This window comes from Pristiophorus japonicus, chromosome 7 (genome assembly GCF_044704955.1).
Source record: "Pristiophorus japonicus isolate sPriJap1 chromosome 7, sPriJap1.hap1, whole genome shotgun sequence".
Classification (NCBI taxonomy): domain Eukaryota; kingdom Metazoa; phylum Chordata; class Chondrichthyes; family Pristiophoridae; genus Pristiophorus; species Pristiophorus japonicus.
In genome coordinates, this window is record NC_091983.1 from 42,129,550 (window position 1) to 42,201,638 (window position 72,089).

A 72,089-nucleotide genomic window follows, 5' to 3' on the forward strand; every position below is an offset into this window, starting at 1 on the left:
TTTCCTGACAGCTTAAGCAGTTTCCGTGAGGTAAATGCAACTGGAGTTCAGAAGAATGAGAGGAGATCTCATAGAAATGTTTAAAATTCTGATGGGTTAGACAGGTTAGATCCAGGAAGAATGTTCCCAATGTTGGGGAAGTCCAGAATCAGGGGTCACAGTCTAAGGATAAGGGGTAAGCCATTTGGGATCGAGATGAGGAGAAACTGCTTCACCCAGAGAGTGGTGAACCTGTGGAATACTCTAGCACAGAAAGTTGTTGAGGCCAATTCACTAAATATATTCAAGAAGGAGTTAGATGTAGTCCTTACTACTAGGGGGATCAAGGGGTATGGCGAGAAAGCAGGAATGGGGTACTGAAGTTGCATGTTCAGCCATGAACTCATTGAATGGCGGTGCAGGCTAGAAGGGCCGAATGGCCTACTCCTGCACCTATTTACTATGTTTCTATGTTTCTATGTCTATGTTTCGAACATAGTGCCCGATTAAAAGAAGTAAAGTGCTTGTAGAATGAAAAGGCCTGGAAATAATTGAATTGCAGAAAATTACTTGCATCATTTAGATAAGGCCTGGGATCTCCACCCTCTGCAACTTGGGATTCTCTCTCACACAAGATAGTGGACAAATAACAATGATGAAATATGTCAGCCAGTCTGCAGTGTGTAACGTCTGCTTGAAATAGGCAGTGTTAAAAGTGGCGTGTAAGGTACATTTCTTGCACACTTTGATGCCAGCCAAGTGCAGAAAGGTGAGTCATACATGAGTTGTGCTGTTATCTGCCTGCTAAAACAAAGTTATTGGTCTCACAGGATAATCAGGAGAGATGCAGAGTGGAAAGCAAGTACTTCCCCATGGGGAGGAAAGCAAAAGTCACCTCAAGCAACTGTGCAATCAACTGTAAAAATAAAGGTCAGGGAACGGGTAGCTTGCCCACCTTTTCACCCAAAGAATGGCATTCAAAAGAGAGTCAAGAATGGAGAGAAAATAATGTGTTCTCTGTACAACTGAAATTTGAAAAATCAATTCACTTTTAAGAGAGAAGATGTAAGGGACTATACTTAAATGCCGAGCTTGTGAGCTTGTGCACACATTATTGAACTGTAGTGTCAGGAGCAGAATGTAGCTTTGTGACTGATTCTTAGAAGTGAATTACTGACCAGTTGAGCTGTCAGATAAAACTGGAAAGCAAAGGCCAGGAGAGGCAAAACCAGGCAGTAAAGCACGAGAAGCTATTCCTGTAAATCTTACAGCAGCACATTCAGCAGCTTCATTGGAGGCAACCCCTTCGGTTAAATATAAAGAATCAAAACAGTTATCTTTAATAGTAAGGTGACTAGATTCTTCTGCTCTTCTCAATTTTCCTGTCACACATCTGTCTGAAAGGCTATATAGGGTTAGAATTTCCACACCATTTCCGCTGGGTTTCTCGGCGGTATTGCTCGTTTTCGGCAGAAAACCACCTGGCGAGAATTTCCACAAAGAGTTCCGCCGGCGGTTTCGAAATACCGTCGGGTCGTGGACCACCGAAGAAAACGCTACCGCCCAAGTTTGGTCTCAGCGGCGATTCGTAGATGAGTAGAAAAAGAACGCCCACGAGAAAGCAGCCAGGTGGTAGGTATGTAGCCCTGCAAAAAACAGGCAAGTTCAAGGGTTTTTTTATAATTCTTTTAAAATTCTTTTACAGCGATTAAGTGGAAAAAGGTGCTGAGAATGTTTACTGATTTTTTATTTTTTAGAAAAAAATATTGTTTGTATTTTCCCCCCTCCCTAGGTCCAACCCGCAACCTCGGACTAAATTTGAGTAAGTAATGCCCAATTTGATTAAGAACTGCCCAGTTTGCCTCGGATCGCGTTTTCTGCCGAGAATCTGTGTGTAAGACCCATTTGTCCCGCCAGGCGGAAGCTTTTCCCTTTTTTGAGCAATTTTTCACCGGCGTAAATTTAATAATCTTAGCGTTTTTTGGGCGGGAATCCGGCGGTGGCGGATTTTATGAAAATTCAAGCCCTATGGAACTACTTTTTTCCTATGTAAGGAACTATGCACTGATAAGTAGAGTAATAAAGATCAAAACGTTAGAACATTCAAAATCCAGTTGGATGCTGGGCTGAAAGAGTACTGGGAGAAATGAGGTGATGGGCCAAATGGCCTTTCACATCCTAAGCATTTCTTATATTCATATGCAGTTGTGTTACATTTCCAAAATAAGTCAATAATGATAATCAATACAAGTAATATGTGTACCTTGCTTCTATATCGGTTTTTCTTAATTAACTCTGAAATGCAATGAATAATCTGGATATTCAATAATATTCAAAAAGAGAAACATTTGTTATCGGCCTTTCCCTGGAAAACAATTTTAATTTAAGGGATTATTTACAGTTCTTATTTTAATAAGAAAAATAATTTAAAAATTGATACAAAATTCACGCCATGCATATTCAACAATCTGCATCTTTTGCATTTAGAAATCATTTACCCTGAAATCATTGAATGGCATATTTGTTCCCAATAAATAGTTCCCAATTCAGGTAGAATTATATCGCAAATTGATTTTTTGTCAAAAGTTATAAAAAATGACAGCAGCCAGAACACCATTTGTTCTGTTACAAATAATGTTGATCCTCAATAAAGGAGGAAGGACTGAACTGCAGAGAATACAGACTCTGTGGCAACAGAGCTCACCTATTTGCAATGGACGATTTAACCTCGAGAACTATTACCTTATTGCAGGATTGTGTTGAGAAGCTGCCATCGGCTTGCACAGGTGCCAACCACAGGACAGGAGAGACACACTCTTTCTGGAAATCATATTTCTACCATTAAGTTTCCATTATGTCCTGATGGATGCTGACCACACTGTGAACTCGAACATCACCCTATTGAAACCAGCTATGTGTTAGAAGGTAGTCACACTGTTCAATACAGTGAATTTCCCATTAAGTCTTATTGATCATCTGTCTGTCATTGTTGGTTACAAATCCTCATCATTAATTTTTAATTAAAACATTTAATTTAAATTGAATCTGCACAGTTATTAAATATACTTCACACAACTGACAAATGTTATTACAAAGCTTCTTAAATTGTCCTTTGGGAAAACAAAAATACTCCTTTCATAATATTAACCCTTGTTCTGAATTTGAATAAGGATTAATTTTTCATTTACTGTCAAAACCCCATCACAACAATTTTGCTCAATTTTCTCCAGGTAGAGCCTTAAGATAATATTGACAGTTCTTTACTAGCAGAATTCCACCCCCCCCCCCCCCCAATAATTTGCTTGCACTCAGTTTACGATGGATGCAAGACTCAGCATTTTGGCAATGGGGAGAAATTGAGGTAGATTGCACCTCCGATGGGTGCAAACTACTTTTGGTCTGGGCGCCGCACCGCTAACGACTGCCGCTAAATTTGGTGGGAGTTTAGCGGCGGCAGTAACCGGCAGCGTAACGCTCCACTGCGCCGGATGTCATCACCGTGCACAGCAACCCGTTTTCGCCGTGGAGCAAAAATTTGAGAGCGTCCCCTGAAGCTGTGCTGAGCGATGCCAGCGACAGCTTCAGGGGGCGGCTACAAGGTGGGCGGGCGGCCACTCACGGGGCGCTAGTTAAGGGGGAAGTGGCATGCGCGTAAATAAAACATTGACCGACTTACCTGCCGCGGCCTCTTGCATCCTTGATCACGTGGTCCGTGCCGTGATCTGGCAGCCCCGCACTCCGCCTGAGTGCAAGGCTGATGGCATGGAACTCTGCTCCCCAGTGCAGAGTCTGCAGCTTGTCCCTTCCTTTTAGTGAAAGCAAGGGCCCCTTCTATGCGGCAGCACCGCGTGGCCCATTGTGTAGCTCTGCGTCCCGCTCCCTCTGCTTATGGCCCCTTGGTGCCCCAGAGAGGAAGTGGAGTGCATGTCTTTGTGCTCCACTTCCTCCAAAGGGCAGTAACGGCCTTACCCCACCGCCCCGCCACAGAAGGGGCATTGTGTGTGGGTCATGGATTGTTAACAGGTTTATTGGGTATGACATGAATAGTGACAATGTTGTGACTTCTGGATTTCATCCGCTCCAAAGATATCCCTTGTCACACACGCACCGAGCTTTCCGAGAAATTGGGTGTGGGTGTAAAGGGGGATGGAAGAACGTGATCCGTCTTCCCCAAGTTCCCTCTCTCCCCTCTGACCCCTCTTCTGCTTCACCATCTCTTCCTAGCCCCATCTCTCTCTCTTCCCCCTCCCCCTGTCTCACTCTCTCTCCCCCCCGTCTCTCTCTCTCTCTCTCCTGCCCCCGTCTCTCTCCCCCCCTCCCCATCTCTCTCTCTTCCCCGTCTCTCTCTCTCTCTCTCTCTCTCCCCCCGCCCACAAACTTTGTCCCCCACCCCGTGTGTCTTTCTTTCCCACGCCCATGTCTCTCTCTATCCTCCCCATCTCTCTCTCTCTCCCCCGCCCCCCCTTGTGTGTCTCTCTCTCATCCCTGAGTCTCTCTTCCCCGCCCATGTCTCGCTCTCTCCTCCTCCCGTGTCTCTCTCTCTCTCTCCCCCAGCCCGCTGCCTCTCTCTCCACCCCCCACACCCACCCACCACCCACCCACCCACCCCCCCCCCCCACCTCCGGTGTCTCTCTCTCTCTGTCTCATTCTCCCTACTTGGGCTCTCTCCCCCCTCCCTCAGCCCAAGTACCCGACCTAACCCCACACCCGTGCCCCGCCATAGATGGGACATTGTGTGTGTATCACGGATTGTTAACAGGTTTATGGGGTATGAAGTGAATAGTTCATCCACCCCGCCAGCCCAAGTTCACGCCTCCCCCATCCCAAGTTTCTTACCCCCCCCAGCCGAAGTTCCTTATCCCCTCCAGCCCAAGTTCATGCCCAAGTGACAGTGTCGTGACTTCCGGATTTCATCCACTCAAATGATGTCCCTTGTAACCCTCACACCGAGATTTCCAAGAAATTGGGTGTGGGTGTAAAGGGGGTTGGAAGAACATGATCCGTCTTCCCTGAGTTCCCTCTCTACCCTCCAATTCCCCCTCCCGCTTCCCTATCTCTCTCTCTCTCTCCACCCCATCTGTCTCTCACTCCTCATCTCTCTCCTTCCCCCACCGTCTCTTTCACTCTCTTCCCTCCCCCTGTCTCTTTCTCTCTCTCTCTCTGCCCCGCCCCCGCCTTTCTCTCCACCCACTCCACGTGTCTCTCTCCCTCCCCCGTGTCTCCCTCTATCCCTCCGCCCCCTGCCTGTCACCTCTCTCCCCGCCCCCTGCCCGTCACCTCTCTCCCTCCCACCATCCGCCGCCTCTCCCTTTCTCCCACACGCCCACCCGCCACCTTGCTCTCCTTCCCACCACCCCTCTATCTCCCCCACTGCCTCTCTCTCCCCCACCTGCTGCCTCTCTCTCTCTCTCCCACTACCTCTGATGTTTTCTCTCCCACAGAAGGCTACAATAATGCAAAGGCTGAAAGCAATGTTTCAGCAGCAGACTCGTCGGGACCTCACTTCCTGTTCCGGTTTCTGGACCAAGGAGTCTGCGCATGCGCGAGAAACGTCGGGTGCGGAGTTCAGAGGACGCAGGTGCAGAATAAAACACAGTGCAAATAGTCACTCTGTTTGCTGATGGCTTGGAGACTGAGCAATTCATATGACTGTGAATTAAAATTACATCTGGCATTTTAATATTTATGAGGACTTCCCCAGCCTGCTAGCAGACCTCACAGTGGTAAGTGGTGGGACTATCCTTTCCCCAATTTCTGACCCAGTACAAGTGTAAATAACAACAAAAACAACTTGAATTTATATAGCACTTTTAACATAGTAAAGCATCCCAAGGAACTTCACAGGAGTGTTATCAAACAAAATTTGGCACACAAGGAGAAATTAGAGCATAATGACTAAATGCTTGGTCAAAGAGGTATGTTTTAAGGAGTGCCTTAAAGGAGTAAAGGGAGGTAGAGAGAAGAGAGGTATAGGCAGGGAATTCCAGAGCTTAGGGCCTAGGCACAGAAAGCACGGCCGCCAATGGTTGAGTGATTAAAATCAGGGATGCTCAAGAGGCCACAATTAGAGGAGCGCAGATATCTCGGTGGGGGGGGGAGGCGTTGTGGGAATGGAGGAGATTATAGAAATAGGGAGGGATGAGGCCATGGAGGGATTCGAAAAGAAGAATGAGAATTTTTAAATCGAAGTGTTGCTTAACCGGGAGCCAATGTAGGTCCGCGAGTACAGCGGTGATGGGTGAACGGGACTTGGTGCGAGTTAGATGGGCAGCTGAGTTTTCTATGAACTCAAATTTACAGTGGGTAGAACATGGGAGGCCAGCCAGGAGTGTACAGGAATAGTCAAGTCTAGAGGTAGCAAAGGCATGGATGAGGGTTTCACCAGTAGATGAGCTGAGGCAGGAGTGGAGACAGGCGATGTTACAGAAGTCGAATTAGGTGGTCTTAGTTATGGCATGGATATGTGGTCATAAGCTAATTTCAGGGTCAAATATGACACCAAGGTTGCAAACAGTCTGGTTCAGCCTCTGATGCTACGGACAAGGATGGAGTCGGTGGCTAGGGAATGGAGTTTGTGGTGGGGAATAAAGACAATGGCTTTGATCTTCCCAATATTTTGTTGGAGGAAACCATGGGTGGCTCAGCTGCATGGGGGGGGGGGGAGTGGTGGAGGAGAGGAAAAAGAATGGAAGAGCAATAATGGTAGGGGATTCGATAGTTTGAAGAACAGACAGGTGTTTCTGCGGCCGCAGTCTTGACTCCAGGATGGCATGTTGCCTCCTTGGTGTCAGGGTTAAGGATGTCACTGAATGCCTGCAGGACATTCTGAGGGGGGAGGTTGATCAGCCAGAGGTCGTGGTCCATATTGATACCAAAGACAAAGGTAGAAAAAGGAATGAGGCAGATTTTAGGGAGCTAGGAAGGAGATTAAAAAGCAGGACCTCAAAGGTAGTAATCTCCGGATTACTCCCGGTGTCACGTGCTAGTGAGAACAGAAAAAAGAAAGAAAGACTTGCATTTATATAGCACCTTTCACGACCACCGGACGTCTCAAAGCTCTTTCCAGACAATAAAGGAAATAGGAGGATAGAGCAGGTGAATGTGTAGCTGGAGCGGTGGTGCAGGAGGGAAGACTTTAGATTCCTGTGGCATTGGGACTTTTCCTCGGGGAGGTGGGACCTGTACAAGCTGGATGGGTTACACCTCAACAGAGCCGGGACCAATATCCTCGTGGGGTGGTTTTCTAGTGTTGTTGGGAAAGGTTTAAACTAGCTTGGCAGGGGGATGGGAACCTGAGAGTAGATTCAGAAGGGAGAGATGCAAAGCTGGAATCGGAAAGCAGAAAATTAGAAAGTAAATTTGGAAGGCGGAGGAATCAAGGGCTAGTCAATAGACAACAAGGGAGTTTGGCAGTGCTAAATGGTATATACTTCAGTGCAAGGAGTCTAGGGAATAAGGCAGATGAGCTGAGAGCACAGATATATACTTGGGAGTATGAAATTATAAAGCTATTACTGAGAATGGCTGAATGAAGGGCAGATATGGCAGCTCAACATTTTTGGTTACAGGGTTTTCAGATGGGCTAGAATGGAGGTAACAAGGAGGGTTGATGAGGGTATTGCGTTTGATATAGTCTGTATGGAATTTAGCAAGGCTTTTGATAAGATCCCACATGGCAGACTGATCACAAACATAAAAGCCTATGGGATCCATGGCAAAGTGGCAAATTGGATCCATCATTGGCACAGAGGCAGGAAGCAAAGTGTAATGGTCGATCGGTGTTTTTGTGATTGGAAGGATGTTTCCAGTGGGGTGCCTCAGGGCTCAGTATCAGGTCCTTTGCTTTTTGTGGTATATATCAATGATTTAGGCTTCAATGTAGGGGCTTTGATTAAGAAGTTCGCAGATGATACAAAAATTGGCTGTGTGGATGATAATGAAGAAGAAAGCTGCAGACTGCAGGAAGATATCAATGGTCTTGTCAGATGGGCAGAACAGTGACAAATGGAATTCAATCCAGAGAAGTGCGAGGGAATGGGAAGGGCTAACAAGGCAAGAGTATACACAATAAATGGTAGGACACTGAGAAGTGTAGATGAACAGAGGGACCTTGGAGTGCATGTCCACAGATTCCTGAAGGTAGCAGGCCAGGTAGATAAGGTGGTGAAGAAGGCATATGAGATACTTATCTTTATTAGCCGAGGCATAGAATATAAGAGCAAGGAGGTTAAGCTTGAACAGTATAAACATTAGTTAGGCCACAGCGAGAGTACTTCGTGCAGATATGATTGCACTCGAGAGGATACAGAGGAGATTTATGAGGATGTCACCTGGACTGGAGAATTTTAGCCATAAGGAAAGGTTGGATATGCTGAGGTTGTTTTCTTTGAAACAGAGGAGGCTGAAGGGAGACTTAATTGAGGTGTATAAAATTATGAGTGGTCTAGATAGAGTGGCTAGGAAGGACCTATTTCCTTTGGCAGAGGGGATCAATAACCAGGGGACATAGATTTAAAGTAATTGGTAGGAGGTTTAGAGGGGACCTGAGGGGAAATATTTTCACCCAGAGGCTGGTGGGTGTCTGGAACTCACTGCCTGAAAGGGTGGTAAAGGCAGAAACCCTCACCACATTTAAAAATTTCTTGGATATGCACTTGAAGTGCTGTAATCTACAAGGCTATGGACCAAGAGCTGGAAAGTGGGATTAGGCTGGATAGCTCTTTGTCGGCCGGCACGGGCACAATGGGCTGAATGGCCTCCTTCTGTGCTGTAAATTTCTATGATTCTATGAGATAAGGCAGTAGTATGATGAAAATCGGCCCCAGTATCTCCCATCATGCCTGAGCTTCCTATCTGAATCAGTCCCCAGAATGTTGAAAGAAATGCAATGACTTGACAGCGTCCTAATTTTAACCATTTTCAATTCTTTTGAAGACAGGTTCTTGGAGAACATAATAATTTACAAGTACGAAAGCCATCAACCATATGAATATTTACATATGCAAGTGACAGATCATTCCTTTTAGCCTGTGGCAACTCACTCAATGTACAGGTTCAGAAATATTCACTTTGGATAAACCATGAGCATGTTCAGCTCACAAAATGATTTACACTGCTGCAGCTTTTAGCAATTAAAACCAGCAAACATCTGACCGAAATGAAAGGATTCTCTTCAATCTTACTCAGTAGATAGTCACCAAGAAATCCAATAGGGAATTCAGAAGAAATTTCTTTACCCAAAGAGTGGTGAGTATGTGGAACTCGCTACCACAGGGAGTGGTTGAAGCGAATAGTATAAATGTATTTAAGGGGAGGCTAGATAAGCATATGAAGATCTATGGGTAAATCAAAAAAAGCCCGACTTCATGGGACACTCAGGAAAGCAGTTACAGCGTGAGCCTGGACCTGTGGGTGAATGTAAAAAAGCTAGCCACCACAGCAGCAGAATCAACAACGGTCTCGAGAGGGCGACAAAACCAAAGTGGGCGACAAAATTAGAAGTTATTAGAACCTAGGTAGCTGATTGGTGGCACATCTTGGAGTGTGGTGGAGACCAATGGAGGGGTAGGGACCCAGGAGCAGGAGCAGGAGAATCGGAGATTGGAAGCGGCGTGGAGTGGAGGTCGGAAGCGGCGTGGAGCGGACGTCGGAAGAGGTGTGAAGCGGAGTTCGGAAATGGCAAGGAGCGGAGGGAGGGACTGACGAGGAGCGCAGGGAGGGACTGACGAGGAGCGGAGGCCGGGACCGGTGAGGTCCAGAGGTCGGGACGGATGAAGTTCGGAGGTTGGGACGGATGAGGTCTGGAGGTTGGGACGGATGAGGTCCGGAGGTCGGAAGCGGAGAGGAAAGAACGGATGAGGCACGGAGGAGTGGAGAGGTCAGAGCCCAGAGGTGGAGATGTGTGGACCAACAGCGGAGTCAAGGCCAAGGGAAGGCGCAGTACGTGCCAATAGTGAAGCTGTGAGGTCGTGAGGCCCACACTGTGTGCTATGAATTCCAGGGAGAGAGGTCCTATGGGAAGGAGGAAGGACAGTAGGAGTATATTTGAGTTTTCTGTATGTACTAACTAGGCATATGCGGCAGAGCCTGGTCTCCAGTCGTCTTGGATCCCCTTGCCACTGGACCAAGACCGTGCTCAGTCAAGCTCGTGTGGTGGCTGGTGTGCAACGGCCACCCCACATTAAAAGAATTCAAGCACAGGCATCTTCCACCATTTAAAATAAGTTCATCAGTCATCTGAGTACTTATTTTTAGTCGGAAGCAAGTCATCTTCAACCCTAAGGGACTCCTATGATGATGAGACAAGCATATGAGGGAGAAGGGAATAGAGGATTAAGCTGATAGATTTAGATGAGGAAAAACGGGAAGAGGCTCGAGTGGAGCATAAACTCCGGCATGGACTGGTTGGGCGAATGGCCTGTTTTTGTGCCGTATATCCTATATAACCCTATGTAGAAGCCACTGTCTGAAAAATGAATCAAGCACAATCCACAGATTGGTAACACTAATTGCTAATTAAAACATTGAATAATGATGAATACTGTAACTTGATTCATTTTCCATGTATGTGAAGCTTGCCATGTGAACAAGTTGCTCTAACATGTCTACTGATAATGAATGTCCTTGACAGATCAATCTCTGTGCAACGTCAATCAACTGATATTGACAATCTGCCTGGAACTAAAACTGATGCAGTATAAGCTCTTTATATTGCTACATTTTGGTAGATATATTTTTTGCATTATAGCACATATTCTATAAAGAAATCTGTAAATAATTTTAGCCTAGATAAAAATGTAAACATAAGAGTTGTAATATTTAATAAAAGTGCTCAGATATGTGGATTTTTTGAAATAACCCTTTACTCTATCAATCACAGAACATTCTGCACATTCTGGAGGTTCTCTCGATTTCCATAAGTAATGCAGTGAATTCTGACTCTGTGTGATCGTGTAAAATGGGTAATAGCAAATCGGCAGCCTGTTTTACATTTTTCCCGATTGAAATCCGTGGAAATAAAAATCAGGAGTGATGTAAAATGGGTTGCCGATTCACTATCGCACAAAGTTAAAATACCCCCATTGTCTTGCAGACAATTTAATAACACAGGTAATCCAAAACAAGGCAGAGGTACTCCAGATCCAATAAATAAGATGGGCTTCTATTGTATCACAGTCAACTTTAAATTTCAGTTTGTTTTAGAAAAGCCTTATTGTCAATATAGTGATGATACATTTAAGGAATAAAAACAAATTGGTGATACTGCTGCTCGAAGCTTAACAGCACATTGGGTATAGAAGCAGAGGGTTCTGTATTCCAGCAACTCTGAACGGTGGATTAAGGAGTATTTAAGCAAGCATTTTGAATATTTCTTCTACTTCCAGACTGAGTCCAAGGTTTCCTACTTCACTGACCTGAGGTTTGAATAGTCCTGGTTAAAGGCCTGAGAAAGCAGGTGTCTGATTCTTATAGCCAGGTATTGATATTCCTACTTATGATGTAATGTGTAAAGTGTAAGAGGTTTATGATAAATTGTGGATTGATTTTATGGCCAAATAGTCGTATTCCAACCTAAAGTACCGAATTATTACCATTTAATGTAATCAAGGAGGGCCATATGAGAAAATTGTGACGTAAAAGCCCTTGGGACGGAAATTAGGGTAATTTGCGCCTCCCGTTCGGGCCCTGTGAGGGGGGGGTGGTGGGGATAGGGGGGTAACGTAGCACAAATGACTTTGGGACCGGGTGCGACGCCGCTAACGACTCCCACTAAATTCGGCGGGAGTTTAGCGGCAGCGCTGTGGCATTGGGCCTCGATCTCCAGCACCCGGGGATTGTGACGTCATCGGCGTGCGCAGCACCTCATTACTGCCCCGAGATCTAAATTGGGTATCGCCCCCTGAAGCTGTGCTGAGCGATGACAGCGACAGCTTCAGGAGATGCGTATTGGGCAGCCGGCCGTTCGCAGGCCGAAAGTTAAAGTGGAGTTGGCCGACTGTTCGTGAAAAATGTCGCTTTTCTTTTTGGCACCGGTGCTAATGCCGATTTGGACACAGGGTCCGTGCCGCGATCGCTCGCCCGGCTCTCTGCTCGAGTGCCTGGCTGATCGGGCGGCACGCCCGCTCCCCGTTGGTCCAGGCAGGACCATTTTTATTATTTAGAGTTTGCAGCTTTAGCCTTTCCCTTTAATTCAGGGACGAGCCCCTCGTACGCGGCCCAGTGCAGAGCGCTTGCTGAGTCACGTGCCCACAAGAAAGGAAATGTTGCACTTGATTTAACGCTCCACATCCTTTTGGGAGGGTAATCGCAATTTATCGAGAGAGGCGAGACTTCTGCACTTGGCGCAAAGTCTCGTGCTTCACGAGAGTTACCACCCCAAACGGGGCGCTCATGAATTTCAAGGCCTATGTGTGTTTAAATGGTTTCAAATACAGATTATGGGCTCCATTGGGGACCTGTAAATTGTTGGAATAGATTGTATCTGCACGTACATGCTCAATTAAAAAGGAAGCAAATGAAACAATGTGTACTATTACGATGACGTACAGTCAGATTAAAGAAAGACTTGCATTAATACAAAGCCTTTCGCAATCAATGGATGTCTCAAAGCGCTTTACAGCCAATGAAGTAATTTAAAAGTGTAGTCGCTGTTGTAATGTGGGAGACGCGGCAGCCAACTTGCACACAGCAAGCTCCCACAAACAGTAATGTGATAATGACCAGATAATCTGTTTTTGTTATGTTGGTTGAGGGATAAATATTGGCCAGGACACCGGGGATAAATCCCCTGCTTGTCTATGAAATAGTGACATGTGATCTTTTACACCCCCTTGAGCGACAGAAGTTTAATGTCTCATTTGAAAGATGGCACCTCCACCAATGCAGCACTCCTTGACTATATTTTTGTGCTCAAGTTCCAAGAGTGGGACTTGAATCCGCAACCCTTTGACTCAGAGGCGAGAGTGCTACCCACTGAGCCACAGTTAACACATTAAGCTTAGTAATTTCTAGCAGAGGATATAGCCTGAGCTGTCAACTAAGGGAATAACCTCCTTTGATCCAGTGAACTGTTTTTACATGATCACAACTGTAAAGTTTGGCAATGAAGGGAGAAAATGTTATTGTAGCGAAAAGCCTACCCTAGATTAGAGGCACCATAGACTCCCCAGTTACATTAGGTACCTGAGACTGATAGATATTCTTGACATAAACCATCATTTGTTTGTTGGAATATAATATTGACTTTAGAATGGTGTTGAAGAAAGATATGAGCAGGAGACAAACCATTCTGTTAAAGACAATACCTGACTAAACTTCAACCGAACATCAGCGACGAGACTTCAAAAGTAATTCATTGGTTATGATGAGCTCTGGGACATTCTGAGGATTTAAAAGGCATTATATAAATGCGAGTTCTTTCCTTTTTTTCTTCTCCTTTAATATTTGGACCACTAAACAACAGCGTGAGGTCTGATGGAATGATTGTGGAAACTGTACAAGGGTTGTTCTTGCTGGCGAAAAGGTTGTTTAGTATATTTTTAACTCTCACACTAACCATTAAAAAGTGCTGGCTGGAATTAATTGTTCAGAATCACACCTGCAAAAATAATAAATGTGTCTGAATTTCTCTGTGAATTTGACAATAATCTTCATGTTTATTTGAAAACAGATATAAATATCTTAATTGACTGAAGGTACATCTTCGTGAAATTACATCTGTCGTGTTTCAGGATTTTTATGACCATTTTTCCACAAAGTATTTGAAGAAAATATTAGTCTTTGTAAGCAAAGTATTTTCTTTCAGGTTAAAAAAAGAATCCAGACAAAAGGTAGTTAATATGCCAAATGGAAATTATTTTATCCAGAGACTAAACAATAAGCAATTTGTTAGCATGACTTAGTAATTGAAAACACACTAAGGTTCCATTTTCACCTGTTTGATCGTAGCCATAGCATCACCAGCAATAGCTTATTTCCTGTCCCTGCACTGTTACCTTCAGAGTCCTCCAAGGGTCCGAGGCCCCTTAATTTCATCATCTACATGCTGCCTTTTGGCAACATCAATATCAGACATGGGGTCAGTTTCCACACATATACTGATCTCTCCACTCCACCATCACTGCCGCCCCTCCACCCCCTCACCCCCAATCCCTCTGTGCTATCAGATTAGCTGTATGACAACAAGTCTTGGATGAGCTGCAATTTGTTGCAGCCAAATAGTGGGAAGACTGAAGCCACTGTCCTTGGCCATTGCCACATACTCCATACCTTTGCATTCCTCTCCAGCCACTGTCTCAGGCTCAACCAGACTGTCCATAACTTCAAAGTCCTATTAGACTCCAAATCATCATCATAGGCAGTCCCTCGAAATCGAGGAAGACATGCTTCTACTCTAAAAGTGAGTTGTCAGGTGCCTGTACAGTCCAATGCGGGAATTACAGTCTCTGTCACAGGTGGGCCAGACAGTGGTTGAAAGAAAGGGTGGGTGGGGAGTCTGGTTTGCCGCACGCTCATTCCGCTGCCTGCGCTTGGTTTCTGTATGCTCTCGGCGACGAGACTCGAGGTGCTCAGCGCCCTCCCGGATGCTCTTCCTCCACTTTGGGCGGTCTTCGGCCAGGGATTCCCAGGTGTCGGTGGGGATGTTACACTTTATCAAGGAGGCTTTGAGGGTGTCCTTGAAAAGTTTCCTCTGTCCACCTGGGCTCGCTTGCCATGTAGGAGTTCCGAGTAGAGGAGCACTTGCTTAGGGAGTCTCATGGCGGACGATGTGGCCCACCCAACAGAGTTGATCGAGTGTGGTCAGTGCTTCGATGCTGGGAATGTTTGCTTGAGCAAGAACACTGACGTTGCTGCGTCTATCCTCCCAGTGGATTTGTAAGATCTTGCAGAGGCAGTGCTGGTGGTACTTCTCCAGTATTTTGAGGTGCCTGCTGTATATAGTCCACGTCTCTGAGTCATATAGGGGGGCAGGTGTCACTACTGCCCTGTAGCCCATAAGCTTGGTGCCAGATTTTGAGGTCCTGGTCTTCAGACACGCTCTTCCTCAAGCGACCCCAAAACTAAGCTTATGACCCCATATACTTTCCATCACAAAGATTGCCTACTTTCACCTCTGTAACATCACCCACGTAACTCAGCTTACCTGCTGTTTTTATCACTGCTAGGCTCAACTATTCCAATGCTTTCCTGGCCGGCTGTCCATCCTCCACATTCCTACAATACTCTGATGCCTATATCCTATCTATGCTCACTCAACAACCCTACTCTCGCTGAACTACATCAGCTCCCAGTCTCCAGAATTTTAAATTCTCATCCTCATCTTTAAATACCTTCATGACTTTGCCTTTAGTGATTACTCCAATCTCCTCCAGCCCCACAAACTCCACCCACCAGCCCCCCGAATTGCCCGCTCCTCTGACTATGGTCTTTGTTCAACTGTCCCTTCCCTTTATGCCATCGTTGGCGGCTTGACTGTCAGCTGCCTGGATGCCACCATCTGAATCATAGAATCTTAAAAATTTACATCACCAAAGGAGGCCATTTCAGCCCATCGTGTCAAACCCCTCCATTTTCTTCTCCGCCTTTAACACACACCTCTTTAACCAAGCTTTAAGTCACCCCTCCATTATCTTTGGCTCAGCATGCAATGTTCTGTTACAATCCCTTGGTCATGCTATTAATTAACAGGTAGAGAGACAATAAAGGGGTTCAGCAGTTTGTCAGGGATATGGGGCTAGAACCTCCACTTTTGTGCTTATCACCAAAAAATGGGCGTTATTTCCAGCGTGGGCGATAAAAAAGGGTTTTCAGATCGTTGACTTCTCGCCCATTCATAAAACACCAAGTTTACATTTTTGAAAATGGGCGTTACCGCGAGCGATATCAAATGGCTGGTAGCGTTAAGTTTTTTTGACCTTCTGCCGTAAAATGTGGCCATCCTTAGCAACAGCATGGCAACGCTCGATTCCCGCAATTCTGGAGGTCAAGGGTCACCATGACATGCGCAGAAGAGGAGACAGAGCGAGACATCAGAGGGACTAATGGCGTGGTTGGGTGTGGTGTGGCTGCTTTGCGAGGAAGGAGAGAGACTTTAGAGCTTCACAGTAAGTAGGCAAACAAAAATTAGCTGTTACCAGCAACATATTTGACCGAATTTGCCCTGTAATGGAGGGAGAGGAGGAGGCATCACAGCACGCTGTGGAGACTGACGCTGGAGAGAGCAGTGAGGTGGGAGAGGAGCACATTGGAGGCCGCAAAAGAGCCAGGAGGTTCTCGGATGAGGCAAATGCCTCCCTCCTGCAGGAGGTCGAGTTACGGTGGGGTGATTTGACACAGTGAGGGCGTGGGAAGTGCACCCCAAAGGCATACCAGAGAATATGGACCGAGATAGCAGAGGTGTTCTCATCAGTGACCAACGAGGTGCGTGAGGGCAACCAATGCAGCAAACAATGGAACGATATTGTGGGATCCGCAAGAGTAAGTATTACATTGATTTACATGTACTTATGTATTTATATAATTTGATTTGTAATAATCATGAGTGACTATTAGCAGATGTGAGGTCTTGCACTTTTACCGGGAATGATTTACTCCAAGCCTGCGGGAAAGAATGATAACAATCATAATAATCATGATTACATCTGTCGGTTATGTGTTGTATCAGTATCTGTGACAGTACCTAGCAATGATATCACGCAATGATCTCATGCCATGTCGTTCTGTCACCTTTTACAGAAGAAGCTATCAAGGATGAGGTCCGTGCAGAGGCAAACGAGTGGGGGGCCACCAGTCCCCAGCGACATCACAGAGATAGAGGAGCGAGTGCTCGCAGTCATGGGGAAGCACCCCGGGACAGCCACGGATGCATCTGCAGACCCTGAAGTGATGCCACGTGAGCAAAGCTTATACCATTGCGTGATGTAAAGTCAATAGATACCATACCAACTCATATCTGAACAATCATAAATCATAGATGATTTCTAAAAGTGTCACAGAAATAATACTGGCCTAATGAAAATCATTGCAATGCACAATGTGTTGAGGGTCATGAAATGTGATGTCTGCGATGATTTTGAGAGCAATGGTAGTTTTGTCGTGCATATGCTGTGTGTAACGCTGGACTCACCTTGTCACCCTCGCATCCCCTTCTCCTCTAATAATCTCATTTGTGTCTTGCAACTCAGCCAGCAGCGCGGCCTCAGGTAAGACCACAGAGGCCAGAAGGTGGGGGCGCGGGGTAGGAGTCGGCGGGTGATCCTACATCTGGTGCTGAGGAGCTCCGATTGTCGCCTGTCAATCCACTGGGTCTGTTCTCGATGGATGAGAGCGCAGACTTTGAAGAACCTGCATCGCCACACTCCAGAAGCCATTCCACCCCAAGGCCATATAGTGGTCCTCTGGTCATTCCTGCCTCCATTCTGGAGGTATCAGTCCCAAGCACCGTTCCACAGGGCATCCCATTTGTCCCCAGGACGGCGCCGACCCCGCGGAGGCCTCGTGAACGTGGCAGGTCTGTTCAACGAACCCGACATGACAGTGGCGAGATGGTACAGTTGTCCAGGAGGACTGCAGACATTGGTGACCAGCTCATCGAAGCATTGGAGGGCATATCCCAACAGCTGACCACCATGACCGAGTACATTCCGTGCATGGCGGAGTCCTTGGATGCGATAACCAGGAACACTGCTGCCACAGGCCTCCCAGTGGTCCCCGAGCGCGGCACTCCACCTCTCGGTTCCGCACCACCACTGCGAATGACAGACGAGACAAGGACCAAGATCCTGCTTCTGCATCAGAGAATGTTGCCCCCTCGGCACCCCCCCCCATCCCCCCGCTCCCGTAGCTGTCCAACCAATGCATCTGCCTTCATCCCCCCCCAATGAGGCACCACCTGAGAAGCTCCTCGACCAGGCGTCGTGGAGCAAGGAGGGGAAGGGGTAGAGGTGGGGAGAAGAAGGGGGGAAGGAAAGTGAGGTGCATGTGCGCAGGTGATGGCTCTGTTATATCTCCATCTGGGTGTATGCAATTTGTTGCAATGTATGGGAGCTGGGGACCACGCTCCTGCTTTGCCTTTGTATTCTGTGTTGCTGGACGTGTTGAACATGTGATTTATGTCAATGGTGGAAAAAGTGGAGTGTGGGCGGGGGTTGGGTGTTACTGGCTGTGATATTCATAATTTCAAACCAATGTTGCTATTAAACTTTTGTTATTGAACATAACCTTGTTGCGCATTGTCTCAGATAGCTGGACCGTTACACACTGGTGATTCCTTACCATGAAAGGGTTAAATGCAACTTAACATCAATCAACGTAAACTTTAACTGGCACCAAGTTGATGGGCGCCACTGATGTCTGAGCTGCACACACACAGCAGTGTGTCAGCATTGTCACTCACATCAGCGCTCTTTCAGGAAAATCTTTCCGATATCAGCTCCTCAGGTAAGAGTGGGATTTAACAAATGCCAGCCACACCGCTGCCGTTCGTTCCGGTTAGTTCCACTTGTTGTGGGTGTTTTTTTGAGCGAGTGATATTGTGTGCGAGGTCATGAAATTGAAGTCGGGCAATCTCCATGGCCGCTAGTTTGGGTAAATATGCTCTTTATGACAAAAAACAGTGGCCGGGCGTTCATATTGAATCTCAGCGTTAATTCCGTGTGGAAACTAATGCTGGGCGATATTCTGAACGTTGATTTCGCCCATTCTGCTGATTCCACCCAAAAAAAGTGGGCAGGCGGTAATATTTTTTCTCTGCGTTAAGCCCATTGGGAAAATAACACTCGGCGATAAGTCTCCTAAAAAAGCCCGTCAGTTTCCATTTTGTGCCAAATTGGGCGATATCTGGACATTATACGTCATTTCAGCAGTAAAATGGGCATTAAGTGGGCGTTAAGCATGCATAAAAAGTGGAGGTTCTAGCCTGGAGGCGAGTTCTGTCCGGGGGGGCTGTTGTGAGGTCCGGAAAGCTACCCGGGTTTACCCGGATGTCCTGAAGAATTTAAATGCAGGGCTGCTTTAAAAAATGTTCTGTGGGGTTCCCGCCCACAGGCAGCCTGATTGACAGCTGGAGGCCATTTCGGGTGGGAAGCCTGCTTCACAAAGCGGGAGCCTACGAGAGCAGGTGGGTGTACCGGAGGAGTGAGAGAGATCATGGGGGTGGGGGGGGGAAGGGGCGTTGGGGAGGATCTGGATCACAGGAGTTGATCCAATGGTGGTCCGGATGAGGTGGGGGGGTTGGAGGGAGTGGTGGGAGAGTCCGATGGTCAGGTTAACTACCTAGTAATCAATCTATTGTTCATAGGCGTTACAAGATTCTATAATAACAAATATCGAATTCTGCTATATGTGTGTCCATCTGGTGAAATTAATTGTGCCCTCGGATTGCTTGTCTAAATGTTGCTCATTTTCAGCCTTAAATAAGCACCAGGATTTCTAGCTTCATGTATACACTGAGTGTTCCAAGATTTTGGACTGAAGTGACATTAGGAAGTATGCACAACAAAATACATCTAAAAAAGTAAGTGATGAAATCTGTGAAATATATAAATGGCATATATTGATGAATAACTCCCGTCTTTTGGATAAATTGAGACCCCGGCTGCCCTCTCAGGTGAACTTTAAAGATTCCATGACACTTTTTGAAGAAGAGCAGAGGAGTTTTCCCCGGTGTTCTGAACAATATTTATTCCTCAACCATCACATAAAAAGATTATCTGGTTATGTATGTCACTGCTGTTAATGGGACTTTGTTGTGTGCAAATTGGCTGCCATGTTTCCTATATTACAGCAGTGACGACACTTCAAATGTACTTCATTGGCTGTAAAGCGATTTGGAACGTGCTGAAGTCATGAAAGCTGTGATAGAAATGCAAGTCCTTTCTTTTCCTTGAAGTGGAAACATTCTAGGTGATAATCTAGGTAACATTTACATATTTGCATTCACAGTTCCAACACAAAATAATATTTAAATGTTATGGATTTATAAATCCCAGTTAGTTTACTCCTTGTTAGTTTCTTTACTGTTCAAAAATAAATTGTGTTATGTCTTGAATAAAGAATCTGACCAGATACTGTAAGCTTAAAGTAATGTGCGACCGTAGTCCTTTATTACAGGTCTCCAGAGTGCCTCTCCAGCCTGAAAGGCCTTATTATGTACAGGTGCTCCCAAGGGATTGTGGGATCCCTTGGGACTCCAGGGGATGAGCCCTCTGGTGGTTAAACAAGGTATTTACAGGTTTACATATAACAACACTTACCGCCCCCCCCCCACTGCCCCTCAAAGGCAATAGTATAACTATTTACAATGTGAGTCGATCTGGGGCCTTCCTTTCCCTGGTTGATCGTCTCGGTGCAAATGCTGGTTTTGGTGAGTAGTTTGTGGGGCCGTGCTGGGCTGATGCGCAGCTGGCGTTGCAGGGCTGCTGGGTGTGGTGAGTCCTGCTGGGCTGCTGCAGGTGATGGGTTCTGCTTCATGGTCAACCGTGTGTGTGTTGGGGGGTCGAAAAAGGTAGAGTCATATTATGGGTTGTTCTGGATAGTCCGTAAATCTGAGTTTGGTTTGGTCCAAGTGTTTTCTGCAGCTGAGTCCATTTGAAAGTTTGACCAGAAACACCCTACTCCCCTCTTTGGCCACGACAGTGCCAGGAAGCCACTTGGGACCTTGTCCATAGTTCAACACAAATACAGGATCATTAATCTGGATTTCGCATGACACATTTGTGCGATCATGATATGTATTCTGTTGAAGCCGCCTGCTCTCCACCTGTTCGTGTCGATCAGGGTGAACTAACGAGAGCCTTGTCTTAAGTGCCCTTTCATGAGCAGTTCAGTGGGGGGAACCCCAGTGAGCAAGTGGGGTCTTGTGCGGTAACTAGGCAGGACTTGGGATAGGCGAGGATGGCCTTCAGCTACCCTCTTCAAGCTCTGCTTGATTGTTTGCACTGCTCGCTCTGCCTGACCATTGGACGCTGGTTTAAATGGGGCAGATGTGACATGTTTGATCCCATTGCGGGTCATGAACTCTTCGAACTCAGCACTGGTGAAGCTCGGCCCATTGTCACACACAAGGTCATCAGGCAGGCCGTGCGTGGCAAACATGACCTGCAAGCTTTCAATGGTGGCAGCGGACGTGCTTGCCGACATTATCTCACATTCAATACATTTGGAGTACGCATCTACAATCATAAGGAACATTTTTCCCAAGAATGGACCTGCATAGTCGACATGGATCCTGGACCACGGTTTGGAGGGCCAGGACCATAAACTTAATGGCGCCTCCCTGGGTGCATTGCTTAACTGTGAACATGTGTTACATTTGTGCACGCAGGACTCTTAGTCTGCATCAATACTGGACTACCACATGAGGGATCTGACTATCACTTTCATCATTACAATGCCTGGGTGGGTACTGTGGAGGTCACTAATGAAAGTGTCCCTGCCCTTTTTTGGTACCACTACCCGATTACCCCATAGGAGACAGTCTGCCTGTATGGACATTTCATCTTTGCGCCGCTGATACAGCTTTATTTCTTCCTGCATCTCTAACGGGACATGAGACCAACTCCCGTCTTTTACTAAGGACAGTAAGGGGTCCTAGCTTGTCCAGGTTCTAACCTGTCGGGCGTTGACAGGTGATTGTTCACTCTCGAATGCTTCCATTACCATAACTAATTCTGCGGGCTGTGCCACCTCCACCCCTATGGTGGACAATGGCAGCCGACTGAGAGCATCGGCACAGTTTTCTGTGCCTGGCCTATGGTGGATGGCGTAGTTGTATGCGGACAACGTGAGCGCCCATCTCTGGATGTGGGCCGATGCATTCGTATTTATCCCCTTACTTTTGGAAAAGAGGGATATGTGGCTTATGGTCGGTTTCCAATTCAAATTTGAGACCAAACAGATATTGATGCATTTTTGTTACCCCATAAACACACGCTAACGCTTCTTTTTTGATCATGCTATAAGTCCTCTCAGCCTTAGACAGACTTCTGGATGCATATGCAACCGGTTGCAATTTCCCAAATTCATTAGCTTGTTGCAATACACACCCGACACCGTATGACGACACATCACATGCTAGTACCAAACGTTTACATGGATCATACAACACAAGCAATTTGTTTGAGCATATAAGTTTCCTAGCTTTCTCAAAGGCATTTTCTTGGCTTTTACCCCATACCCATTCATCTCCTTTACGCAGTAAAGAGTGCAGTGGTTCTAACAGTGTGCTAAGACCCGGTAAGAAGTTACCAAAGTAGTTCAGGAGTCCTAGAAATGACCGCAGCCGCGTCACGATCTGTGGTCTCGGTGCGTTCTTGATTGCCTCCGTCTTCGAACCCGTGGGCCTGATGCCGTCCACCGCGATTCTTCTCCCCAGTAACTCCACTTCAGGCGCCAGGAAAATGCACTTCGAGCGTTTTAACCTGAGCCCCACACGATTAAGCCGACTAAGAACCTCCTCCAGGTTCTGCAGGTGTTCGACGGTGTCCCGACCTGTAACCAAGATATCGTCCTGGAAGACCACGGTGCACGGGACCGACTTCAGCAAACTTTCCATGTTCCTCAAGAATATCGCCGCGGCTGATCAAATTCCAAACGGGCATCTGTTGTAAATGAAGAGACCTTTGTGCGTTTGATGCAGGTGAGTCCCTTCGATGATTCCTCCAGCTCCTGTGTCATGTAGGCCGAGGCCAAGACCAGCTTCGTGAATGTTTTTCCTCCCGCCAGCATCGTAAATAGGTCATCTGCCTTTGGTAGCGGGTATTGATCCTGGAGCGAGAAACGATTGATAGTTACTTTGTAATCACCACAGATTCTGATGGTGCCGTCTTCCTTGAGGACTGGAACAATCGGAATGGCCCACTCATTGAATTTGATCGACGAAATGATGCCCTCTCATTGCAGCCGGTCCAGCTTGATCTCCACCCTCTCTTTCATCATGTACGGTACCGCTCTCGCCTTGTGATGGATGGGTCACGCCCGTGGAATCAAGTGGATCTACACTTTTTTTCCTTGGAACTTCCCAATGCCCGGTTCGAACAGCAAGGGGAACTTGTTTAGGACCTGGACACATGAGGTGTCGTCGACGGACGAGAGGGCTCGGATGTCGTCCCAGTGCCATCGCCCGGTACCACCCAGAGTGGTAAATCGTGCACCGCTCCATCATAGGAGACCTTTACGGTCGCACTGCCGATTACGGGAATCACTTCCTTTGTGTACGTTCTCAGTTTAGTACGAATGGGAGTCAGGACTGGCCTTGAGGCCTTGCTGCACCACAATTTATCGAAAGTCTTTTTGCTCATTATGGACTGGCTCGCGCCCATGTCCAGCTCCATTGACACCGGAAGTCCATTTAATTCAACCTTCCGCATTATTGGGGACACTTTGTGGTAAATGTGTGCACCCCATATACCTCTGCCTCCTCAGTCTGAAGCTCTGGTTCGTCGTGATCCACCGTGGATCTGTCCTCCTCTGCAACATGGTGGTTTGCAAGATTAACAGGGTTTGCAGCTCGCCTGCACATTCGTTGGAGGTGTCCCATTGTTCCACAGCCCTTGCAAATGTACCCTTTGAAGTGACTTGAATGGAAACAACGATCACCTCCGCAGCACCAACAAGGTGTTAATGGCCTTGCATTCACCACCCTTGATGGTGGACTCTGAGACATCTGCGGACGTGCAGCTGCAGGCATGTGAGTCCTGCCCTGTATCCGAAAACAACATTACTTTGTTCACAGTACTTGCAGCAGCACTCGTGTGCTGAGAGATTTGTTTGGTATTGTCATTGGTGGCAATGAATGCCTGGGCTATCGCTATGGCTTTACTCCAGTTTGGGTCTCTACAGTCAAAAGTTTGCGAAGTATTACTTCATGGCCAATGCCAAGTACAAAGAAGTCCCTGACCATGTGCTCCAAGTGTCCTTCAAATTCGCAATGTCCTGCAAGGCACCTTAACTCGGCGACGTAGCTTGCCACTTCCTGGCCTTCAGACTTCTTGTATGTGTAGAAACGGTACCTCGCCATCAGAACACTTTCCTTCGGTTTTAGATGCTCCCGGACCAGTGTGCACAAATCATCGTACGACTATTCTGTGGGTTTCGCTGGAGCGAGCAGAATTTTCATGAGGTCATACGTTGGTGCCCCACAAACGGTGAGGAGGATCGCCCTTCGTTTGGCAGCGTTCGCTTCTCTTTCCAGCTCGTTGGCCACAAAGTATTGGTCAAGTCGCTCCACGAAGGTTTCCCAATCATCTCCCTCCGAAAATTTCTCCAGGATGCCCACGGTTCTCTGCATTGTTGCGGTGGGGTTCGCCATCTGTATCTCATCGCCAGTTGTTATGTTTTGAATAAAGAATCTGACTAGATACTATAAGCTTAAAGTAATGTGTGACCGTAGTCCTTTATTACAGGTCTCCAGAGCGCCTCTCCAGCCTGTGAGGCCTCCTTAGGTACAGATGCTCCCAAGGGATTGTGGGGTCTCTTGGGACTCCAGGGGATGAGCCCTCTGGTGGTTAAACAAGGTATTTACAGGTTTACATATATAACAAATTGGATAAATGCTTGAAGCGGAAACATTTGCTGGGTTATGGGGAAAGGGCAGGGGAGTGGGTCAAATTGGATATTTCTTTCAAGGAGCCTCCTTCTATGCTGTATCATTCTATGATTCTATAACAAAAGTGTTTTTTTGCAAGCATGGAGAGTGGTAACTCCTTCCCCTTAATCTATGGGTTGGCTAAATTTATATAGTGGTGCACAGAGCAGCACCATATAATTTGCTGCAAAATTCAAGGCAATCTTTTGCCATCTTTTCATGTCAGCTGTGGGTTAGGAACAAAATGTAAGATGCAGTTATCAGTTCTCATTGCCAAAAGAAATCTATTATCTATTTTTCTTATTCAGGATTCAACTCTTGTTTCCAGGCAACTATCAGAAAGTGGGACTATTGGCCCGAAAATTGCAGCCTCTTCGGGTGTGTACGATATGGCCTCGCAAATGCCGGATCTCGGTGCACAATGCGCATGTGCCGAGAACCGGCTTTTGCCATCTGTCAATAATAGATCGCACGTATCCCCGGGAGAAGGAAATTCGCGGGTGGAGATTTGGGCTATTTGCCCAACTCTTGCCCAGCAAATGTACTTCAAACTCTTACGCCTGGTAAAAGCTGGTGTATACCCTACTTTTACCAGCGTAAGAGTTTTAAAGGATAGAAAAATTAAATGTTATTACCTTTTTTTATATCAAAAACCCTGTCTATGAAGGTAAGTTTATTTTAACACTATTAGAAAGGCCAGCGGGAGCTCGGAGCAGTCAGTCGAGGAGGCGGGAGCTCGGAGCAGCGCGAGTCCGGGGTCGGCGAGAGGCCTATAAAGGCCAGCGGGAGTCGAGCAGTTCGAGCAGTCAGTCGAGGAGGCGGGAGCTCGGAGCAGCGCGAGTCCGGGGTCGGCGAGAGGCCTATAAAGGCCAGCGGGAGTCGAGCAGTTCGAGCAGTCAGTCGAGGAGGCGGGAGCTCGGAGCAGCGCGAGTCCGGGGTCGGCGAGAGGCGTACCGGTGCAGCGACAGGGAGAAGGCAAAGATACAAAGGTGACGTCACAGCCTAGGGGGTAAGTGATTGGCTGGTGATTGGTGAGTAGTTTTTCTTTTTCTTTTATATTGGTCAGTAACTTTTAACATTGTTATTACCAGTTTAAGTGTATCTAAGGGTTAAGTCATGGCAGGAGAGCTCGGTCGGGTGTTATGCTCCTCCTGTACCATGTGGGAACTCAGGGACGCTTCCGGTGTCCCTGACGATTACGTGTGTGGGAAGTGTGTCCACCTCCAGCTCCTGACGGCCCACGTTGCGGAGTTGGAGCTGAGGGTGGATTCACTCTGGAGCATCCACGATGCTGAGAATGACGTGAGTATCACGTGTAGTGAGTTGGTCTTACCGCAGGGAAAGGGTCCACAGCCAGATAGAGAATGGAAGACCAGCAGGAAGAGTAGAGCAAGGAAGGTAGTGCAGGGGTCCCCTGTGGTCATCCCCCTGCAAAACAGATACACCGCTTTGGGTACTGTTGAGGGGAATGACTCATCAGGGGAGGGTAGCAGCAGCCAAGTTCATGGCACCGTGGCTGGCTCTGCTGCACAGGAGGGCAAGAAAAAGAGTGGGAGAGCAATAGTGATAGGGGATTCAATTGTGAGGGGAATAGATAGGCGTTTCTGCGGCCGCAACCGAGACTCCAGGATGGTATGTTGCCTCCCTGGTGCAAGGGTCAAGGATGTCTCGGAGCGGGTGCAGGACATTCTGAAATGGGAGGGAGAACAGCCAGTTGTCGTGGTGCACATTGGTACCAACGACATAGGCAAAAAAAGGGATGAGGTCCTACGAAACGAATTTAAGGAGCTAGGAGCTAAATTAAAAAGTAGGACCTCAAAAGTAGTAATCTCGGGATTGCTACCAGTGCCACGTGATAGTCAGAGTAGGAATCGCAGGATAGCGCAGATGAATACGTGGCTTGAGCAGTGGTGCAGCAGGGAGGGATTCAAATTCCTGGGGCATTGGGACCGGTTCTGGGGGAGGTGGGACCAGTACAAACCGGACGGTCTGCACCTGGGCAGGACTGGAACCAATGTCCTAGGGGGAGTGTTTGCTAGTGCTGTTGGGGAGGATTTAAACTAATATGGCAGGGGGATGGGAACCAATGCAGGGAGACAGAGGGAAACAAAAAGGAGACAAAAGCAAAAGACAGAAAGGAGATGAGGAAAGGTGGAGGGCAGAGAAACCCAAGGCAAAAAACAAAAAGGGCCACTGTACAGCAAAATTCTAAAAGGACAAAGGGTGTTAATAAAACAAGCCTGAAGGCTTTGTGTCTGAATGCAAGGAGTATCCGCAATAAGGTGGATGAATTAATTGTGCAAATAGATGTTAACAAATATGATGTGATTGGGATTACGGAGACGTGGCTCCAGGATGATCAGGGCTGGGAACTCAACATTCAGGGGTATTCAACATTCAGGAAGGATAGAATAAAAGGAAAAGGAGGTGGGGTAGCATTGCTGGTTAAAGAGGAGATTAATGCAATAGTTAGGAAAGACATTAGCTTGGATGATGTGGAATCTATATGGGTAGAGCTGCAGAACACCAAAGGGCAAAAAACGTTAGTAGGAGTTGTGTACAGACCTACAAACAGTAATAGGGATGTTGGGGAGGGCATCAAACAGGAAATTAGGGGTGCATGCAATAAAGGTGTAGCAGTTATAATGGGTGACTTTAATATGCACATAGATTGGGCTAGCCAAACTGGAAGCAATACGGTGGAGGAGGATTTCCTGGAGTGCATAAGGGATGGTTTTCTAGACCAATATGTTGAGGAACCAACTAGGGGGGAGGCCATCTTAGACTGGGTGTTGTGTAATGAGAGAGGATTAATTAGCAATCTCATTGTGCGAGGCCCCTTGGGGAAGAGTGACCATAATATGGTGGAATTCTGCATTAGGATGGAGAATGAAACAGTAATTTCAGAGACCATGGTCCAGAACTTAAAGAAGGATAACTTTGAAGGTATGAGGCGTGAATTGGCTAGGATAGATTGGCGAATGATACTTAGGGGGTTGACTGTGGATGGGCAATGGCAGACATTTAGAGACCGCATGGATGAAGTACAACAATTGTACATTCCTGTCTGGCGTAAAAATAAAAAGGGGAAGGTGGCTCAACCGTGGCTATCTAGGGAAATCAGGGATAGTATTAAAGCCAAGGAAGTGGCATACAAATTGGCCAGAAATAGCAGCGAACCTGGGGACTGGGAGAAATTTAGAACTCAGCAGAGGAGGACAAAGGGTTTGATTAGGACAGGGAAAATGGAGTACGAGAAGAAGCTTGCAGGGAACATTAAGGCGGATTGCAAAAGTTTCTATAGGTATGTAAAGAGAAAAAGGTTGGTGAAGACAAACGTAGGTCCACTGCAGTCAGAATCAGGGGAAGTCATAACGGGGAACAAAGAAATGGCGGACCAATTGAACAAGTACTTTGGTTCGGTATTCACTAAGGAGGATACAAACAACCTTCCGGATATAAAAGGGGTCAGAGGGTCTAGTAAGGAGGGGGAACTGAGGGAAATCTTTATTAGTCGGGAAATTGTTTTGGGGAAATTGATGGGATTGAAGGCCGATAAATCCCCAGGGCCTGATGGATTGCATCCTAGAGTACTTAAGGAGGTGGCCTTGGAAATAGCGGATGCATTGACAGTCATTTTCCAACATTCCATTGACTCTGGATCAGTTCCTATCGAGTGGAGGGTAGCCAATGTAACCCCACTTTTTAAAAAAGGAGGGAGAGAGAAAACAGGGAATTATAGACCGGTCAGCCTGACCTCAGTAGTGGGTAAAATGATGGAATCAATTATTAAGGATGTCATAGCAGTGCATCTGGAAAATGGTGACATGATAGGTCCAAGTCAGCATGGATTTGTGAAAGGGAAATCATGCTTGACAAATCTTCTGGAATTTTTTGAGGATGTTTCCAGTAAAGTGGACAAAGGAGAACCAGTTGATGTGGTATATTTGGACTTTCAGAAGGCTTTCGACAAGGTCCCACACAAGAGATTAATGTGCAAAGTTAAAGCACATGGGATTGGGGGTAGTGTGCTGATGTGGATTGAGAACTGGTTGTCAGACAGGAAGCAAAGAGTAGGAGTAAACGGGTACTTTTCAGAATGGCAGGCAGTGACTAGTGGAGTGCCGCAAGGTTCTGTGCTGGGGCCCCAGCTGTTTACATTGTACATTAATGATTTAGACGAAGGGATTAAATGCAGTATCTCCAAATTTGCAGATGATACTAAGTTGGGTGGCAGTGTGAGCTGCGAGGAGGATGCTATTAGGCTGCAGAGTGACTTGGATAGGTTAGGTGAGTGGGAAAATGCATGGCAGATGAAGTATAATGTGGATAAATGTGAGGTTATCCACTTTGGTGGTAAAAACAGAGAGACAGACTATTATCTGAATGGTGACAGATTAGGAAAAGGGAAGGTGCAACGAGACCTGGGTGTCATGGTACATCAGTCATTGAAGGTTGGCATGCAGGTACAGCAGGCGGTTAAGAAAGCAAATGGCATGTTGGCCTTCATAGCGAGGGGATTTGAATACAGGGGCAGGGAGGTGTTGCTACAGTTGTACAGGGCCTTGGTGAGGCCACACCTGGAGTATTGTGTACAGTTTTGGTCTCCTAACTTGAGGAAGGACATTCTTGCTATTGAGGGAGTGCAGCGAAGGTTCACCAGACTGATTCCCGGGATGGCGGGACTGACCTATCAAGAAAGATTGGATCAACTGGGCTTGTATTCACTGGAGTTCAGAAGAATGAGAGGGGATCTCATAGAAACGTTTAAAATTCTGACGGGTTTAGACAGGTTAGATGCAGAAAGAATGTTCCCAATGTTGGGGAAGTCCAGAACCAGGGGTCACAGTCTGAGGATAAGGGGTAAGCCATTTAGGACCGAGATGAGGAGAAACTTCTTCACCCAGAGAGTGGTGAACCTGTGGAATTCTCTACCACAGAAAGTAGTTGAGGCCAATTCACTAAATATATTCAAAAGGGAGTTAGATGAAGTCCTTACTACTCGGGGGATCAAGGGTTATGGCGAGAAAGCAGGAAGGGGGTACTGAAGTTTCATGTTCAGCCATGAACTCATTGAATGGCGGTGCAGGCTAGAAGGGCTGAATGGCCTACTCCTGCACCTATTTTCTATGTTTCTATGTTTCTATGTAGAACATTTTTTTTAATTCAAAAAAAAAATTTTTTCTCTAAGACATTTACTTTAATGCAATTCCTATTCATTTTTAAAAAGTGAAGTGTTTTTTAAATTTATGTTGGTGTTTTATTTGACTTTAGGGATATTCTCATTGATAATAATGGGAGCTTGGAGCTCGCATTACTATGAATGAGAATACTACATTGCGATTGGTGGTCCAGGCCCACATGATCCCAGGATACGCATAGCTCCTGGAACACATGGGCCCCTCTGCTGGACTGTGCAGCTGGGCCTTGGAGCACAAGTCTACGTTCCTCCGTGATCACCAGGTATTTTCATTAAAAAATTTTCGGTCGGAGGCGACCGCCCCACAGGAAACCTTCGACCGCAATTTTCAGGCCATTATCTCTGCAAGCTCAACTGCCTAATGTGTACAAGCACCACCATCTTGCCTGCTCTTTGACCTCTTTAATGTTTGCCAACCAGCTGACACCGATAGGGCTGTGAAGTGCAAAACACAGACAGAAAAACATCAACAAAGATGACAATTTTACAAAGCCCCAAGAATCACATCAAATATTGCTTGTTAGCCGTGGCTCAGTGGGTAGCACTCTTGCCTCTGAGTCAGAAGGTTGTGGGTTCAAGTACCACTCCAGAAGCTTGAGCACAAAAAATCTAGGCTGACACTCCAGTGCAATGCTGAGGGAGTGCTGCACTGTTGGAGGTGCTGTCTTTTGAAATGTTAAACCGAGTCCCCGTCTCAGGTGGACATATAAGAGCAGGGGAATTCTCCCCGGTGTCCCGGCCAATATTTATCCCTCAATCAACATAACAAAAACAGATTATCTGGTCATTATCATATTTCTGTTTGTGGGAGCTTGCTGTGCGCAAATTGGCTGCTGCGTTTCCTACATTACAACAGTGATTACACTTTCAAAGTACGTCATTGGCTGTAAAGTGCTTTGGGACATCCGGTGGTCCTGAAAGGCAAGTCTTTCTTTCTTTCAATACATTGCACCACAAATCACCAGGTATGTGTGAAATATCAGTTAAACCAATTTAAGTACAAATCAATCTGCACAAGATAGCAGTAACTCACAATTAAATCCTAGTCAGGCTGCAAGAAAGGGATAAATGTGAATGAAGTACTTGGCATAAAATAAAGAATCTCACAATAGAAAAGACAGAAGTAGATGACAGAATGAGAGATAACTGTAAAAAGTGATGAACAGAAAGTGAAAATCAACATACCTAATGTTCAGTTCCATTTCTTACAGATCCATCTTACTCAATCGATTCAGCTTGAAGTCAGCCATTTGAGGAGATTAACACTATTGGCTTATTTCATTCATACTGACTGGTAATTAGTCAGACTTTTAAGTTGTATGGATCACAATAACAGCATCCCAAAAGTAAGGTAAAAGATGGACACTGAGCCAAGGAAGGAGATATTAGGATGGTTCATCAAAAACTTGGTCAAAGAAGTGGGTTTTCGGGTGGCTCTTTAAGAAGAGGGAGGCGGAGAAGCAGAGAGTTTGGGGAGGCAATTCTGGAGGGTGAGGGCCCAGGTGCAGAAGGCACGGCCACCAATGGTGGGGTGCTCTGAGGGTGCGATACACAAAAGGTCCAAGTCAGGGCAATGGAGAGTTTGGAGAAGGTGGGTGGTGCAAGACTGGAGGAGGTTGCAAAGATTGGATAGGGGCAGAAGTTTTGAATAAGCTGAAGTTTACAGGGGAGAGAGAGTGGCGTAGGCAGTTTTGTGAGTGTGACGATATAGGGTCAGAAAGTCCGCTCACGGTCAAATTGGACACTGATGTTGTGAACAGTCTGGTTCAGCTTGAGGCAAAGGCTAGGAGGGGGATAGAATTAGTGACAAAGGTATGGAGTTTGTGGCAGAAGTTGAAGATGATAGCTTCTGTCTTCCTAAACAAACTGAAGGAAACTGAGGCTCATCAGACAAGCAAGCTGACAAAACAGAGACAGTCAAGGGGTCGAGACAGATGATGGAAAGTGTTATGTATGCAATAAAAATACAAACTGAGTAGTGTTTAACTGAACAAAGTACAACCTTGCTCTGCTTTATTATGGCCCAAAGTGTCTGACTCACAAAATGGTTGGCCTTTTATACCAGAGCAGCACCACATGCGTGCTGCTCAGTGGCCTCCAACAATGACACCATCTGGTGGCTACAAACAGCATGTACATACATGACAATACCCTCCTCTGAGATCTTATCACAGTCTTTCACAAGTTGAGACGGTCCGGTGCTTTACGCTCCCAGGTTGACCATCTCAGTTTGATTCCGGCCTTGGGTGAATGTGCGGAGTCTGTTGTGGATGGTGACTGGATGGCTGACTTGTTGGGGGTGGCAGTGGCCATGTCAGGAATTGCAAGTCCATTTTTATTGAACAAGTCCATAATGGAAATTCCGGGTTCACTGATGACCCTTGAGTCCACTGAAGGCAGCTGGTAGGTTGGTTGGTCGTCGACGGTTTCTTCGTCCGACTGCTCTGGCTCATCTGTGTGCCTCAGCTTTGTTTGATCCATGTGTTTCCTGCAAGTTTGTCCATTCTTGAACTTAATAAAAAATACTCTGTTGCTCTCCTTGGCCATGACTGAACTAGCGATCCATTTGGGACCCTGATCATAACTCAACATATATACAGGATCATTAACAGAAATCTCGCATGACACAGTTGTGCGATCGTGGTATCCTTGTTGACTCTGTCTTCTGTATTCAACATGATTACTTAAATCCGGGTGTACAAGAGATAACTTGGTCTTAAGACCTTTTTTCATGATGAGTTCAGCAGGCGAGACCCCTGTGAGTGTGTGGGGGTGTTGTCCTGTAACTCAGCAGCATGCAAGACAAGCGGGTCTGCAGTGACCCTTGGGTTACTCTCCTCATGCTTTGCTTGATAATTTGTACTGCACATTCTGCTTGCCCGTTGGATGCAGGCTTGAATGGTGCTGACCTTACATGTTTTATGCCGTTAACATAGAAACATAGAAAATAGGTGCAGGAGAAGGCCATTTGGCCCTTCGAGCCTGCACCATCATTCAATAAGATCATGGCTGATCATCCATCTCAGTACCCCTTTCCTGCTTTCTCTCCAAACCCCTTTATCCCTTTAGCCGTAAGGGCCATATCTAACTCCCTCTTGAATATATCCAATGAACTGACATCAACAACTCTCTGCGGCAGGGAATTCCACAGGTTAACAACTCTCTGAGTGAAGAAGTTTCTCCTCATCTCACTCTGAAATGGCCTAATCCTTATCCTAAGACTGTGTCCCCTGGTTCTGGACTTCCCCAACATCAGGAACATTCTTCCCGCTTCTAATCTGTCCCATCCCGTCAGAATCTTAAACGTTTCTATGAGATCCCCTCTCACCCTTCTAAACTCCAGTGTATAAAGGCCCAGTTGATCTAGTCTCTCTTCACATGTCAGTCCAGCCATCCCTGGAATCAGTCTGGTGAATCTTCGCTGCACTCCCTCAATAGCAAGAACGTCTTTCCTCAGACTAGGAGACCAAAACTGAACACAATATTCCAGGTGAGGCCTTACTAAGGCCCTGTACAATTGCAGTAAGACCTCCCTGCTCCTATACTCAAATCCCCTAGCTATGAAGACCAACATGCCATTTGCCGCCTTCACTGCCTGCTGTACCTGCATGCTAACTTTCAATGACAGATGAACCATGACACCCAGGTCTCGTTGCACCTCCCCTTTTCCTTATCTGCCGTCATTCAGATAATATTCTGCCTTTGTGTTTTTGCCACCAAAGTAGATAACCTCACATTTATCCACATTATACTGCATCTGCCATGCATTTGCCCACTCACCTAATCTGTCCAAATCACCCTGCAGCCTCTTAGCATCCTCCTCACAACTCATATTGCCACCCAGTTTAGTGTCATCTGCAACTTGGAGATATTACACTCAATTCCTTCATCCAAATCATTAATGTATATCGTAAAGAGCTGGGGTCCCAGCACTGAGTACTGCAGCACTCCACTAGTCACTGCTTCCCATTCCGAAAAGGACCCGTTTATCCCGACTCTCTGCTTCCTGTCTGCCAACCAATTCTCTATCCCCAATACCATGTGCTTTGATTTTGCACACCGATCTCTTATGTGGGACCTTGTCAAAGGCCTTTTGAAAGTCAAAGTACACCACATCCATTGGTTCTCCCTTGTCCATTCTTCTAGTTACATCCTCAAAAAATTCCAGAAGATTTGTCAAGCATGATTTCCCTTTCATAAATCCATGCTGACTAAAGTACCCATTTACTCCTACTCTTTGCTTCCTGTCTGACAACCAGTTCTCAATCCATGTCAGCACACTACCCCCAATCCCATGTGCTTTAACTTTGCACATTAATCTCTTGTGTGGGACCTTGTCGAAAGCCTTTTGAAAGTCCAAATATACCACATCAACTGGTTCTCCCTTGTCCACTCTACTGGAAACATCCTCAAAAAATTCCAGAAGATTTGTCAAGCATGATTTCCCTTTCACAAATCCATGCTGACTTGGACCTATCATGTCACCTCTTTCCAAATGCACTGCTATGACATCCTTAATAATTGATTCCATCATTTTACCCACTACTGAGGTCAGGCTGACCGGTCTATAATTCCCTGCTTTCTCTCTCCCTCCTTTTTTTAAAAGTGGGGTTACATTGGCTACCCTCCACTCGATAGGAACTGATCCAGAGTCAATGGAATGTTGGAAAATGACTGTCAATGCATCCGCTATTTCCAAGGCCACCTCCTTAAGTACTCTGGGATGCAGTCCATCAGGCCCTGGGGATTTATCGGCCTTCAATCCCATCAATTTCCCCAACACAATTTCCTGACTAATAAGGATTTCCCTCAGTTCCTCCTCCTTACTAGACCCTCTGACCCCTTTTATATCCGGAAGGTTGTTTGTGTCCTCCTTAGTGAATACCGAACCAAAGTACTTGTTCAAATGGTCTGCCATTTCTTTGTTCCCCGTTATGACTTCCCCTGATTCTGACTGCAGGGGACCTACGTTTGTCTTTACTAACCTTTTTCTCTTTACATATCTATAGAAACTTTTGCAATCCGTCTTAATGTTCCCTGCAAGCTTCATATGTACCGCTTAAAGTACAAATCCTGTTTAACTTTTTTTTCCACACATCAGAGGCTTTCAATCAGGAACATGCTTACAGTGGCAGCTTTCTGAAAATTGCATCAACACTTCTGAAGCAGTTGATCAGCTTTGGCTCATTTGCTCGGTTGCCCCGTGTATAGTGATATATACATAGAGAGACCCACTGCTCTCTTTGCTGCTCTCCCTTATTTACTTTGCTCCTGATGTTGGCAGACCACAGGATTTACAACAGCATCTCCGATTCTGGCAAGTTTATTGAATCCTACAACTTTATACTCGAGTACGGCATAAACAGTGAGAGAACCAACATGCTTATTGTTGACAGCAAATTCCTTAAGGAACTACATACACAGGCCTACATTAATCAGAATTGGATGTCAGTATTACAAATTCTCAGAATTTAGGGTCATCAAGTTTTCATTCAAAGTGCTCACCTCCATCCATAACTTTAGCATCAATTTTTTTTGGTCCACTTTACCTGTTCTCCTATCAACAATAAGAGCTCACCTCTGTAATGTATTTGTTTCATGGGTTCTTTGCTTAAGAATTCATAGCAACACATTACTATTAAGAGTAGTTGGTTTATCAACAAAAGTTTAACAATAACTCTAGACATTACCAGTTCATCCACTAGGCCCACACCCGCATGCCTTATCGTGGATCCCCTAAATCCAATTGACTGGGGTTTTATTGAGTCTTGTGAACATCATGTACTAGCTAAGCCACTCTCAATTCAACAGCTCTACAACTATTTTGTTGAAACAATAATCAAGTGTCCCTTTAGTAAAGGGGCACTAAAACTGACAGATTAAACAAATTAAACCTTTAATAGTAAATGGATCAAATTAAAATTTGGTTGCCGGGGGTCCCTCTGGCGCCCACCTCTCGTGGAAGGCGGCGAGCGTACCGTGGACACCGTGTGCTCCATCTCCAGGGACACCCTAGCTCAGATGCAACTGTGGAAGAGAGGCAGGCAGTCGGGCTGAACGACCCCCTCGACCGCCCGCTGCCTGGACCGGCTGATGGCACCCTTGGCCGTGCCCAGGAGCAGTCCTACGAGGAGGCCTTCGGACCTACCCGCTCCCCTCCGCACAGGGTGCCCAAAGATCAGGAGTGTGGGACTGAAGTGCAGCCAGAATTTCAGGAGCAGCCCCTTTAAATAGTGGAACAGGGTCTGCAACCTCGCACACTCCATAAAAACATGGAACACAGACTCTTCCAAATTGCAGGCGGCTTGGGAGCCCGTGAACCAGCTTAAAAATTTGTTGCACGGGACTGCTCCGTGCACCACCCTCCAGGCCAAGTCCCCGATAAACAGTGGGAGGACTCCCGCATAGAGTGCACTCCATCGGGGACCCCCGCCTCCTTCGGACGGCAAGATGGTACGCCATGGCATGTCCGGACGGCAGACGAGGATGGCAAGGTTGAGAGTGTGCAGGAGCAGCCCGTACAGGAAACCCCTCTGCGCAGAACTGAAAGGTACGGAGGGGACTTCCCCGAGGAGGCTCAGGTTGTGAGGCGCGGCTCCCGAGGGAGGTTTCGGGGTTTGGCGCCATTGAGGAATTCCGTCCGGACGGGGGTCAGTTCGGACGGGATCTCCCCAAGTGCTTGAGCCTCCTCGACACACCTAACGGAGTCAGGGCCCAGCGCTGATTTTAGCGACTCGATGGCATCGGCCGCGCGGCGGACGTCGGCCAAATTTAGGCGCCGTGCAAGTACGTCTGGCGCCATCCAGCCCGCTCCTCCGCCATCGAGCAGGTCCCTGACCCTGATCACCTCGCCAGCCACAGCCCTCTCGTCCGCCTGCCACCTAAAACCTCGGTCGTGGAGGTACGGATTCCTGAGCAGCGGCTCCTGCAGGACAGCCACCACTCCAGATGGTGGAGAGCTGCGCTTGGTGGAGACTTTGTTCCAGACCCTGATGAGTTCCTGGTAAAAGATAGACAGCCCCTGGACGGCGGTCCTGACGCCCCCCAAGCTCACAAACAGGAGCTGCGTGTCATAGTTGAGGCCGTGCTGCTGGCGGAAGAAATACGTCGCCAGCGCACGCCACCTAGGAGGGGGCTCAACGTAAAGATATCTCTGCAGGGTCTGAAGACGGAAAGTCACTAGCTGGGTGCTAACGCACACCGACGACTGACCGCCCTCCCTAAGCGGGAGACTCAAGACCGCCGCAGAGACCCAGTGCTTCCTGTTGTTCCAGAAGAAGTCTACCAGCTTCTTCTGTATCTTGGCGACAAACGCAGGGGGAGGGGTCAAAGTGACCAGCCGGTACCACAACATAGCGGCCACCAGCTGGTTTATGACTAGCGCTCGACCCCTGTAGGACAGCACTTGGAGCGGTACTGTCCAACGCCCTAGGCGAGCGGCGACCTTGGCCTCCAGCTCCTGCCAGTTCGCCGGCCAGGCTCCCTCGTCGGGGCTAAGGTAGACTCCCAGATAGAGGAGATGGGTCGTGCTCCAGGCAAAAGGCCTGAGCTCCTCCGGCAGGGAGTCCACCCGCCACTGACCCACCAGGTGTCCGGAACATTTCTCCCAGTTGATCCTGGCGGAGGATGTGGCTGAGTAAATCTCCTGGCACTCACGCATCCTCCGCAGGTCAGCGGGATCCTCTACCGTGAGAAGCACGTCATCGGCGTAAGCCGAGAAGACGACCTCCACGCCCGGTCCTTTCAACAGCTCAACAACTCTTTTGGGGAGGGGAACAAAATAAATGTTAGATCAAGTGCCCCCCGATCTGGGGAACACTCCGGACACTTTTAACTGCCCCTTTATTTTTTTTTAATGTTTTTTTGTTTTTTTTCTTTTTTTTTTGTGTTTTTTGTTGTGATTTTTTTTTGGGGGGGCATTAAAACCATATATTTTACAAGTGCCCCCTATAAAAGGGGAGGGGGACACTAAAACCGGCAATTAAAACAAATTAAACTTTAAAAGATATAAAATCAAATTAAAATTTGGTTGCCGGGGGTGACGATGCACTCCAGTCCCTCCGGCGCCCACCTCTCGCGGAAGGCCGCGAGTGTACCGGTGGACACCGCATGCTTCATCTCCAAGGACACCCTGGCCCGGATGTAAGCGCGGAAGAGAGGCAGGCAGTCGGGCTGAACAACCCCCTCGACCGCCCGTTGCCTGGATCGGCTGATGGCACCCTTGGCCGTGCCCAGGAGCAGTCCTACGAGGAGGCCCTCGGACCTACCCGCTCCCCTCCACACAGGGTGCCCAAAGATCAGGAGTGTGGGACTGAAGTGCAGCCAGAAACTGAGGAGCAGCCCCTTTAAATAATGGAACAGGGGCTGCAACCTCGTACATTCGATAAAAACATGGAACATGGACTCTTCCAGACCGCAGAAATTGCAGCCGGCCTGGGAGCCCATGAACCGGCTTAAGAATTTGTTGCACAGGACTGCTCCGTGCACCACTCTCCAGGCCAAGTCCCCGATAAATAGTGGGAGGACTCCCACGTAGAATGCACTCCATCGGGGACCCCCGCCTCCTCATGACAGCAAGATGGTGCGCCATGGCGTGTCCGGATGGCAGACGAGGATGGCAAGGTTGAGAGTGTGCAGGAGCAGCCCATACAGGAAACCCCTCCGCGCAGAACTGAAAGGCACGGAGGGGATTTCCCTGAGGAGGCTCAAGTTGTGAGGCGCCGGCTCTCGAGGGAGGTTCCGGGGTTTGGTGCCGATGAGGAATTCCGTCCGGACGGGGGTCAGTTCGGACGGGATCTCCCCACGTGCTTGAGCCTCCTCGACACACCGAACGGAGTCAGGGCCGAGAGCTGTTTTTAGCGACTCGACTGCGCGGCGGACGTTGGCCGAATTTAGGCGCCGTGCCACAACAGCTCTACAAACCTGTTAGCATACTCACAGGTGCAAACATTACAGCCCCGTGTCTCAGTTTGTAAATGTACTACCCAGTAGGGAGCTGAACCGTCCAAACCAGGTCATTCCCAGGTTCGATCCTTACAATATGCTGTGTTAGTTAATCTTAGCTTCGGTAGCAGTTGAAGCTCGCAAGGAATAAAATTCAATGAGGGTTCCCACTGCTGATTGTTGCCCCCTCACTGCTGATGAAAAGATGTGCATGCGTGGGCATTGGGCAATGACAGGACTGGCTTGGCTGTGACGTCCTCCACAATCAGATAATCCGCCAACACACGTCTGCACTCACACACAAATAATGACCATTTGGGCAAGGAACTCGGAGGTGTTCACCACCTGTCGTTCCATACACCACAATGCGTTCCAGGGATCGAGAGAGCAATTTGCGGAGAAATATGCACACACAGGTCTCATTTGTAGTAGCTGGTATTTTAATAAACAGAGATCGGGGGGGGCGGGAAATCCAAAACTTATTATGTTGCAATGTAAATTGGCATGTGACCCACTGCTTAGCTATAATGATTTAAAAAGAAAGACTTGCATTTATATAGCACCTTTCACAGCCACCGGACGTGTCAAAGCGCTTTGCAGCCAATGAAGTGCTTTTGGAGTGTAGTCACTGTTGTAATGTGGGAAGCTAAAAACATTTTCTGAATATGTAACAAGCTTTAGTCATAAGAAAATAGCTAGAAAAGACTCTCAAAACTCCAATGGCATAACAGTCACGAATACATATTAATCACTGAATATCGTTGAATACCAGGAACAAAATATAAAAATGCTTAACATAAAAATCACACAAAGAGTCCATTAAAAACAATGGCTTCATGCAGTTGTACAGCATAAATCATGCACGTTATTATCAAATAAGCAACAACACAAAGGAGCCTGACACTATGTTAAAACCTTAAGCTAACATCAGATGTATGAACATTGGGCATTCAGATTGTCTACATATTCAAATAAAATTTAAAAAATGCACCTAATTGGAGATTTCAAGCTGTACATTTTTTTTCCTCAGTCAGGTTAAGAGGATATAAATAGTGTCATGCACTAAACAAGTATGGAGCATGAGTCACAGAACCAATGCTCAAGCGAAGTGAAAATGAAAATGTTAAAGGTCTGTGATTATTTTAAAACTAGCAGATTTGACAGCACACTAACACTGGGCTTTAACTCCTTCACCAGACATCACTGAAAAGCTGAAGGAAGGTTAAAAAAAAACTGCTGTGGTTATTTTATGACCACCTGGCACTGCTTTATGCATTTCCAGCATGTTAAAGTTCATGGATCACTGGAAAATTATTTAGAAAATTGAGATGTACTGGAAGTCTGTTGGAATGTTCTGAAAACTTGTCCGCAACTTATTGGTAGAAATGGAATGCTCTCAGCAACAGGTACAGTTTCACAAAGTGCAAGCCATTTTGGGTAGTCCTCAAATGTCTTTTACTTCTGTTCAGCTGCAATTTAAATACATTGACCTAGAAATTCGGGCGCGCCCCGTTTAGGGGCAGTATCATTGGCGAGGCACGAGACTTTGCGTCAGGAGCAGAAGTCTCACCTCTCGCAAGAAATTGGGGTTACCACCCCCGAAAGGAAGCGGAGCTCTAAATCAAGCGCACCACTTCCTTTCTGGGGTGGTAGCGGGGCGCCAGCTCAGGAGCGGGGCTCACGGCTCAGCAACGCTAAACACTGGGCCTCCCGGGGGCGCTAACGGGAGGCGCAAATTATCCCAATTTTTCCTCCATTGTATAAATACAATGTTCTAAATGATATCAGATTAAGTTTCTAAGAGTCTTGCAGAATTGAATTTAGAATCATAGAATCATGGGATGGTTACAGCACGGAAGACGACCATTCGGCCCGTCGAGCCCGTGCGACTCTCAGCGAGTTCCACTCCCCCGCCTCCCCATTGGAATAAAGAAAGACTGAGGGGAAACATCATCCAAGATTTGAAAATGTTGAGTGATTTGCATTCTGCAAGTGTGGGCAGTTTTTCGTTAATATAGACTGCAGTGTAGAACTAAGTAAAACAAACATGGAAATAAAAATCATGCAATGAAAGTAGAGACTATGGGGGTGAAATTGGCATACTGTGTGCTTCTCGTTAGCGCCTTCAGGGGCAGTAATGGGGCGCAAAAGTGTTTTCGCCTGGGGTGGGGCAGCGCTACCAGCTCCTACGTTGGGCGCAGGATGAACCACTTCGCGAAGGTTACCGCCCCCGAACGAGGCGATACCGAATTTCGGCCACTGTAAGAGTTACCATATCCAACATACCTACACACACACGCAGGGCTCTAAATTGGTTAGCCCATGAAAACGGGTACAAGGATCGCGGTGTGCTATTAACATGCACCCATTGAGTGGAAAGCAAGCAACTTCATGCTGTCTGCTCATTATCATGATTTCTGCATGCAGCCAGCAGTACCATCGCTGTTTATTTGTTGCATGCACCCAAAATGCATCTAATTGGAGATTTCAAGCTGTATATTTTTTTTCCCTCAGTCAGCTTAAGAGGATTATAAAAATGCTTAACATAAAAATCACACAAAGAGTCCATTAAAAACAATGGCTTCATGCAGTTGTACAGCATAAATCATGCACGTTATTATCAAATAAGCAACAACACAAAGGAGCCTGACACTATGTTAAAACCTTAAGCTAACATCAGATGTATGAACATTGGGCATTCAGATTGTCTACATATTCAAATAAAATTTAAAAAATGCACCTAATTGGAGATTTCAAGCTGTACATTTTTTTTCCTCAGTCAGGTTAAGAGGATTATAAATAGTGCCATGCACTAAACAAGTGTGGAGCATGAGCAGGGGGCACAGTATTGTGAGTGCGTAGAACTACTTAAAGCTAGCCTACACCTCTTAAAGGGAGAGGAGCATTGTGGCTGGAATAGATGCTGGGAGTCATTCTACAAATGAAACTGACCTGGAAAAAAGTGAAGAATGGCTGACCATAGGAGGGAACCGGTACCCAGGTTTTCAAACACTGCACTGGAGGCCTTGGTGAAAGAGGTGGAAAGGAGGGGAGATGTCCTGTACCCTCGAGGGAGCAAGAGGCCCTTCAGACACACAATGAGAAGGCAGTGGGAACAGATAGACACGGAGGTAATACCAGAAGTATAGCCCCAAGGACCTAGCTGCAGTGCCGGAAGAATTTTAATGATCTCACATGAGCGTGTCAAGGTGCATCTTCAAATGACATATCTTACCAACTGCACCACTAACCTCAGCTACTGCTCAATTCACCACAGCCCCATCTCGATCAATCAGGACTCAATCTTACCATTCATAGCTGCACCTCATCCTCACACACTTAACACTGTTGCAAGCCTCACACCCACATCTCACAACTTGCACACACTGCCAGCTGTTCAAATCTTCTTCTTAGGCAGTCCCCTGGAGTCGTGAATGACTTGCTTCCACACTAATATGAGTTCTAAGGTGACTAATGAGTCCTATGCTGGATCTACAGTCCCTGCCACAGGTGGGGCAGGTGGTGAATGAAGGGATGTGTGGGTGTGGTGCTTGGTTTGACGTACACTCCTTCCGTTGTTTGTACTTGGCTTCCGCTTGCTCCCGACGAAGAAACTCGAAGTGTTTGGCGCCTGCACGAATGCATCTCCTCCACTTTGAAAGGTCTTGGGTCAGGGATTCCCAAGAGTTGGTGAGGATGTTACATTTTTTGAAGGAGGTTTTAAAGCATTTTCTCTGCCCTCCTGTGGCTCGCATGCCGTGATGGAGCTCGGAGCAGAGTGCTTGTTTCGGGAGTCTAGTATCAGGCATGTGGATAATGTGGCCCGTCCATCGGAGCTGATCGAGCGTGGTCAATGCCTTAATGCTGGGGATATTGGCCTTCGAGAGAACACTGATGTTGGTATGCCTGCCCTGCCAATGGATTTGCAGGATTTTGAGGATGCAGCATTGGTGGTTCTTCACCAGTGCTTTGAGGTGCTTACTGTACATAGTCCATGTCTCTGAAGCATATAGAAAGGTGGGAACTGCTTCTCTGTAGACCATGAGCTTGGTGCCGGGTTTGAGATCGTGGTCTTCAAGCACTTTTTTCCTCAGGCGAACAAAGGCTGCACTGGCACACTGAAGGCGGTGGGGGTGGGGTTTCATCATTGATGTCTGCTCTCACTGACAGAAAGCTTCCAAGGTATGGAAAGTGGTTCACGCTCCCCAAGGTCTCGTCATGGATCTTGATAATTAGGGCGCAGTACTGTGTGTCGAGGGAGGGTTGATAGAGAACCTTTGTCTTATGGATGTTTAATGTAAGGCCCAGTCTCGCGTACGCTTCAGTGAAGGAATCAACGATGCCATGTATTTAACCCTTTGCAAACTGTATCACATTACCACCAGAGGGCCTACCTGTTGGAATCCCAAGGGATCCCAGCATTCCTTGGGAGCACTGTATATAAGCAGGCCACCCACGAGGTACCTGCACTCTAGAGTCTTATTAAAGTATTAAAGGACCTAAGGTCACACTTGCTCATTGTTCACAGTATCAGTTTCATCCTTTATTATGAGCGCAACAATTGGCGACAAGGTAACGAACAACAGCGCGAAAATGCAAAGATGAGTTGGTATCCTGGAGAAGTTGTCAGAAGGGGACGATTGGGAGGCTTTTGTGGAGACACTTGACCAATACTTTGTGACCAACGAGCTGGAAGGGGGCGAGAACACTGCCAAATGAAGGACGACCCTCCTTACTGTCTGTGGGGCAACAACCTATGGCCTCATGAAGACTCTTCTAGCTCTGGTAAAACCAACAACTAAATCTTATGAAGAATTGTGTACGCTGGTCCGGGAGCATCTAAATCCTAAGTAAACCGTTTTGATGGCGACCTATCGGTTCTACACGTGTCAACGGTCGGAGGGCCAGGAAGTGGCGAGCTATGTCGCCGAACTAAGGCACCTCGCAGGACATTGCGAATTTGAGGGAGTCCTAGAACAAATGCTGAGAGACTTTTTTGTACTGGGCATTGGCCATGAGATAATCCTTCGTAAACTGTTGACTATAGAAACTCCGAATCTAAGCAAAGCCATAACGATAGCCCAGGCATTTATGTCCACCAGCGACAACACCAAACTGATTTTGCAGAGTAAAGAGGTTTCGGCCACTACTGTGCAAAAGGTAACGTCGTTTTCGAGCAGGAATATACATGGCAGAACGTACACACCGGCTGCTGCTGCACGACCTCAGATGACCCAGAGTCCGCCATCAATCTTTAATGCGAGGTAGTTAACACCTTGTTGACATTGTGGAGGTGATCATCGGGCCCATCAATGCCGCTTCAAGCACTATGCGTGCAAACCACCACGTTGCAGAGGAAGATCGATCCACTGTGGATCAGGCTGAATTGGACACTCGTACTGAGGAGGCAGAAGTGTACGGGGTACATACATTCACCCCGAAATGTCCACCAGTAATGTTGAAAGTTGAACTGAACGGAATTCCAGTATCGATGGAACTGGACACGGGTACAAGTCAGTCCATAATGAGCAAAAAGGCCTTCGACAGGTGTGGTGCAACAAGGCACACAGGCCCAAGCTCAGCCCCATTAACACCAACTAAGGACTTACACGAAGGAACTAATCCCTATAATTGGCAGTGCAGAAGTCAAAGTCTCCTATGATGGAGCAGTACACGAACCCCCGCTGTGGATTGTACCGGGGATGGTCCCACACTATTTGGCAGAAGCTGGCTGGGCAAAATCCGCTGGGTCTGGGATGACACCCGAGTGCTTTCATCTGTCGATGACGCCTCATGTGCCCAGGTTCTGAGCAGATTTCCATCGTTGTTTGAGCCAAGCATTGGAAGTTTCTCGAGGACGAAAGTGCAGATCCATTGGGTTCCCGGTATGTGACCCATCCACCACAAGGCACGGCCGGTACCATATATGATGCGTGAGAAATTGGAAATTGAGCTGGACAATCTGCAGCGCGAATGCATCATCGCGCCGGTGGAATTCAACGAGTGGATCAGTCTGATTGTCCCGGTACTAGTTTGTCCCGGTACTGATTGTCCCGGAGCTAGTTAGAGTGGGTGAGAGCTCAGATGAACAGGACCCCAAGAAAGAATGCAAAAGGCAGGAGGCAACAGAGCAGAGTAGCACTGGGGTAAGTGTAAACCACAAGATGATAGGAAGGGACAATATGTATGAATATAAAGGGGCTGCAGGAGGGGTCAAAACTAAAAATCATGGTTTAAAAACTAGTATTAAAACACTCGACCTAAACGCACACAGCATTCGAAATAAAGTAAATGAGTTGACGGCACAAATCATTACAAATGGGTATGATTTGGTGGCCATTACAGGAACGTGGTTGCAGGGTGGCCAAGACTGGGAATTAAACTTACAGGCGTATCTGACAATTCGGAAGGATAGACAAGAAGGGAAAGGAGGTGGGGTAGTTCTGTTAATAAAGAATGATATCAGGGCAGTTGTGAGAGATGATATTGGCTCTCATGAACAAAATGTTGAATCATTATGGGTGGAGATTAGAGATAGTAAGGGGAAAAAGTCACTGGTGGGCATAGTTTACAGGCCCCCAAATAATAACTTCACGGTGGGGCGGACAATAATCAAGGGAATAATAGAGGCATGTGAAAAAGGAACGGCAGTAATCATGGGGGATTTTAACCTACATATCGATTGGTCAAATCAAATCGTACGAGGTAGCCTGGAGGAGGAATTCATATAACGCATACAGGATTGTTTCTTAGAACAGTATGTTACAGAACCTACAAGGGAGCAAGCGATCTTGGATCTGGTCCTGTGTAATGAGACAGGAATAATAAACGATCTCCTAGTAAAAGATCCTCTCGGAATGAGTGATCACAGTATGGTTGAATTTGTAATACAGATTGAGGGTGAGGAAGTAGTGTCTCAAATGAGCGTACTATGCTTAAACAAAGGGGACTACAGTGGGATGAGGGCAGAGTTAGCTAAAGTAGACTGGGAACACAGACTAAATGGTGGCACAACTGAGGAACAGTGGAGGACTTTTAAGGAGCTCTTTCATAGTGCTCAACAAAAATATATCCCAGTGAAAAAGAAGGGCGGTAAGAGAAGGGATAACCAGCTGTGGATAACCAAGGAAATAAAGGAGAGTATCAAATTAAAAACCAATGCGTATAAGGTGGCCAAGGTTAGTGGGAAACTAGAAGATTGGGAACATTTTAAACGACAGCAAAGAATGACTAAGAAAGCAATAAAGAAAGGAAAGATAGATTACGAAAGTAAACTTGCGCAAAACATAAAAACAGATAATAAAAGCTTTTACCGATATATAAAATGGAAGAGAGCGACTAAACTAAATGTTGGTCCCTTAGAAGATGAGGAGGGGGATTTAATAATTGGAAATGTGGAAATGGGTGAGACCTTAAACAATTATTTTGCTTCGATCTTCACAGTGGAAGACACAAAAACCATGCCAAAAATTGCTGGTCACGGGAATGTGGGAAGGGAGGACCTTGAGACAATCACTATCACTAGGGAGGTAGTGCTGGACAGGCTAATAGGACTCAAGGTAGACAAGTCCCCTGGTCCTGATGAAATGCATCCTAGGGTATTAACAGATGGCAGAAGTTATAGCAGATGCATCCGTTATAATCTCTGGACTCTGGGGAGGTACCAGCGGATTGGAAAGCAGCTAATGTAACGCCTCTGTTTAAAAATGGAGGCAGACAAAAGGCAGGTAACTATAGGCCGGTTAGTTTAACATCTGTAGTGGGGAAAATGCTTGAAGTTATCATTAAGGAAGAAATAGCGGGACATCTAGATAGGAATAGTGCAATCAAGCAGACGCAACATGGATTCATGAAGGGGAAATCATGTTTAACTAATTTACTGGAATTCTTTGAGGATATAACGAGCATGGTGGATAGAGGTGTACCAATGGATGTGGTGTATTTAGATTTCTAAAAGGCATTCGATAAGGTGCCACACAAAAGGTTACTGCAGATGATAAAAGTACGCGGAGTCAGAGGAAATGTATTAGCATTGATCGAGAATTGGCTGGCTAACAGAAAGCAGAGAGTCGGGATAAATGGATCCTGTTTGGGTTGGAAATCGGTGGTTAGTGGGGTGCCACAGGAATCGGTGCTGGGACCACAATTGTTTACAATAGACATAGATGACCTGGAAGAGAGGACAGAGTGTCGTGTAACAAAATTTGCAGATGACACAAAGATTAGTGGGAAAGCGGGTTGTGTAGAGGACACAGAGAGGCTTGCAAAGAGATTTGGACAGGTTAAGCGAATGGGCTAAGGTTTGGCAGATGGAATACAATGTTGAAAAATGTGAGGTCATCCACCTTGGGAAAAAAAAACAGTAAAAGGGAATATTATTTGAATGGGGAGAAATTACAACATGCTGTGGTGCAGAGGGACCTGGGGGTCCTTGTGCATGAATCCCAAAAAGTTAGTTTGCAGGTGCAGCAGGTAATCAGGAAGGCGAATGGAATGTTGGCCTTCATTGCGAGAAGGATGGAGTACAAAAGCAGGGAGGTCCTGCTGCAACTGTACAGGGTATTGGTGAGGCCGCACCTGGAGTACTGCGTGCATTTTTGGTCACCTTACTTAAGGAAGGATATACTAGCCTTGGAGGGGGTACAGAGACAATTCACTAGGCTGATTCCGAAGATGAGGGGGTTACCTTATGATGATAGATTGAGTAGACTGGGTCTTTACTCGTTGGAGTTCAGAAGGATGAGGGGTGATCTTATAGAAACATTTAAAATAATGTAAGGGATAGACAAAATAGAGACAGAGAGGTTGTTTCCACTGGTCGGGGAGACTAGAACTAGGGGACACAGCCGCAAAATACGGGGGAGCCAATTTAAAACCGAGTTGAGAAGGAATTTCTTCTCCCAGAGGGTTGTGAATCTGTGGAATTCTCTGCCCAAGGAAGCAGTTGAGGCTAGCTCATTGAACGTATTCAAATCACAGATAGATAGATTTTTAACCAATAAGGGAATTAAGGGTTATGTGGAGCGGGCGGGTAAGTGGAGCTGAGTCCACGGCCAGATCAGCCATGATCTTGTTGAATGGCGGAGCAGGCTCGACGGGCTAGATGGTCTACTCCTGTTCCTAATTCTTATGTTCTTATGTTCTTTTGTACTTAAAGAGGACAGCACGGTCAGAATTTGTGGGGACTATAAAGTAACGATTAACCGTTTTTCGCTACAGGACCAGTACCTGCTACCCAAGGCAGACGACCTGGCTGGAGGGAATATATTCACCAAGTTGGACCTGACCTTAGCCTACATGATGCAGGAGCTGGAGGAGTCTTCGAAAGGCCTCAGCTGCATCAACACACACAAAGGTCTTTTCATCTATAATCGATGCCCGTTCGGGATTCGGTCGGCCGTGGCAATCTTGCAATGGAACATGGAGAGCCTGCTAAAATCGGTTGCTCGCACAGTGGTTTTCCAGGACGACATACTGGTTACAGGTCGGGACACCATTGAGCACTTGAAGAATCTGGAAGAGGTTCTTAGTCAGTTGGATCGCGTGGGACTCAGGTTGAAACGCTCGAAGTGTGTTTTCCTGGCGCCAGAGGTCGAGTTCTTGGGAAGAAGAATCACAGCAGATGGCATCAGACCCACCGACACCAAGACAGAGGCCATCAAGAACACGCCGAGACCACAGAATGTGACAGAGCTGCAGTCGTTCCTGGGACTCCTCAATTATTTTGATAATTTCCTACCTGGGATAAGCACCCTGCTAGAACCCCTACATGTGCTACTGCGCAAGGGAGACGACTTGGTATGGGGGAATTCACAAGAGGCTGTTTTTGAGAAAGCCAGAAATCTGTTGTGTTCAAACAAACTGCTTGTCTTGTATAACCCGTGTAAATGATTAGTGCTAGCTTGCGATGCGTCATCATACGGGGTCACGTGTGAGTTACAACAGGCTAACGAATCAGGGATTTTGCAACCGGTCGCTTATGCATCCAAGAGTTTGTCCAAGGCCGAAAGGGCCTACAGCATGATTGCAAAAGATGCTCTGGCATGCGCTTACGGGGTATAAAAAATGCACCAATACTTGTTTGGCCTCAAGTTTGAGCTTGAAACTGACCACATATCGCTATTCTCAGAGAGTAAAGGGATTAATACCAATGCCTATGCCCGCATCCAAAGATTGGTGCTCACGCTGTTGGCATACAACTATGTAATCTGCCACAGACTGGGCACTGATGCTCTCAGTCGGCTACCATTGCCCACCACCTGGGTGGAAATGGCACAGCCTGCGGACTTGCTCATGGTAATAGATGCATTCGAAAATAGATGCATGGCTCACCAGATCAGAACCTGGACCAGCCAGGATCCTTTGCCATCCTTGGAAAAGAACTGTGGCCTGCATAGGAGCTGGTCCAGCATCCCAGCGGAAATGCAGGAGGCGATTAAGCCGTTCCACAGGCACAAAGACGAAATGTCTTTGCAGGCGGACTGTCTGTTGTGGGGTAATCGCGTGGTCTTGCCCAAGAAAGGCAGAGATACATACATTTGTGAGCTGCACAGCACCCACCCAGGCATCGTAATGATGAAAGCCATAGCCAGATCCCATGTGTGGTGGCCCGGCATTGACTCAGATTTAGATACATGCATGCACCAGTGCAACACTTGCTCTCAGCTGAGCAATGCACCCAGAGAGGCACCACTAAGTTTGTGGTCGTGGCCCTCCAAACTGTGGTCGAGGATCCACGTGGACTATGCGGGCCCATTTCTAGGCAAAATGTTCTTGGTTGTCATGGATGCCTATTCAAAATGGATTGAATGTGCAATAATGTCTGTAAGCACGTCCATGGCCACCATCGAAAGCCTATGAGCCATGTTTGCCACGCACAGCCTGCCTGATGTCCTCGTCAGAGACAATGGGCTGTGTTTCACCAGTGCTGAATTCAAGGAATTCATGACCCACAATGGGATCAAGCACATCTGCCCTGTTCAAGCCCGCATCCAACGGCCAGGCAGAACGGGCAGTTCAGACCATCAAGCAAAGCTTGAAACATGTGTCGTAAAGCTCCCTTCAGATCTGACAGTCCCGAGTGCTGCTCAGCTACCGCACCAGACCTCACTTACTCACCGGGGTTCCCCCAGCTGAGCTGTTCACGAAAAGGGCGCTCAAAACAAGGCTCTCTCTTGTCCACCGTGATCTCCATGATTACGTGAAGGGCAAGGGGCATCAACAACGTATGTACCATGATCGTGCAAATTTGTCATGAGATATTGAGGTCAATGATTCTGTGTTTGTACTCAATTATGGACATGGTCGCAAATGGCTCGCTGGCACGGTCATAGCCAAAGAGGGGAGTAGGGTGTTTCAGGTCAAATTGGCCAATGGACTAACGTGCAGAAAACCTTTGGATCAAATTAAATTGTGGTTCACCAACAGCTACGAACAACCCAAAGAAGACACCACCAACTTTGACCCTTCAACACACACACACAAGTGGCAACCGACATCATATTTGACAACAAAGCCGAACTCACCATCCCCAGCAGCCTGGCAAGGCGAGCAGCCCAGTGAAGAACTAACCAACTCACCCACACCCTCATTTGTACCGAGACGATCGACAAGGGAACAAAAAGTCCCAGATCGTCTCACCCTGTAAATAAGTGTACTGTTAACTTTACGAGGGAGTGATGTCATGTATTTAACCCTTTGCAATCTCCATCACACCACCACCAGAGGGCCTATCTGTTGGAGTCCCAAGGGATCCTAGCATCCCTTGGGAGCACTGTATATAGTTAAAGAAAAGCCAAGGCAGCTAAACCACAGTGTGCAGCATCTAGGAGAGATGCATTCATGGGGAAAAAAATAATTTTAACCACCCACCTGCTCCCCCTCAGACATATCGCCCCAGCAGCTTCTCCGTGACGCCTGCTTTCTGTCGGAAGTAACACCAGGCGCTACGGCAGATGAAAGCCATCAAGTTCGCGAGCAGGGCGCGAAGGAGGCGTTGCACACTCATAGACGTCACCAAGTGGGTGGCGCTAGAGTGCGCAGTGCTAACTCTTAGCGCCGTTGGTAGACCTCCACTGAAGATCGCGGGAGGCGCTGCCAGCGTGGCTCTCAGTTGGTAAGAACTTAGCAGCCCGTTAACGTCCCTCTCGGGCGCGAAAGGTTGACGCTAAGCAACCGAATTTCTATACCAGTGTTCCTTATAATGATTCAGCACTAGTTCCCAGGCTGGTAATTGAAATGACAAAGCACTGAGTTGATTTTGGCTAATTATTCAGGTCCATAACTTGTTTTTAAGATGTTCCTGAGTATTGGCAGGAATAGCACCAATGGTCTGCTCTTGTACAATTATCTCATTTTAACAATCCCATTGTGTTTGCCACTTGTTCATGACATGCAAGTACATTTGAAATTTTCTGAAATATTGGCCTCGGTTTTCCTGAGGATGGTGCATCTACATTGTAGGTACCCTTGAATGGCACAAAAGAAAGAGGAAATTATGGAGTATGGCCACTGCATATTTTTCTGGGACATTTTTCTGCTGCTCCACCGTTATCCTCACCAAGAACAGTTATTAGGTCATTATCTTGACTCCGCCCCCATTGAAATCAATGGCGATCGTGATTTTCCTGCATTTAAGCTAGTGTTGGAGTGGATTTTTGGACATATACTTGACTAGTATACGAGACCAAACATTTGTTTTTATTTTCCCCTTTGATGAATTTTATAAGGGACAATACTGATGTATTGTGCTTTATATAAAAAAACAGTTAGACTTCAAGGTATGCTGGCCTTGAGTTATGGAGATAGGAAAGTGAGATAATGAACGACTGGAGAGATAAGTGGCGGTATGTTTGTCTATACCGGTGCCAAAAAGCCTGCACTTGTTTATAATGCTCTGTCACAATGCAGGCTGGTTTATATCAAGAGCTCAGCCTTGGATATGAAAAGCTTTGTAAACCTTGTAATGCGATGATTAGACTTAAGGAGTAGTGCTAAAGCATGTGATGTAAAGTGACGTAATTTATAGGATAAAAGAACCTCACTGGAGATACCAAATTGAGAAGTGGTTCAGAGACAGGGGTCTCTAACACTTCTCCAAAAGCTTTGTCTCTGATTTAATAAACCTCTCTTTATATATTATAGTCTCGGAAATATTTTTCCACAACAAAATGGTGTCATGAACAGGATGCTGTCCGATCAGACGTGATCACTTAAGACAGTATCTGGAATCTGGTGTTAGAGACTGAAAAGAGAGTTGTACGGGCATGACGGGATAGTGTATAAGATACGAGTAAGTAGATAGTGGGAAGAGGCTGACTAACCAGTTTGAGTTGTCCCTTTAGTAAATAAGGTCGGTGCGGAAGGGAACTGATCACTCCAACCTAGAGCCAAAAACTCCGGTGGTAAGGAAACACGCTAGCTTTGTTGCGAAGACAAAGGGTCTCCACTGAGTAGTCATGGCAGTGAGTATTACAGAAACAAAGAGAAACGTCCGAGACTGGCGAACATGGAAGGTAAGGAAGGGAATGTAAAATGCGGGCTGCCCGGGTCATTAATTAATTCCTATCATTAATTGTAACTTGTGTAATTACGTAATGCCATAAAAAAGCTGATAGTGACTATCTTAAGTGACATATGGATCCAGACATAAGTTTTGTTGAATGAAGAGAGACTTTTGTGAGTGTCTATTTTGAATGAAGAGAGACTTTTGTGAGTGTCTGTTTTGAATGAAGAGAGTACTTGAGTGATTTTGACTGCAGAATGAATGAAAGCCTGTTGGGAAGGTGTGGAGTTGCCTGCCTGTTTTAGCTCCACCCACTTTTTCCAAACAGAGTGAATTTTTTTTAACCCTTCGTAGTGTTGTCCTGTATGTGGGAAGTTTAAGAAATTGTGAACCTTATGGTATTACATTTTAAGTTAGAAACGAAGGTGTGGATATATTCAGATGATAAGTTACGGAGCTAGGAAATGCACAAAAGATAGGTTTGTTGAGTAAAAGATAAAAAATACATGGTCCCGGTAGTAAAAAAAACAGAATTTATTTGACACGCTCACTTACTTGTCGAAAGAAAACATGCAATTGGGTTGAAAGACATAAATTTAGTCTCGGAATGAGATAAAGAATGCCTTTTAAAACGCTCCCATTTTCCTTTGTGTAAAACCTTGACACGAAAGCTTCTAGCTCAGAAAAAAAAAGAGTTTTAAATTTAGAAATACCTTCAGGGATCAGGTCAAACTCCTGGGCGAGTGGTGAGCTATCTGTGAAGGTGTAAAAGGGACTTTTGAAAAAGGCTAAAACAGTAAGCTTTAGCAGTTTAGAAAAGAAAAAGATAAAGCAGGAAAAGGTCTCTGCCATGGGAACAGGAGGAGGGCAGAAAAGGGGGACTTGCCATAATTGTGGAAAACCGGGCCATTTTGCCAGGGAATGCAAAGGGAAAGGCAGTGAAAAGCAATGTACGTATTGTGGTAAGAAAGGGCACCTGGAAGCGACATGCTATGGTAAAAATGGTTATCCTAATAAGGCAAGGACCCTGTCAGAACAGGAATACCAGAAGTGGCAGGCGTACAAAGCCACCCTGTGATGTCCGGCGGCCCCTGTACAAAGTAAAAAGGAGGGAAGGATATATGTGTCTGCACTAGTAGGGGGCCGACAGTGTGAGATGCTAGTGGACACGGGAGCCTCAATATCCATTACCAATATGCCCCTTCCCGTCACCGACAAGAAGGCTCTGATAAACGGAATAGATGGACGGCCCACACTGGCCTACCTGAGCACCACCCAATTGGTGGAAATTGATAACTTATATATACCCATGAGATTTTACGTATGCAAGAATCGTGAGGGAACAATATTGGGGAATGATGTAATGAGGGAATTTAAGGCCCTGATTGATTGCGGCAAGGGGAGACTGACATGGCCAAAGGCGGATGGCAGTAAGGGAGATTTAGGACAGATAGCCCACCATGTGGAAAGTATAGGTGTAGCTCCAGCCACAAAAACTGACTGGCTTATCGGGACTGGAGGGTATGGAGGCATATGTACCTCTGTGCCCGGGGTCTGGGCACAGACAAAATTGGATACTGGAAAGGCGAAGATGGATCCTATTAAAGTCCCTGGACCACCTCATAAACCACACAGACAATACCCTATAAGACCTGAAGCTAGAACAGCGGTTGTAGAAATAGTAAAAGGGCTAGTGGAAAAGGGTATCTTAAAAGAAACAGTTAGCACCACTAACTCCCCAACATGGCTGGTAGGGAAATCCCAGGTCCTGTACCTAGGGTACTGCCTCTCAAAGGGGCTGAAAGAAATGCCCTCGGATAGGAAAAAGGCTGTCAAGGACATGCCTAGACCAGTAACGGTAAGGGGAGTGAGGAAGGTACTGGGCCTCTTTAATTACAGCCGGAACTTTATCCCTGATTTTGCAAAAATTGCTGAGACAATACAAAGATTAGTGAAAAGGGGGAAACCGGCCCTAGACCTCATAGAGTGGGGCCCTGAACAAGGACAGGCGTATAGTAAACTCAAGTCAGAACTAGTCTCCGCACCTGGATTGGGACTGCCTGACATGGGTAAGGATTTCCACATCCACTGTAACAATGAAGGTGGGTTCTATATGGCCGTGGTCACCCAAGATCACGGGGATAAAAGGAGACCTATAGCCTATTACTCCACCACCGAAAGCCCGGTGGTGACTGGGTTATCCAGATGTATAGCCGCGCTAGATTGCGCAGCTTGGGCGGTAAAAACTAAGCGAGCCTGTGGTGATGACTGGAAACATCATTCTCCACACTAAACACACATTGGTAGAAATGTTAAACACAGGAAAACTGAGAACCGTATCTAATATGAGACGGGCAAAGTGGGAAGCAGTCCTCTTAACACCCAACAAAGCGGTAACCATAATTAGGGATGTAGGAAACAACCCCGCAGAAGGTATGATGGGTGAAGGGGAACCCCACTTTTGCGAAGAGGTATGTGAGGATATGGAAGAGGATAGAATAAAAGACGCCCCCCTTCAAACCGCAGAACAAACCGTGTTTGTGGACGGCTCACGAAAATACGTAGAGGGACTAGCTCGTACCGGATGGGCCGTAGTTAACCAGGATCTAGAGACAGTTGAATCAGGGCGAATTAATGGGGTGTCATCAGCTCAAGTGGCAGAACTGGTAGCCCTCACCCGGGCACTGGAATTATCGGAAAATATGATTGTTAATATCTATACGGACAGTAGATATACATTCGGGGTAGTACACGATTATATGACAGCATGGGGGAGAAGGGGTTTTATCACAACTAGCGGACATCCCATAAAGCATCAGCTGAGAATAGAAGCTCTTTTAGCAGCCAGTAATAAACCAAAACAGGTAGCGGTTATTAAAATTAAAGCCCACAGGAGGGAGCCGGACCGAACCAGTCCAGATTGGCTGAGTCACCAGGGGAATAAAGCTGCAGCCGTAGCTGCACAGAAGGCATTAGAACAGGAAGAGTGTGAGGAAGCCTCAGTCAGTGCTGCTGGGGCCCGAGCCCAACAGATAAGTATTGAGAAACTACACCAGGACACTTCTGAGGAGGAAATAGGTATGTGGACAAAGCAGGGCGCAACGCAAGGGAAGGATAACGTTTGGAGACGAAACAACAAGGTAATGGCGCCTGAATGCATACAGAATACCTTATTGGAGCTGCACCATGGCCTGTCTCATTCAGGACGAGAGGCCATGACCGGGAGTCTTGGGAGAGATTGGTGGTGGAAAGGGATGGGGAGAGATATCGGCAAATATTGCCATCGATGCGTTACGTGCGCACAATATAATCCAGGCAGGCCCATTAAAATTAAAATGGGATACCAGCCCCGTCCACGGGGGCCATGGGAACACGTACAAATTGATTTCACAGGTCCTTTGCCCCCATCCCATGGAAAAAGATATTGCCGAGTGATTATAGATCAATTTACCCGGTGGGTGGAAGCTTTCCCCATACGTGATTGCACTGCCTCAACGGTGGCAAGGATATTCCGACCCACTTCACCGGGAAAATTGTAAAAACAATATGCCAGCTGATGGGCATAAAACAAAAATTCCACATCCCCTACCACCCGCAGAGTTCTGGGATGGTAGAGCGCATGAATCATATCCTTAAGAACGCCCTGGCAAAGACCATGAAAACGTCAGGAAAAACGTGGACAGAAGTATTACCCATTATATTGATGAAGTTAAGAGCCACGACAAACCGGACATCCGGATTAACCCCTTATGAACTAATGACAGGAAGGGCGATGCAATTACCAGAGAACATCATAACAGGGGGGGGGCCGATGTAGGCCCATTAAAAGACAAAATAAAACGGTATGTTTTGGAACTAAGTACTCAATTAAAAGGGATGCGTAAATTAGTTAGGGACATCAGGAAGAAAGAGACGCGGAAGCAGAGCTTACAAAGCTCCCTGAAGTCCTGTTGGCGAGAAGTCGCGTTATGGTAAGGGTCCTCCCGGGAAAACCGGGGTTTGCCCCAAAAATGGACAGGACCGTATGAGGTTATAATCAGCAGAGACACTTGTGCCTGCATCGATGTTAAAGGGAATGGACAATGGAAGCATCGGACCCAGCTTAAGGTTTTTGAACCAGCCATTTAGCACACGTATTAGTTATTGTTGTCTATTTACAGATTGACAGCGAGAGATTCTTCAAGCAAGCCATACGGCCATTTTGCCTTTGACTATTTGTTAATTATAGAGTAATAAGATGAAACTATATATTGCGATCGGTGCGATTATCATAGTTCGTGTTAGGTCCGGCCTGCTAGCAAGACCGAAACGAGAGTTACATGTGAATACCTTTTTGTACATGTCTTATGTTTATGCGCAAAATGAGAACTTTTCTAGTTGCTGGGTATGTTCGCACATCCCCATACATAGCAAAGGAGGCATCCCTTTGAGGTCAATCTCTCTTAACATTTCGGAAGTAGCGGAGTGGGTAATGCGACAAAACGGTACAGGGGAAGTAAATGATATTTGGAACCAGAATGGGGATAAAGAAACGTGGAGATCGGGGGGTTACCTTTTGGATGCATTGACGGATGGTACCAGCCGGAATACAATAGGTCGGTACGACTCCCGTTCCTGGTTTTGACCAACACCTTAGGAGTTGGAAGGCCCACCGCTGACATTTGTTTCACTAGAAACCTCACCAGTAAGAAAACAGGTTTTGTAGCAGGATATAGCAATTGTACGCAATACTTTAACCTCACCAGGTGGAACATAACAGCCAGCGAAACAACAAACCAGGGTTTTTTTGAAATGGAGGGTTTGAAGAATCAGACAAGTAGCCAGGACTGGGACCCTAAGATTAGGTGGCGACGGGGGCTGAGAGAGAGATTGGGATCGAATCTAACAGCATACAATGGCACTTATTTGTGTCCGGGCATAAGGCCCACCCCTGGTTGCCTCAGGACTGGAGGGGGGTCCTGTTATTTGGGATATGTGGTCCCCTTTTGTCAGACGGGTACGTACTTTAGCAGAAATACAGACACCAGGTCGACTAAGACGAGATCTTACTCCGGTAGAGAGACTATTTGGGGTCATGATGCTCCCATTCGGGATAGGATGCACCATGGATGAATTACATAACCTAGAGAGGGTACTGGAACAGATAGTTAACGACACTGCTGAAGCAATGGAGGGCATAACGGCTGAAATGGTAGCCATACGCACAATGGTACTCCAGAACCGAATGGCCCTAGATTATATACTAGCACAAAGTGGGGGCACATGTGCCTTAATTGGAGCTGAATGTTGCACTTACATTCCCGATAATTCAGAAAATATAACCAACCTCGCTGATCACATAAGAAGGGAGGTAAAGAAGTTATTCACGACAGCAGGAGGATCTGGCTGGTTTGACTGGCTGTTAGGGGAATCCTGGGGGTCCTATCTTATGCATGGAGTAATTATTCTGGTTGTAATAATAATTACTTGCTGCCTGATTATCGGGTGTTTTAATATCTGCTGTAAAGTTATGATGGCTCGACTGATGCCAGTAGCCAGTGTAATCGCCGAAGAAGAATCACACCTGATGGAAATACCTGAAGACACCAAGGGTGAAGAAACAGACGACGATGACACAGACCACTATCTTTGAAGGGTAACCTAGAGCTACAGGCAAGGTGGACATACGGAACATCAGGGAAGTAACATACCCCAAAGGACGAATATATGACATCATGCTACTATCATTGTGGTCATCTGGATTTCGTGAACATCCTCCAGGACCAAAAGAGGGAATATTGTTGGAGCGGATTTTTGGACATATACTTGACTAGTATACGGGACCAAACATTTGTTTTATTTTCCCCTTTGATGAATTTTGTAAGGGACAATACTGATGCATTATGCTTTATATAAAAAAACACAGTTAGACTTCAAGGTATGCTGGCCTTGAGTTATGGAGATAGGAAAGTGAGATAATGAATGACTGGAGAGATAAGTGGTGGTATGTTTGTCTATACCGGTGCCAAAAAGCCTGCACTTGTTTATAATGCTCTGTCACAATGCAGGCTGGTTTATATCAAGAGCTCAGCCTTGGATATGAAAAACTTTGTAAACCTTGTAATGCGATGATTAGACTTAAGGACTAGTGCTAAAGCATGTGATGTAAAGTGACGTAATTTGTAGGATAAAAGAACCTCACTGGAGATACCAAATTGAGAAGTGGTTCAGAGACAGGGGTCTCTAACACTTCTCCCATAGCTTTGTCTCCGATTTAATAAACCTCTCTTTATATATTATACAGTCTTGGAAGTATTTTTCCACAACACTAGTTTTCATGCTGCTATCATTTAAACAACAACAACTTGTACTTATTTAGCATCTTTGTCGTAAAATGTACCAAGGCATTCCACAGGAGTGTAATAAGACAAAAATAAATCAATTTGACACATAAGAAGAAATTAGGGCAGGTGACCAAAAGCTTGGTCAAAGACGTAGGTTTTAAGGAGCGTCTTAAAGGAAGAAAGAGAGGAAAAGAGGTAGAGAGGTTTAGGGAGGGAGTTCCAGAGCTTAGGGTCCAGGCAGCTGAAGGCACGGCTACCGATGGTTGAGTGATTATAATTACGGATGCTCAAGAGGGAAGAATTTGAGGAGCGCAGATATCAAACTTAAAAATAATGGTCTAGTTGGCCTGGCAGTGGTGCGATTTATTGCTCCAAGATGAATTTTAAACTTCCAGTTGTTAAAAATGTACTACTGTTGCAAAGGTTAAACAATTAGGATCCTTGAGCATCCACTTCCTGCATCTGGAGCCCATCAATTCATGAAATCTTTTCCAGAATTTAAATGACCCTCTTCTCTTTTCCCACAGTGTTCGACTTCACGAAAGCCACTAACACAACAAACAGATCTTTTCGAAACACTCTAATTTGCTTATTAATTATTATTTGTTTTAAACTCCAATTAGAGAACCAGAAAAATCTGGAGCAAGGGAGCAGCGGTGAGATCAGTGCGGGGTTCGGCGAAATTCACGGCATACGTCGCCAATCCAGCCACCGCAGGAAAAATCTGGTCCATTAGCTCAGTGTTTGGTGATCCAGTACACTTGAGCTGGAATCCCAATTGCTTTACAGCTGATATTTTTCCTTCACTGCAAGCAAGCATTGAGCTTCAATGAAACTGATCTGGTGAATCAGTTTGAATTATAGCGTCATTTATACTGTCAGAATCTGAAGTTAAATTGGAGGCAGAAAAAAGTGCATTGAATTCGGATACATCAGATAATCTTCTGCATTTCAATGCTACATTAACTTATCTTCAAAGAATGCATTGCATCACTATTTTACCAAGGTATGATTCTTTTTAACAGGACACGATCTTACAGATAGTAATATATTAAACGAGGAAAGAAGTGCTTGTGCTGTACAAAAATGCACAGGATCCAATTAAGGGTTGATAGAGATAAAATCAGATCCATTTTGTGGTACTCTGTTGAGAAGTTGTCAGATTGGTATATATACTGGAGTGGGTTTGCAATTCAGAAACAGAGTCGTTTTCCAGAATAAGTGAAGTCTGGGATTCTACAGAAAGTGTATATGAACTAATAGCATCCAGTAATGGTAGGATTAACAAACCATTTATAATCATTGCAATTAAACAACAAACATCTGGAACAAATTGCTTTGGTTAAAGCGATAGCAACAAAACAGAATAAAATGATAGGAGTGTATGATATCTCTAACTGTATCATGAATTGCCATCAAACTAGACTGGAGAACCAAACCCTCCTGAATGTTACTTGCTTTGATCCCTTACGTTTTTCAGATAGGCTGTAATTAATTTAGCTTTTTAAACTCTGCTGCTAAGTGCATCTTTGCCTTAGCAGGAGCCCCAGAAAATCGAAATGGTTTAAAAATATAAGTCTTGTAAAAACGGAGGCACACAGTCCCCTTAAAAGCTTTTACTGACCGATCCGCCTCCTGGGAGTGGATTGGTCGCCTGCCCCCTGACCCCACCTCCATTAAAACCAGAACTAGGCGGGTTAGCAGGGGGTTGGGCTTGGGTTTAAAATTTTGAAATATTTTACCCACTCCCAGCCCACCCGTCCTCGTGGATTAAAATTCCCCCCAGACTGGCATTGTACAAAATAATTCCTTAAACAAAGAGAGGTGTTCCTAGGAGAAGGTAATAAAGCTACCTCCTTTTGTTTCAAGGAGTTGGATCATTTTTGAGTTGCTGTATATGGTAATTTCCGGGATATGCCTGTTCTTTTTAAAAGTAATCATGGTGAAGAAGTTTGAAAGAGCAGAACAATGGAACAAAGTGTTATTGGCAGACTAGACAGATGGGCATTGCCTTTTGCCGTAACATCGCCCGTCTCCAACCTTGCCTCAGCTTATCCACTGCTGAAGCCCTCATCCATGTCTTTGTTACCTCGAGACTTGATTATTCCAATGCATTCCTGGCTGGCCTCCCACATTCTACCCGATGTAAACTAAAGGTGATCCAAAACTCAGCAGCCCGTGTCCTAACCCACATCAAGTCCCACTCACCCATCAGCCCTATGCTCGCTGACCTACATTGGCTTCCGGTTAAGCAACGGCTCGATTTCAAAATTTTCATCCTTGTTTTCAAATCCCTCCATGGCTTTGCCCCTCCCTATCTCTGTAATCTCCTCCAGCCCCTCAACCCCCCAAGATGTATACGCTCCTCTAATTCTGCCCTCTTATAATCGCTCAACCATTGTTGGCCGTGCCTTCTGCTGCCTAGAGCCCAAGCTTTGAAATTCCCTGCCTAAATGTCTCCACCTCTCTATCCTCCTTCAAGTTGCTCCTTAAAACCTACCTCACCTGCCCTCATTTCCCCTTCTGCGGCCCAGTGGCAAATTTTTTATCTCATAATACTCCTGTGAAGGATCTTGGGACGTTTCACTACATAAAGGCACTATGTAATACAAGTTGTTATTGTTTTCAGTGATGTTTTCTGAGAGAACTAGCGACTTCATTTCAAACTCACTCATAGATTTTTACTTCAGCTGCATTAATTTCAGCTGCGTGTAATTTCTGCAACCAAGCTGATAGCCTGGGACGGGGTTTTGGAAGAAAATGGGCTGCGCACATACATTGTGAGGGAGATGTGGCCCAGCATGGTGCAACTGAATAGCTGGCAATATGATTGTGTTTAGTTTGCATACTGAGCTTGGCAAATTTCTGCATTAATCGTCTGCTAATGCTCATCAACTATTTCTCTCGGGTTTTTAAATCTGCTTCTCGGTTTTGAGTCATTTACCTCATGGTTTACATATTGAATTTCTTGTGTTATGATAACCACATTGAGTCCTGCATTTCATTTAAATCGTGTAATGGAGAGGACAAGAGTTAAGGTAAATACGAGTGTGGGCCATGTAACTGATGCCCGCTCCCACACCATATTGACGCCTGTTACATAGTGTCTAAAGTCGGCATGCCTTCTTTCTGGGTCAGCGTTCTCTCCCAGGCCAACAGCCCCAACATCGAAGCTTTGACCATGCTCAATCAGCTCCGATGGACGGGCCACCTTGTCTGCATGCCTGATACAAGACTCCCGAAACAAGCGCTCTACTCCGAGCTCCGTCATGGCAAGCGAGTCCCAGAAGGGCAGAGAAAATGCTTCAAGGATGTCCTCAAAGTATCCTTGAAAAAATGTAACATTCCCACTAAAGCCAAGTACAAATAGCGGAAGCAGCGTACAACAAATCAAGCACCCCACCCAACCATCCCTTCAACCACTATCTGCCCCACCTGTGACAGAGTCTGTAGATCCCGCATTGGTCTCATCAGTCACCTTCGAACTCATGGTAATGTGGAAGCAAGTCAACAGTTATGTCTTTAATACTATTATGAATGACTCCATGAGGTCTAGTATTGTACTTGAGCTGTTGTGACCTTAGTCCCATTTATTGTAACTCCAGAATGAGGCACAAGCATGGTGGGCAGGCTTTTATACTGAGCCCTGCACACCTATGCAGGTGACCCTTAGGTCTCCCACCGCAGTGCCATCTGGTGGCACACCTTATGTGACTATACAGTTAGTATACATGATCTACATACATGACATCACTTCCCCTCAAGTTTTTAATGCAAATTGACTCGTACATTGACGGTGACCTGGGCTTTGCTCTTCCTGGTTGACCATTGGAGGGTGGTTTCTAGCTTGGGTGGGTTGGTAGTGCGATTTGTTGCCAGTGGAGGTCCTCGTGGTTTCTGGTTGTGAGTCTATAACTACTCCTTTCTCCCCCCCCACACAGAGATCATGCTAATGGCCTGTTACATGTAAGTTGCATTCAAGTTCATCACATGAGTTTTACATTTACATCTTGGTACATTCGTTGGGTGGATTGCAATTGCGTTTCTTTTCTGATCAGTACAGGTATATCAGTACAGGTACACAAGGACAGTCTAGTCCCAGCACGGCCGGATGAGATCTGGGTCGTCTAGTGGCGGCGCAGCGCCCCATGCTAGTGGGTCTGTGGGCGAATGAGCTCATTCTGTTCGAGTTGCCGGAGCTCAGGGCTCTTGCCGTTACTCCTAGTCTCGGGCAGGCCCAAAGACAGCTGATGTGTCTGTGTCCTCCCTGTCCTTTTCGTTTGCACAGTGTCGCTGCTGCTCCCTGGGAAACGGTCTGAGCGAGTGAGCATTTCGTCTAAGCGACGGTGGGGCTGCCTCGCCTTGTCTAGCAGTTAACAGGGGACTGCTGACTCACTTTCCTTGAGGGCACCGTTGTGAGCACTCTCTAATTTGGGATCCTGGCTGGTCCAGGTCCTGTTCGGAGGAGCCGTTGTGGGTGACCCTTCGCTCTTGGGCATTGCCGTGGTGGTGAGTGGGTTTGTGGGCTGCGCCTTTTCCACCCGGGTGGTGGGCGACGGTAGCCGACTGCGAGCATAGGCGCAGTTTAATGTTTCTGGCCCGTGGCGGTTCATGCCATCGGATGTCTGCAATGTTAAACCGATCTGAGGCAGGTATTGCTACCCGTGCCTCTGCTCTGTGGGGATCGTTTACTGTACGGCTTGTCTACTTCTGTCAGCTGTGGGGACACTTTATGATACATCGTTCTAGTCCCGGAGACACAGGCTACAGCATTGGGTAGCTCGCTGTATACGACCGTTAGGTGTTCGCCCGCTACATTGGCTGATTGCAATTTGCACCCGACATCGCTCAACAACATTTTGCTCATTACAGCTGGACTTTTACATTGGTTACCAATTTCAAGCAGTTCATTCAAAAATGGCAGATTGCTGGCCTCCTTTAAAATGGCCTTACTACTTTTACCCCAATCGTCTTCCTTGCGTGGAACCACGTGTCATTGCTCCATTAGCGCTGCACCTCGTGGTTTGGACGCCATCTATTCCCTGTCCATGATGCCGACTACCGCGATCTTCTTTCTCAGGGATTCTGCCGCTGAGGCTGGGAAGGCGCCCTCAGATCCAATCTTCCTCCCCAGGAGTCCTGCCACTGAAACCGGGAAGGTGCGTTCAGGTCGTCTCGGCCGGATCATCGCCACGCAGTCGTGATGAGTGGTCTGTGCCTCGGGGGCTGCGCGGATCTGCTCTCCGGGGCCTGGTCCAACCGAAGGTGGGGGCTTGCTCTGCCTCTGAGCACGGGGGACATTGATCGCTGGAGGAATGAAGTCTTCCCAGTTCCAATGAATCTTCCCCATCCATCTTCTTCCAAGTAGCGTTGGTCCATCACCTGAAACAATCCACAATGGTAAATTGTGTACTGCGCCATCATGGGATACACTTACATCCGCACTACCAACAACTGATATCAGTTCCTTGTCGTAGGTGTGCAGCTTTGCCTGAACCAAGACCAGCTTGGGTCGTTCAACTTGATCATTCCATAGCCTCACAAAGGTTTCCTGGCTCATTACTGACTGACTCGCCCCCGTGTCCACTTCCATGAAGACTGGAACGCCATTTATCTCGACTTCCATTATCACTGGAGGACAATCTGTGCTACAGGTATATATTCCATACACTTCGTCCTGGGACTGAGCTGCCTCTCTAGCCATCTTCTCTTAATCCACGCTGGATTCATAGCCATCTGCTGACTCCTCTTCCACGTGGTGAGTCACAGCTCTTTTGCACATTCGCTGGAGGTGGCCCTTTGTGCTGCAGCTTTTGCACACATAGTCTCTGAACCGACACTGATGAGCCCTGTGATTACCTCAGCAATGCCAGCATGGTGCTACTCAACTAACATTTGCACCCCTCGGTGGACTCTGAGATAAAGGACTTGGGGGCCCTGGGCAGATTCACGTTCAACAGTTCTGTTTGTGAAAGGCGCCATTCTATTTACAGTACCTGCTGGGTTTGAGACCTGAGAGTGAGTCATCATCTGCTTGGAGCTGCAGCTTGAGGTCATGAATGCCTGGCTGATGCTGATGGCCTTCTGAAGAGTGAAGGTGGTTTCGGCAGACAGTAGCCTGTGAAGAAGGGCCTCATGACTGATGCTAATTACGAAGGCGTCCCGCAACGCATTGGTGAGGGATGCGCCGAATTCACACGGTCCTGCCAGCCTCCTGAGGTTGGCAGCGTACTTCGCGATTTCCTGGCCCTCGGGGCGGCGGTGTGTATAAAATCGATGCCTGGCCGTGAGGCTGATCTCCTTCGGTTTGAGTTGGTCCCGAATTAGCACTTTCAGCTCCTCGTATGATTTGGTTATCGTTTTCTCTGGTGCAAGCAAGTCCCTGACGAGGCCGTAGACCGCGGGCCCACAACTGGTCAACAGGATAGCTCTGTGTTTATCTGCCAGCGTGGCCGGATCATCGCCTACGAGGTCGTTTGCTACAAAATATTGGTCGCTCTGTAAAGGCTTCCCAATCTTCACCCTCTAATGCACCAACGTTAGTCATTTTTGCGTGAAAATTCATAATCTCGTCGCCAGTTTTTATGTCTTTAATACTCTTATGAATGACTCCACGAGGCCTAGTATTGTACTTGAGCTGTTATGACCTTAGTCCCATTTATTGTAACTCCAGAGTGAGGCACAAGCATAGTGGGCAGCCTTTTATACTGGCCCTGCACACCTATGCAGGTGACTCTCAGGTCTCCCACCGCAGTGCACTCTGGTGGCACACCTTATGAGACTATACAGTTAGTGTACATGGTCTACATACATGACATCATCCTTGACTCCGGGCAACTGCTTAAGAAGATTCACTTGCGTAGGAAATGCTGCGGGATCCAACCAGACTTTGAATAACTTTCTCCAGAAAATACGTTGGTATTGGAATCACAAAGGAAAGCAATTTATTAAATTGTTAAATGCGGTAAGCAGTCATAGCTTGTGTGGTTGCTATACATCATTTTTAGCTGCAAAGAAGCACATTTAAAAAATGAATATTAAAGGATAGGGATATGCCAAAATTAAAATTAGTAAAATATTACCAAGTTAATGACTTGGGCTTCATCAAATAATCAGTGTTTCAACTCAATTTTGCAATCAATTATAAAATATAGTTTGATTAACCTGATTGTTCTTTAACATTATCAGTCTCACCATTTCTGAATCAGTCCCTCAAGCTCTCAGGCTATCCCATCATTATTTTTTTTACAACAAAGCAAGCTATATTATTGCTTACTATGGGGCCTCATTTCTTTACCTGATGAATTTGATTGACTTTAGACGGACAACCTTGTGCTTGCACAATCTCCTCCAACACCGCACAACATGTGGGGGTGAAAGGCAGGATTACTTTGGAGCCCAGTCAAACAAATCACTCATCAGCCGGTTCAGATATTTTGCCAGGGACACTTCACAGGTGACAGGTCTGGAATCAATTCACTGGCATTTTAAAGGAATGTATAATGAGTGATTGTGAAATCATTTTAAAATGTGTTGTGTCCAACGAATAATGAATGATTTATGTGCTTCAAGCTGATGAGTATCCTAATCAGAAATGCAAGTTACATGCAAGAAAGTCCAAATGTTAATTATGGGAGACAGAACTTTCTATGAAGCATGATTAGAAACTGCTGAAATCAGTTCAAAATTCAGAAAACCATTACGCTAATGTATAAAATACTGCACAAAGCATTCTTCTGAAATAAGGAGCAGAATTTGTGGAATTTTAAAACGCAGCAGTGATGCATTGGCAAGATTTGTCTGGGTATTGCATCAACCAAAAGGTTAAAGTTTCAGTAATGTCTTTTGAGAGCTTCTCAAACTGACTGATCCTTTCTGAGTGCTGATACTGTATTTATCTACATTAAAAAAGATAGGCAATATTATTTGCAAGATTCAATGGGGTGATCTGAGTATATCAGTGAAAGTGCCTCAAGAGAATTCGCAGTTGCTGTGGCAATGAGGATGTGAGTAGCCACTAAAAAGGAATGGTTTCTATTGTGTTCCTAGCACAGATGAGGCTGCACACAGGGAGCTTAAAGTAACAGTGACCTCAGTCTTTAATAAGAGTGAGGAACAGGCCTTAGGGGCCACCTTATATACAGTGCTCCCAAGGGATGCTGGGATCCCTTGGGACTTCAGGGGATGAGCTCCCTGGTGGCGGAACATGAGTGTGCATGCTTTACAGATACACAACAGTTTCTATTGTAAATCTGTTAAAGGAGAACAGCCATGTTGGATTGTTACCTGTGATATCTTCACAGAGCACCACACGCACAGCTTCCTACATGGCAGGCAGCTCTCTCGGAAGCCTCCGGAATCTGCCTGGTTCTGTTTAATATTAACTATGCAGTTGCAGTACACAATACGTCCACATCCACAGTGTGGAGCTACAACCATTACAAGCTTACAGACATTACACTTCTCCGTCCTTAATGAAGAAGTTATCACAACATCATACATAACTTTCATGTTTATACATAGCACAGGATATAAACTTATTTTTTTTTCCATATTTACAAATTTAACTTTACCACTAGTTTTCTGTTTCGAAGAGGATACCTTCGCTCTCGAACAGAACCTTCCAAACATGGTGTCGATTTCACACTCATTCGAGGCTCATCCTGAGGAATGTTTTCCTCCATAGAATTTCCTTGATTTTCATTTGAACTCACTCTAACTTCAGGCTCTTTGTTTTCCTGACTCGGACTCAGACTTTCATTCTGATTCTCTTCTGGATTTGTTTCCAGTACATTGGATTTAGGATTTGCTACTGGTGTATCAAAACTATCTGATGAGTCAGAAATAATTGAATCATTCCCACCTTCAACTCCTTCCATGTCTGTAGGTAAAATATGATCAATATGAATAAACCTAACCTGTCCATTATCAAACATCTTTACCCAATACGTCCACATCCACAGTGTGGAGCAACAAACATTACAAGCTTACAGACATTACATTAACTAAATTATTAAGTGGTTGAGTCTCTGCTAACTTGTTTTAATTTAGAAAAATAAAACCTTAAGAAAGCACAAAGGCCATTTAGCCCATGAACCTTTTCTATGATAGACATTAATCAAATTATTTCATCTCTTGATGAATGGTTCTGCAAAGTTTCTCTCTGCAGCAAAGTTCCACAATACCTGTTTAACCTTACAGCATGTTAGTTATACCTTGACCAGCTGCTTTCTTCGACACAGTTTCCATGATTGCAATTCAGCATCCCTAGTGCCCCGCACCACTCCCAATTATTTCCATCAGCGTTCATCTTTATAATCCCCAATCCCATTCCTAACCACACATCATCCAGCTTGGCAAAGTTCAGGTATAAACACTTCACACTTCACCTTTGCGCTATTTTTAGGCAGGCATTAGCTCGTGGCACCAGGCCAGAAATTAGCACACAGAGGAATGCAGTACCAGCGAACTAAGTGTTTGCTCTGCATTTTGACAATTGAAAGAAATGCCCTTAAATATTTTATCTGGAATGTTAAATCAATTAACACTTTCCCTACTTTGAACTTTAGATTTTTTCTAATTCCATTTACCAGCGTTCTTTGTGAAAGCCTTTTCCATATTATCCATTTTTACAGGTAAATAGTACACTGAATATATGTAGAGTGCATCAGTTTCCATTTGAGCCGCTCTCTCTTTTGGTTATTGTTACAATGCTGGTCCTCCATATAATTATTTATCACAATGTTGTACTCGATCTGTTTATCTAATTCCATATATGGCTGAAGCTGATATTTTATGATGTTCTTTACCCCGACTCAGACAAATAATCCCTCACTTCAACACCTGCGTCATTAGGCAAAGTGGTTTGTTACATATGAACGTACAAAAATGTCAAGACAGAAAAAGACCAGCTGGTACATCTCGCCTGTCCCATAAAATCATGATACCTTATGCACCATGATATAGACACTCCCTACCCATCGGGAGCTATGCCATCTGCTGTGGCAAATTATCAGAAATTGGTATTTTTACAGTCTCCGGGACTTATTATGGAAAATCGCTGTAGTAAGGCAGCAAAGCACCCAGCACACGCGAAGTGTAGAGATCTGTAAACCTGGCGTGGATGATGAGTTGCATCGGGTCACTTGCCCAATTGCCCCAGAAAGCACAGGTAACAGTGTACTACCTAACGCAGTAAGTAGCATCTCAGCATCTGCTTCATACATGGCTACACATGCCTAAATCTAAATCAACATTACAACCGGAACAAATAGAACATCACACTGCTCTTTCCAACTCAACATATTTGTTACGTGACAGAATGGAAATTTTCTTTTTGCTTCTTTTAGCACACTATGATGATATTTCACATTCTCTATATCTCAGTGTCCATATCTAGACCACAGAATACAATGACCATTGTATTAAAAATGTTTTTTAACTGAATGTTGTTGTAGCAAGGCCATTCAGCTCCGAGCCTGTTCCAAAATTCAATTAGATCTTAGTTGATCTGTATCTCAACTCCATTTATCCGCCTTGGTTAACTTTGAATAACCTTGTCTGACAAAAATCTATCAATCTCAGTTTTTTAATCTTCAGTTGCCCTAGCCTCAAGAGCTTTTTGGGGGAGAGAGTTCCAGATTTCCACTACCCTTTAGAAACATAGAAACATAGAAAGTAGGAGTAGTAGTAGGCCATTCGGCCCTTCGAGTCTGCACTGTCATTCAATATGATCATGGCTGATCCTCTCTCTCAACACCATATTCACGCTTTTTCCCCATACCCCTTGATGCCTTTTATTTCTAGAAATCTATCTATCTCCCTCTTAAATATATTCAGTGACTTGGCCTCTATAGCCTTCTGTGGTAGAGAATTCCACAGATTCACCGCCCTCTGAGTGAAAAAAATTCTCCTCATCTCAGTCCTAAATTTCCTACCCCGTATCCTGAGACTGTGACCCCTTTGTTCCAGACTTCCCAGCCAGGGGAAACATCCTCCCCGCATCCAGTCTATCCAACCCAGTCAGAATTTTATACATTTCAATGAGATCCCCTCTCATTCTTCTAATCGCTTGTGAATACAGGTCTAGTCGACCCAATCTCTCCTCATACGACAGTCCTGCCATCCCAGTGTGAAGAAGTGCTTTCTGACGTCACCCCTGAACAGCCTAGCTCTAATTTTAAGGTTATGTCCCCTTGTTCTGGACTCCCCACCAGAGGAAATTGTTTCTCTCTGTCTACCTGACACACTAGATCTCTTCTGTACTCAAGGGAATACAAGCCTAGTCTATGCAACCTGTCCTCAAAATGTAACCTTTTTAACCCAGTTTCATTCCAGTGAATCTGCACTGCACCCCCTCCATGGCCAATATGAGGTGCGGTGCCCAGACCTGAATGCAGAACGCCAAATGGGGTCTCACTAGAGCTCTGTACAGCTGTAACATAATTCCCATCCCTTTGTATGCCAGTCCCCTTCAGATAAAAGGCAACATTCCATTAGCTTCTTATTACTTTTTGTATCTGGCCACTAGCTTTTAATGATTTCTCTATTTGGACTCTGTATCTGTATTCTTTGTTATGATCTAGAATGCACTGCCTGAAAGGATGGTGGAAGCAGTAATTTTCAAAATGGAATTGGATATATACTTGAGAAGGATAGATTTGCAGGACTATGGGGAAAAGAGCGGGGGAGTAGGACTAACTGGATAGTAAAGAGCTGGCACAGACACAATGGGTCAAATGGCCGCCTTTTGTGCTGTAAGACTCTATGAGGATTATGAGGAATTTTCCTTAAATTGTCATAGATAAAAATAGTTTGGAATTTTATTTTTTAAATCAGTTCTTGAGAAGGTGCTAGCCAGCACACAAGCACTCCTGCATATTTTGACAAACAGACCATACACATTATAGTAAAGGGTTCAAATAGCAGGGGACACAGCAGCGAGGATCTTTTTTTCACCCTAAGTGATAGAGTTGCAGAATATGTTACCAGGGCAGCCCATTGAAACAGATAGTATGCATTGGTTCATTAGACAAGTTGTGCATTTCTGGAGAGAAAAGAGATTGTAGGATATGGTGAGATCATCATCATCATCATAGGCAGTCCCTTGGAATCGAGGAAGACTTGCTTCCACTCTTAACATGTGTTCTTAGGTGGCTGAACAGTCCAATACGAGAACCACAGTCTCTGTCACAGGTGGAACAGACAGTGGTTGATAGGAAGGGTATGCGGGGAGTCTGGTTTGCCGCACGCTCCTTCTGCTGCCTGCGCTTGATTTCTGCATGTTCTTGGCGATGAGATTCGAGGTGTTCAGTGCCCTCCCGGATGCACTTCCTCCACTTCGGGCAGTCTTTGGCCAGGGACTCCCAGGTGTCAGTGGGGATGTCGCACTTTATCAGGGGGGCTTTGAGGGTGTCCCTGTAACTTTACCTCTGCCCACCTTTGGCTCGTTTGCCATGGAGGAGTTCCGAATAGAACGCTTGCTTTGGGAGTCTCGTGTCTGGCAGGCAAACTATGTGGCCTGCCCAGCGGAGCTGATCAAGTGTGGTCAGTGCTTCAATGCTGGGGATGTTGGCCTGGACGAAGACGCTAATGTTGGTGCGTCTGTCCTCCCAGCGGATTTGTAGGATCTTGCGGCGACATCGTTGGCGGTATTTCTCCAGCGACTTGAGGTGTTTACTGTACATGGTCCACGTCTCTGAGCCATACAGGAGGGCGGGTATCACTATGGCCCTGAAGACCATGAGCTTGGTGACAGTTTTGAGGGCCTGGTCTTCAAACACTCTTTTCCTCAGGGAAAGGGGATGGCAAGGTGAGGTTGAGAGACATCAGTAAACAACAGGCTTGTTGCGCCAACTGGGATCCCGTGTCCTAAAAATTCTCATGTTTTCATGTACAAGAAGAAGAATGCGCAAAAATACTACAAACAACTAATTGTTTTAAACACTATTATAAGTATTGTTGGGAGTGGGGACGAGGGGGGGGGGGCGGTGCGGTGGTGCAGTGGTAGAGCTTAAACTCAAAAGTGACCAAGCCATTGCACCATGAAAATCCGTTTCCTGATGACAACATGCGTACTGAGGGGTACAATTGTCATCAGCACTTCAATGGCCTCATTCAAAACTGTTTAAATCTGTGGAGAATCCAGTCTTCACAACGTTGCCTTTTATTTTGACTTTTTCTGCTTAGGTTACTCCAGGCAGATTCCCTCTTCATATTGCAAGGTAAAGGTTTGAAATACTACAACTTGTGCAACTGTGCCACAACTAAAAGAACAACTATCACTTATCATATGGCAGTTGTTGATTCCTGGGGCTAGAACTCCCACTTTCGTGCTTATCGCCCAAAAATGGGCGTTATTTCTGGTGCGGGCGGTAAAAAAGGGTTTTCAGGTCGCGGGCTTCTCGCCCATTCTCAAAATACCAAGTTTACATTTTTGAAAATGGGCGTTACCTCGAGCGATATGAAATGGGCGGTAGTGTTAAATTTTTCTGACCTTCTGCCATAAAGTGTGGCCGTCCTTAGCAATGGCACGGTAACGCTCGATTCCCGCGATTC

At 46.1% G+C, this 72,089-nt stretch overlaps 1 protein-coding gene and 1 long non-coding RNA gene across 5 annotated transcripts; one reads left to right on the top strand and one right to left on the bottom strand.

The window, feature by feature from the left end:
• Window positions 1-489: 489 nt before the first annotated feature.
• On the bottom strand, window positions 490-4,115 carry LOC139266754 (uncharacterized). Its single transcript, XR_011593761.1, has 3 exons — window positions 3,656-4,115; window positions 2,722-2,877; window positions 490-1,625 (listed from the first exon to the last, which is right to left on the bottom strand). It is a non-coding gene; the product is annotated as an uncharacterized lncRNA (long non-coding RNA).
• A 1,260-nt stretch (window positions 4,116-5,375) lies between these two features.
• On the top strand, window positions 5,376-58,420 carry LOC139267111 (protein NYNRIN-like). Of its 4 annotated transcripts, none has more exons than XM_070884918.1 (4): window positions 5,376-5,702; window positions 8,914-9,225; window positions 11,364-11,455; window positions 52,049-58,420. In XM_070884918.1, exon 4 carries the CDS (start codon window positions 54,474-54,476, stop codon window positions 55,746-55,748), a length of 1,275 nt encoding a protein of 424 aa, XP_070741019.1. In that variant the 5' UTR covers window positions 5,376-5,702; window positions 8,914-9,225; window positions 11,364-11,455; window positions 52,049-54,473; the 3' UTR covers window positions 55,749-58,420. The 4 variants fall into 4 exon arrangements, with proteins under 4 accessions (XP_070741019.1, XP_070741020.1, XP_070741021.1 ...); XM_070884919.1 differs by having other exon boundaries at window positions 8,918-9,225; XM_070884920.1 differs by lacking the exon at window positions 8,914-9,225.
• The last annotated feature ends 13,669 nt before the right edge of the window (window positions 58,421-72,089 follow it).

Coding starts and splice junctions, on each gene's coding strand:
- LOC139267111 (XM_070884918.1), top strand. CDS start 54,474: ATGACTGGAAACATCATTCTCCACACTAAACACACATTGGTAGAAATG.